General features: G+C 32.0%; 2 protein-coding genes and 2 pseudogenes across 2 annotated transcripts; all 4 read right to left on the bottom strand.

Annotated features, from left to right (window-relative positions):
* LOC125864158 (uncharacterized) overlaps positions 1-260 on the bottom strand; it is a 622-nt pseudogene extending 362 nt beyond the window's left edge.
* Positions 261-10,314: 10,054 nt separating this feature from the next.
* Positions 10,315-15,146, bottom strand: LOC125864157 (geraniol 8-hydroxylase-like). Its single transcript, XM_049544078.1, has 3 exons — positions 15,039-15,146; positions 14,728-14,976; positions 10,315-11,093 (listed from the first exon to the last, which is right to left on the bottom strand). The coding sequence occupies exons 1-3, from the start codon at positions 15,144-15,146 to the stop codon at positions 10,488-10,490; spliced, it is 963 nt and encodes a 320-aa protein (XP_049400035.1). The 3' UTR covers positions 10,315-10,487.
* A 22,578-nt stretch (positions 15,147-37,724) lies between these two features.
* LOC125866399 (uncharacterized) lies at positions 37,725-45,811 on the bottom strand (annotated as a pseudogene).
* A 4,257-nt stretch (positions 45,812-50,068) lies between these two features.
* Positions 50,069-54,677, bottom strand: LOC125866378 (geraniol 8-hydroxylase-like). Its single transcript, XM_049546774.1, has 3 exons — positions 54,020-54,677; positions 53,414-53,698; positions 50,069-50,841 (listed from the first exon to the last, which is right to left on the bottom strand). Exons 1-3 carry the CDS (start codon positions 54,617-54,619, stop codon positions 50,236-50,238), a joined length of 1,491 nt encoding a protein of 496 aa, XP_049402731.1. The 5' UTR covers positions 54,620-54,677; the 3' UTR covers positions 50,069-50,235.
* Positions 54,678-72,089: the final 17,412 nt, after the last annotated feature.

The raw sequence follows: 72,089 nt of genomic DNA, 5'->3' as shown, positions 1-72,089 counted from the left end.
TTCATGAATGACGTTTTTACAAGTAGGTTCATTCAAATTCTCTAAGATTGCATCCCTCGAACGAATTTCACAGTGTCGAAAACAATATGGTATTGTCTCTGCTGAACATTTGTTGTCCAAGCAGGGATTGCAAAATTGATAGCATCCAAAACATTAATTTTTGCTGGATCAGTTTGTCCCACTTCATAGCCTTCTAATATCCTACGATAAAATCTGTTATGATAATACATCTTGAAAGTTGTTATTATCCCAGCATCACAAGGTTGAAATTAGTAAGGTACAATGATTTTTATGTATTCGTTGTACTTTATTATAATATTTTTTTAAATGTGAAATCAATAAATATGATACATAAATTAGTAAGAACAAAGATTTAGATATAATCAAAAATAACCTTCATTATATCTCAACTAGATTGCACTAACCCACCACACAAGGAGCAAACGATAAATTGTGAAGATAAAGTGTCAAGGAATATTGTGTGCTCTAACACCTTTGATGCCCTAATGACCAATTCTGATCAAGAGCTCCATGCTTTGTCCAGTCCAATTCTTTAAGTTTCTAATCCAAAAACTACTCTTGAATAAAGAAAACCCAATGATCGTACCACATTTCAAAAGAAATGACAAGAGTTTGGTCAAGAAAACGAGAGATTCTAGATGGGCAGATTTAGTTGAGGAAGAGGAGTATGCACCTACAAGGAGTAAGTTAAGTCCTCAAGCACCCATATTTGTGCCTTCAAGTAAGGCAAATCCATCTATGGCAGTGACAATTGATAACTCCAAAAAGATTTTGACCATTAACACCAAGGTATTGGAAATAAGTTATGAGCCAGAAGCTGAAGTTTTAAGACATAGTCCAACTATAACTTATGATAGTGACTTGGGCAGTGAAATGTTTGACGAAGATGATGAGGATGATATGTTAGACATATTATTTGATAGGGTAGTCAAGGATGGAGATCTTTCGCCTAGGCAACAAAGAAGTGAAAGCAACAAAAACAAAAAGAAGACATATGAAAGGCAACATAGTTGGGATGGTAAGGTGACTGAGGAATTTATTCCAAGGCAACTACCAATGCGACTAGATAAGCAAAATCATATGACAATTTCAACAACAACACGATCCATAAAGAAGTGATGAACTATCAAGTTTTGTTGGACATATTTGATGAAGAAGACAAGAGGGAAATACTTCAAGTTACTTTACACGGGCAATCCATATCTTTTANAATGCGACTAGATAAGCAAAATCATATGACAATTTCAACAACAACACGATCCAAAAAGAAGTGATGAACTATCAAGTTTTGTTGGACATATTTGATGAAGAAGACAAGAGGGAAATACTTCAAGTTACTTTACACGGGCAATCCATCTCTTTTAATTCTTATATATATAAAATAAAGTTTGAGGTTGATAACCTAGCTTTATTCTTAGATTTTATATTTTTGCATTATTTAAGCATCCTCATTTGTAGTATCATCACAAAGTGTATTATAAACTCTATGATGATAATAAAATATCTAGTTTTCTCTAGATCTTAGTTTCTTGATGCTTGTTAATTAGTAGAGGTTTGTTACCTTGTTACCTCATTAAGATTAGTAAGGTAAGGCCTAGCCCCCCTTGCTTGCACTCTTCTCTTTGAGATCCTTTTCATTTTATTAGTAAAACTAGCCCTAGGCACACCATGCTTAGCGGACATGCTTAAAAAAAAACATTCATTAAATTAATAAATATTAATTTATCGATTAAATAATCACGCCCCAAACTCAAGGGGCACAACTAGATCCTAATACCAAAACTCAAGCCCGAGTTGACCCTGCTGAACCATTTGCTACTAGCGCATGGCAGCCATACGCAATCAAGAAAACAAACAAGTATACCTCGACTTAAAACTATGCCCTCGGTCGGCAAGGCCCCTGTCAACTGATCTATAAAAAAATAGGTACTCTCAAATCTACTGATTGACCGAGTCTATCTGATATACATTCACTACTGAAAGTTCAAAGGGAAACCTGTCACGACCCAGGGTACACCCTAGATGTAACATGGCGTATAGGACCCCGAAAGGCCCCATACAAGCCACTTAACATTTATAACAGAAGACATAGAACAAAAGAGGTAAAGAAATACATTTCAAGTCTTAATAGTTTTTATAAAAGTAGACTGGAAGTCTAAACACTTTGTCTCATTAGTCATCTAGTACAATAGAATGAAATTGGGCCTAGCCCATACATCATGTCCAAAATTGAAAATAAGAAAGAGGACTGAAAATAATGAAAATCCGTCCTCGAAGTTTGAGGACTCACCAAAGCTCAAAATCTCTCAAGTCAACCTCTAGCCACGAAACTGAGAACCCTAACTGTCGAACCCTACATTTGGGGGAATGTAGGCAAGAGTATGTGTTAGTACAAATATATTCCAAGTATGATAGTCATGCATATAAACATTTAAATCGTGCTAAAATAGGACATTTTCATAACATGCAAGACTAAGCTAAAACATTATATAAAAAGGGTTAGAAAACATGAGTCATAAAACATGGTCAATGCAAGATAACTTCTTTAAAAACCTTTGAACACATGTGAGATACTTATTGAAGTAACCTTAGTTCATTATTATTGTGGGAAGTATCCTTAACCGACATAGATACCATGTGAGCTATAACATGATTCTCCGGTGTCTCACAGCGAAAATGGTTGTCCTACTTGCCAAGGTAAGGACGATGAACTTATAGCTTAGGTGGATCCACTAGCTAATGTCTATCTAGACGATCATTATATGGGGACACATAGGTAAGGGATAACGAGATTGCTTCTAGAAACCCGACCTCTACTAATGGGGGAGATTCCATCTTAATATCCTCTCGGTGCTAAGCATAAATCCCACATAATAGTAATTTTCTTTACTTATTCTTATTATCCATGGAAAGGCACATTATCTTGCCAATCCAAGATAGGTTTATTAGTCATCCATGGAAAGGTATCATTCAATAACCAATCCAAGCTAGGTTTAATTAGAATAACTCTTTATCTTTGATTCATTTAGGTGAGAAGACCTTTCAACCTTTAGAACCCTTATTATGTGAGAAAACCTTTCACAATCATGCTTTTATGTGTATGTGAGAAATCCTTTCAACAACACAACAACAACATCATCATTTATACTTCACTCTCAAAGAATCCTTAAAACATTTACATAAATTTCATAAGAACATGCTTAGTTTCATAAACTCTTCATTCATAATCCAAAACCCACGCCATATCATCATAATTTGGAAAACATGGGAATTACATTAGTTCATGGGGAAATCAACATAAAACCATCGAATTTCATCAATTCATGCATAAGAGATCGTAATTCCATCAATTAAATAAATAATAAAGAGAACTCATAATATATAAGAAAATCCTAACTCAATTGGGGAATTCTAACTTTGAAAGTAGGAAAATTTGGGAACTCTATGAATGGAAGGAATCCATGGATGAAAACTATCATACCTCAATGTCAATTGCTTAACTTCAATGGAGGAATTGTAGAATTAACTTGCAAACCCTAGTTTGGACCCTTCTTCTTCAAGTTTTCTAGAGAGAGAAATATTTGGGAGGAAGACTTGTTTTTCTTTAGTAAATTTGAGAGAATGATTTTTAATTGAAAAATTTTAGAGTTAAAATACTTATATAGGGGTTTTAGGCATAGGAAAAATAACATAGTATTAAGCTAGACTAATTAGGAAAAGACCCAACTGCGCCTAGGAAATAACTGCCGCCAGTAACGACGGGTGAGACCGACAGACCGTGGTTTGACTAACGGTCTGTCCTGTATGTCCGTCATTCGACGTCAGAAAGTTAATTTGAGGCCATGATCCATGAACCTCAATCCACGGACCGTGGACCCAACGACAGTCTGTTGGTCCAAGCCATTGTTCGTGGTCCTCTGGGCCTTGTTAGGTGGCCAATCCACAGACCAGACCCATGGTCTGTGGCTCAGTCCATGAGCCATGGCTGGCCTCCGTTAGGTGGCACTAGAAACTTCTGAAAATTGATATTATGCCCCTTCTCAAATCTGAGGTGTTACAAAATCGACTTATCCAGATGCAATAAATCCTTACTTATGAGTCACACAGTTTTTCATGCATATGTTTTAATAATAGTCATTCTCATTCATGTGGGGGATTTTTGAAGGTGTGAATAGGAAGTGAAGGGTTGTGACTATCATAAAGGGTTGCAACTTTTACGAAGGGTTGTGATCTTTACAAAAGATTGTGTATTTTCTTAAGGGTTATGACCATTTGAAAGGGTGTGCCTTTTCCAAAGTATTGTGACCTTTGTGAAAGGATATCTATTTTCCAAAGAGTTTAGATATTTCCAATAAGGCACAATTAACACATTTTCATACTACCCTTTGTTAGCTATAAATAGAGAGGCTTTCTCTCATTTTTTCACATCGAATTCTTCCCTTCTTCTGCACACATTTCTTATAAACAAAATCTATCGACCATGTCTTTGTGTGTGATCTTGTTGCAGATTTTTGAGTTCGTTGAAATTATCAAAGTTTAAAGTATCACTAATTCTTTAATGGTTAATCCGCTTTTATCTTGGGAGGAATTAATCTACAACCTTGGGTACTTGAGGGGATTAAATATCTTCAGGACACACAGTGAGTTTTGTGGACTCGAATAATTCTTTTCTTTTCATCTTTAATATTTCTAATTTGCTAATCTTAATACAGGAGACAACAAAATCTACTCCATATTTATCCATTACCCATATATTATGAAGTCTCTCATGGCATTCAATAATAAACTCGTAAGAAACCTCTGTTTCAAAGCCCTAGAAATTGTTTCTTCAATGATACTAATGTATTGTTTGAAATTTATTTCTAGAGCTCATCATGTTTCCGAGCTTACCCTTTGCACTACGACAGTCTGCTTACCTTCTGCTTGGAATTGTTCGAATACACTCAAAGCAAGTTAAATACTTTTTCGAAGAATGTAAATCATTAGAAATGGGGATAAGAAAGACATTTTTGTCTACAAACTCTTTTCTTTGTTTATCACCAGGGTGAGTGCATTATTTATAAAACCTATACAATGGCAAATTACATGAAACAATTGCTATATATGGAATGAATTTACCTTTTACAAGATTGAGAGTTACATATTTTTTTCAGTGTATATAAGTAAAACTATTTCAATTACTTACCATTCTATTTCACTGAGTATGGCAGTGAACGCACATCTCTTATCTGGATGTTTATTCCGATTAACTTGATCATCACCAGAATTAGGGACATCTATGATATCACAAATAAAATCCATCTCATTTGCCGGTGTTCTATGGGCCGAGGACGATATATCAAACAAATAATTGTGGAGCGCCACCGTGGAGGTCAGTGAACCCCCTCAACGAAAAATTACACTGTATATATAAGGTCTATTTATAATTTTATGAGTACATATATTAAAATGAACCCCCTCAAATATAAATAGAAGCATGGCTCAGCGGTTAAGGAGTTCAACTCTAACCAAGAGGGCCTGGGTTCAATTCTTACTTGCAACATTTTCCCATTTGTTATTTATTCTTTGAAAGGTTGAATGAGCTCTTGCTTTGGGCTCAAATCTAACTCCATTTCATTGATTTTGGAAGGCTGTATGGGCTCTGGTTTCGGGCTCAAATCCCAACTCAATGAAATGTCTCACTATTTTTGGTTCAATGTAAAGCTTTATTATTTTTGTTATCATTATTTTTCTCTCTATGCTATTTTGTTTTTCTCAATTTATCTTTGTTTAAATTTATTAGACATATTATAGACACTTTTGTCTTTTATTCTTCTTATTTATACTTCTCATTTTATTTCTACATAAGTCTCTTTCCATGTACTAACGATGAATTATTATTAAATTTGAAATTGATTTACAAAAAAAATTATATAAAAATAAATTAAATTAAAGTTAATCGAATGAAGAAATTAAAAGTCGTGTATAATCTTTTAATAAAATCTAATTAATTGATTTCCCCCCCCTCCCCCCTTAATTTTATAGTATTTCTTTCTTATTTTTTTCAGTTCGATTTTAAAAAGATGAAAACTAAACTAAACTTATTTGTTCTATTCATCATTTGTCTTTTTCACGAATGACTAACCTAATAAATTGAATTAAATGAACTATAACATCGACGATGTTAATTATTTATCTTATGAATATATATTATAATATCTTAGTGGTTGAATTTTTTTAAAAAAATGTAAAAAATTGAGTAGAACACTGCAATATAAAAGAGAAAAAAAGCACAAATCTCGATGAAAAAGGGTAAAAGTAAAAAAAAATTAAACGCGGCATGACAAGACAAGTTAAACTTATTGGATTCAGATTACTAGTTTCCTCCTATATCTCGCTCAGTTTTTTATCTTGTAATTTTCATATGTTTACTTCTTTATATTTCAAACCCCCTTCACAGAAATCCTGAATCTGCCACTACATCGTTGAGCAGGGATAAACAGACTATCTAGCGAGCATTTATATTTCATCTTGTTTCGTAACCAAGCGAGTTGTTCGTCCGGGTGTCACTCCTGAACACAAATCACCTCAACTTAATGGGTCGATCAAGCTCTCTATATTCTCTATCTATCTAATCCCTCCTCTCTCGATTTTAAGATTAGACAGTAGATTTATCTTATGGTGCACAAGAATAAAATACTAAAACAACAATATCGAAATAATTTATAATGACAACCAAGAATTAATTCATAAACCTTAAATATTCAACATTTGATTCATAGCTACAGTCCCAGAACTAGGGAGTTTAGCCACTCATGCTATTAGAAAACCACAAAATACTATTGTTCATGCGATTTTCGAAAAATAGAAGAGTTAGGAAATCGAAACCTATTACAAACGATGAAAATTCTTCTTGCACACCAAAATAATGTCGAACCCCCACAAATTAGCCCTAGAGGACTATTTATAGAAGTTAGGAAAACTAGAGCCTAAATCTACTTCAACAATGAGTCTTTTTTAAATCAACTTTCGCTCAAACGTCCAAACAACACTGGGGCATCGCGCCCTAATCGCACCTGGCAGGATGGCGCGCCGCGCTGCCAGTGCGCCAAAATGCAGCCCCAGTAAACTGGGCCTTGGCGCGTCGCGCCCTTGCTGCACCAGTGATTTTGGGGCGCTGCGCTAGCTTGTGCTCCTGGCGTCACTTGTCGTCTTCAACTCCTTTTCCTTCCTTGAATCGATCACTTCCCTTAGGAACCCTGCAAAATTGCTAATTATGTATATTAGTATGCAATCATTGCAATTCTAAGTAAAACATATTAGTTAGATTAGTGAATGTCCTTAAACTCCAGTTAAAAGATGGGTAATTTATAGTAATTGGGCATATAAATATGCCCAAGATCATATATATATATATATATATATAAAGGCATTTCCTTGTATCACAATCCAAAAATGGACGTGATGACACTTGTCTATTCCCACCAAGGCAAGTCTACCTCAATCCAACGAAACGAAAGAAATACGGAAAGATAAATCAAGCCAAGATAAAAGTGAAAAACTTATTCATTCTATTATAACCCCAAAACTTAGTTATCACGTGTACAAGTCACTAATACATAAAGTGCAGAATTTAAATATAACTACAAGTCTCAATGTCTTTATTTGTCAAATAGAACAAAGCATAAAATAAGAAACAACAGGGCCCACCGAGATGACAAGAAACTTCCTCTCAAAGTCCTTTAACAAGCCTCGAAAATAAAAGAAGAAGAGAAATCACTTGATACCATGCTCAGAACCTAAACAAGTGTAGAAGCAAGGAGTAAGTATCAACCAACACGGTACTTATGAAGCAACCTAATAAACAAGAAATACTAGCTAGAAATCGAATACTCCTTTCATCCCAACCGGACCTCCTCAAAATACAACCTGCAAAGAAATCAGCCCAACCTAACAGTTTCACAATACACAGTTCACAAGGCTTAGCCACACAGTTTAGTAGTCACAGTTCAACAATCAACACGAATCAAGTATGTCAATCACAAATAACAAATAAATCGATCAGAAGTAACAAGTAGATCAATCACAATAGTCAACTCTTGTCGGAACCATTTCCCTTTTGGAACCATTTCCCTTTTGGCACAATTTCACTAGCCGGAATCATTTTCCACCGGTTTTATATCACATCACTAGCCGGAACCATTTCCCTTTTGCTTTATTTCATATCACTTGCTGGAATCATTTCCCTTTTGCATTATATCACTAGTCGGAACCATCTATCTTCGGCTTTATATCACTTCACTAGGCAGAACCATTTCTCTTCGACTTTATATCACATGTCTCAACACGATGTACAACAATCAATTAAAATAAGCAATTTCACCTCATAAGAAAAAGACAACAACTCAAGCAATTCAAGTCCACATTCATGCCATCAAAGCATTTCATCAATCAATCAAATAGGGGTCACAACAAGGAAATTCACAAAGCAGAATGATCAAACGTTGCCTTTTAATTAATCTCTCTTTAGTTCATTATGATTAATCAAGTGGAACAATGAATCCATCATCTCATTCTCATTAGGCTCCAACACACACAATGAAGAGAAATACACGATTCTACTAGATTCACAAGGTTTAAGAGATCATTTGCCTTAATTCAATCAAATAGTCAATACAAGACTTGAGTCTTCCCCTTCCGAACAACGTCCAAAGCCACACAATCTATTTCAATCAAGTAACCACAATAAGATTTGGGAAACAATAATACCCACATCCTATACTTTGAAAAATTGGTCAATCAACTCAAAAATCCAATTCCGAAGATGAGGTTTGAATATGAGAATCTTTACTTGAAGAAATTACCCAAGACATTTGGAACTCATTGATGAAAATCATTTTGAAAAAGGAATTAAAATCAATTCACAATCTCCATTTCAGTTTAGAACTTAAGTTTTTGAAAAACCTTATCATTTGCCAATCAATATCCTAAGTATTGTTGTTAAAATCCATAAATAATCAAAGGGAATAAAGTTTTAGGGTCACAAAAGCTTACTCAAAAGATTTAGCGCAAGAAATCTCTTCAAAATTGCCTCCAAGGATTACACCAAGCTCAAAAATGGAAAATTGGGCTAAAACCCTGAAATGGGTAGGTCTAAAACCCTTTCTGATGTCGCAAAAGCAGACCCAAGTGCGCTTAAGTGGTTATCACTAAAGCAAACCCCAAAAAGTGGTTCCTCTCGCAATAGCGAAGCCTCATTCGCTTCTACGAACTTAGCTTAAGCGAACAAGTCTTCCCAAAAATGAGGTATGTAGGCTCAGCAAAATAAATACAACCAAGCATAAATCATTGAAGGGACCCTTGAGATTCGTTCGAAACCCCGTGCACTTAAATCATATATGAAAATCGACTATACTCGATGTTTCAGACTCAATGGAACAGTCGAAACACGAATCTGAGGTCTCCTTGACCCAAAACTTGTGAAAGTCACAAGAAACTAACATAATGCCTAAAAAGGTTAAAACAAGCTCGAGACCTCTAAAAAATTAACCAAGACCTCACCTAAGCATAAAATTATCTCCCAAATCCAACGGAACTCTCGAACTCCTGTCCGAGCATCCAAACCCCGAATGCTGATCAAAGTCAATCCAAAGGCTAAATTTCCACAATATTCTAACTTAGGACCTCAAATCCTCAAAAAGACTGATCTGAATTTGAAACCGACGACTCTCTTAGGCCAGATTCCACATTCTAGGACTAATAGAATCGATAAAATTTCATTCCGACACTCGAAACTCCAAAAGACTCCAAAAATCACTTTTAAGCAACTTAACCTTTCAAAATCACAAACTTACCAAATTCTCAACTTTTAACTCAAAGTTCGAAATCAACTTTTCAAACTCAATATAAAAGACTCGGGGTCGATATTGGGAGGGGTAAAACAATATATTCATGAAACTTTTCAAAAATGACCGACTGGGTCATTACATGTAAAAAACCAACAAAAGGTTGTTTTATTTTTTTTATCACCAAACTACTCACAAAAAGTCAAAAACAACTCCAATTAATAGCCATAACCAAACATTATTAATTTCCAAGTATCATTTTTCACTTTAAAAATAAAATATATATTTTTCAATTTTGACAAGGAAACATGGTCAAAAGCTTTCCACCAACAAAGGAAGAAATAATATGATAGAAATGAAAGATAACCTAAGGAGACGAATATATGTCCCCATTTGAAAAATTAAATGTCAAGTGGACAATCAATTAAACTCTATATAGTAGCTTTTCTCCAAATTTCGTGAATTAACGGGCAAGGTGTTTATTTAAAAAAAGACACTTTCAAGTGCAAAAGAGGACCAAAAAATGTAAAACATACAAAATTTATTTTGTTTTGAAAAGGAAAAGGACCAAAAATAATAAACCTGAAAAAACAACAACAGTAGGAAATCTTACGTGCACTCAATTATTACATTATACAAACATCAAAGAGGAGATGGGATAACTCGCAAAGGATGAGCTTTGGATGAGATGAAACTAAATGTTTCCTCCATGTCTAAGTCTTTTGGCTCAATGTTTGCTTCAAGTTTCCAATTGAAGGAATTCAAGAGTGAACCCAACATTATTGGGACTAATCTCAATGCCAATGGTAAACCAGGACATATTCTTCGACCAGCACCAAAAGGAATCAATTCAAAATCTTGCCCTCGCATATCCACTTCTAAACTTTGGAATCTCTCGGGTTTAAATACCAAAGGATCCTTCCAAAAAGTAGGATCTCGGCCAATCGCCCACACATTAACTAGTACTAGTGAGCCCTTCGAGATGATATAGTTACACATTTCAACATCTTGCTCAACTTTTCGGGGTATTAAAAATGGAGTTGGTGGGTGCAATCTCAAGGTTTCTTTGACAATGAATTGCAAGTAAGGGAGTTTAGGAATATTTGATTCTTCTACTGGTTTTCCTTTTCCAACGATTTCTGCAAGCTCAACTTGGACTTTCTTCATAATTTCTGGTTGTCTTAGTATTTCTGCCATTGCCCATTCTAATGTGGTTGTTGGTGAATCAGTACCACCAGAAAATAAGTCCTGTAATATTTAATAATTCTCTTAAATTATAAATTTGGGGTATAGGCAGATTGACATGAATTTGAACGATTTAAAATGGATTAAGATGATAAATATATGAGCCAATAATTTGTCTAAATATTATTTGGATTGAAATATATGGGGTTAAAATGAACTAAATAAATGGAAAGATTCATAAATACTTGTGAAAGCATAAAATATTCCATAATCTACAATTATTAACTAAAAATCACATAACCTACAATTATATTAACTAATAAATTACATAATCTACAATTCATTCCTTCAATTCATTCCCCCTCTTGTGAATTGGAGTTAATATCTTAAAAGGTCACTCAACTTAGAGAATTTATCTAGTAAAGTCATTAAACTTTATTTTATATCAATAAAATCACTCAATTCATGCATTTGTATCAATAAAATCACTCAACATATGTATTTGTATCAATAAAACCAATCAACTAAATTGGGCAAAAATGAAAATTATTTTTATACCATGAAACATAAATCCCATAAGTAAATAAAATTAAATAAAACTCATTAAGAAATTTTATGGACAAATTTAATTAGTTAAATAAATACTCTTATGGCATTTCAATAACTAAATATACAATAATATCATATGAAATTTCCTGCTCTACAATTATCATTTATAGCGAAAAAAGTTAAGTACCTATCATTTTCCATGAAATTAAAGTGTTCCACAAATATTTTTATAGAAAAAACATTAAAAACGAAACAAAATAGAAGTTCAATACTCACTTTTTTTTTGGAAAATACTCACCAATGCGATGCATTCTGAAATTCGCCGTAAACAGAGCATAATTTTTTTTTAAACATTCTCACAACTTTCTGAAAATAGAAAAATAAAAACTCGTAGACAGAAGTGGAAAAATAAAGTTGAATTTTGTGACCTTCGAGTTTTCGTCGTGAATTTGTTTTGAGTATCAGTGTATATTTGTTTATTGTAATGTAATATCATAAGAGTATTTGTTTAACTAATTAAGTTTGTCTTTAAATTTTTTTTATTGAGTTTTAAATTTTTTATTTATTGTGGAGTTTATTTTTACATGTTATAAAAAGTAATTTAATGATAAATTTAGTTGAGTGATTTTATTGATATAAATACACAAATTAAGTGATTTTATTGATACAAAACAAAGTTCAATGACTTTACTAGCTAAATTCTCTAAGTTGAGTGACCTTTTAAGATATTAACTCTGTAAATTGTGATACTCTCGACTCTCGATGGTAATACTCTATTTTTTCTCTCTTTGGTTTCATATGCTTTAAAAACTACAGTAAATCTACAATAGGGTTAGTACTGTGGCTGGCAACCCTTCAAATAAAATCAAAATAGTTATTTTAAATATATAAATTGATCCCATTTACTATAACGTTTGCTCTGTTCGTGGTTCATTAATTAGCAATTCAATTCTATTCTCTTTTTCAATGGTTACTAATACAGGTCAAATATGGTACACACGAAAAGGTTTAGTGGGTCAATGAACTTCTTAGGTCTATCAATGTTGTCCTAACAACTACTTTCAGAAAATACTTTAACCATTACATTTTTTAAATTCAAATATTTTAAATAATGAATCCTTTAAATATTTAACTTCAAGGATCAAAACCACACATTTTCCATAATTTAAAGTTCAATGTGTACAATGGAAAGAAAAGGATTACTCTAGAAGAGGTATTTTCTTTACTAGTCTTCTATACTATAGGAATAAATTGTTTTGACTTTAAATAATTTATTAGTTTGAAAGAGGGAAAAACGTTTTCCTTAAAAGGAGAAAGAAAAGAACATTTTGTTGTTGATTGCATTTTAACTTCTCTTAATGATGTTTAACGGTTGTTAATTGTTATTGCCGGGGTTAATGACTGATAATGTTTTCTCTTTCAAATTCTTCTTTTTTTTGCTGAAAAGTATAAATAGGGGCGGTGGTTCTTAAGAAAGGATCATCATTTTCTAAAAAAAACACTTACCCACATTAGACTTGATTGAGAGAATTAGTTAGGAAATAGCATAAAACTGCAACCCTAGATTCATGAAATAGCATAAAACTGCAACCCTAGATTCATTGTTCTTAAACGAGTTTTATAAAAGTTTCAACATGTTATAAGTTATCCTTTCAATTCATTTAGATTATGTTGTTTAGTTATTAGGTAAGATTTGTGATCTTGAATAATGCTTTCGATGTGCATATTCTAACACTGCATACCCTATCAATTCTCATAGTCCCATATGACTTTTCATAATTAACTCGATCCCTTAACCTTAGAAAAATATAATAGGGATAGATGTGACATTCAATGAATCTTTCTAATGGCTCACACTCATAAGAAGGATGAAGGGTAAATTTACACTAAATCTCATAGTTTAAGGGTATTTTAGGTCCTTTTCCATTAAAATAATTTGAAATTAATTAATATATGGACTTGTATGATTGGCCTGATTTTGGGTTCCATGGTAAATTAAAAATAGAAAAAGATCAATCCTCTACTATCTACACTCACCTCCCCCCCCCCCCCCCCCCCCCCCCCCCCCCCCCCCACCCTCACTTCCTCTCTCTTCCACTTTTTTTTTCTTCTTGGATCTTGTCCGCCATTTTAATTTTTATTTTTTCTCAATTAATAACAAATTAAAGGGAGAAAAAAGGAGAAACATAACAACGACATTCATTTATAAATTATTAGTTCATAGAAGATGATTTAATTAAACAACTATGTACGTACTGCAATTTTTCTTTTGTGTATATCCAATATAGTTTTTATCATTTATTTGAGAAGAGCTTAAATTTGAACCAATTAGATTAGCCAACGTAATAATACATATTTAATAATTTTACTTTAGGGAAGCCGTTAAAAATAAGGGCAAATATGAGCCAAATATTTATATCTAGAGTATTCTGGAGCCAAAGTATTAAAGTCAAGAGTATTTGGGGGCCCAAAATGTGGATGAAAGATTATTTTGTACCAATTAAATAGTTGAGGGACAAGTTAGGTCCTTCTCCCTGATAAATTTTGGCATTGCCTAAGTTTGATTAGTGTGTGCAGTACTAAGTAAATACCTTGCTAGGGTTGAGGGCAGGAGAGAGAGATGTTTCAATTGATAAAGATAATTCAAAGTCAAGGAAAATAATTGCTGTTTATTTCTTGAATTTTGTGAATTTTAGTTATACTAGTTCTCCTAGTAGGTTTGGGAAACTCATTGTTTTCTTATAGGTTTAAGAAATTCTTTACTCTTATAGGTTTGAGAAAGCCATTTTCATGTAGGTTCAGGAATAATTGGGACTTGTAAATAAGGGTTATAATTACAAATTCTTTGTATTATTCTTCTTATTTATAATGCACAACTCTATATATCTACTTTTGTCCTAAGGAAGTTGGCCCGACTAAATCTCGTTTAATTCTTATGTTATTTCTTCTTTTCTATTTGTGGTAGTTAACCCTTGATCTTCTACCACACAGTTAGCCAGTTCAATTAGCAACACAAATCCAAGTGTATTCTCGATTATTATTTTCTTCTTCTTTCTTACTTCATAATGAGACCGGGAGGCGGAGATGGGGGTGAAGGAAATGTTGAAAATATTCTAAAATTTAAAGGATAAAATAGAAGAGCACGAACCAGGAGCAGTGATTTTATATGATTGTGATCTATCTCTTTGGGATTTTCTGCACTGAGGTTGAGTAATACTTCCAAAACATCATTCTTTTCACCGTGGCTGCTTTGTTTTTCCTCTAATCGTTCATTGATCAAATCACCTAAAAGTTTAAACAACTTACCAAAATGGATATTTGTGCGATACATTATTTTTTGAAGATCAAACTTTTCAAGTATAGGGAAATAATCCGCTAGGTTAATCTTCCCAGCNGCCTATTGGATGAGAAGATATTTGTGTTCAAGATTTTCCGAAGCGTTCGCCATTGAGGACAAACAGGAAGACATGCCACAGAAAATTTGCAATGGTTATGTGCTTGAAGGGCATTAGTGATAAATCTAGTGGAAAAGGCTAAGTCTTGCTTTTGAAGGACTTGTTTTGCCATGGTTGATGAAGAAATGACCACTAGTGTTTTTTGTCCTATTTTTAAACTCATAATTGGACCATATATTTGTGCAAGATTGACTAGTGATCTATGAGGTTTTGTACCTAACAAATGAAAATTTCCAATAATTGGCCATGGTGATGGACCTGGTGGAAACTTTTTGTTGCCTCTATTGCATATTTTTGCTATAATAATGTAAAAAAAGCTCAAGGCCAAAGTTGATCCAAGCACAAGTGTATAGTTATCCATTTTTGATAATCCTTCAACTTTGATACTATTCACAAAGTTGATGTGTAAGAAATTTGCATCTATATCAATGGGGAATGCACATTTATATAGAGGAAAGACATAGAGTAGTATTTGAATTTGTCTCGAATTTTTTTAAAAAACATCTTAATTATGTGGGTGTTTTATTGCCTACTTAAATAATTTGGAAATGATACTATTATATCGCGTTTCAATTACTTTCAGATTTTAAAAAGCAAGTGTTATCACACACCAATCATTATGTGACATATATTAATTTGACTTACTCCCTCCATGGAGTAATTGAATTATTGAGACATTTTTCATTTTTCAACTTAACTTAATTGTTCAGTTTTCAAGACTACATTTAGAGTGTTCTTCCAATTTTACCCTTCATTTGTTAGTATTGGAATTAGTGATTAATTAATATTTAGTTATTTTAATCATAAATTTGACAATAATTAATAAGGGTAAAAATGAAAAACTATGGTCACTTTATGTCTTAATCTATTTTTCTTAAAGGGTGTGAAACACCTCAAAAATTCAATTAATATGAAATGGAGGGAGTATAATATATATATTTTTATACTCAATTCTTGAACAATACTATGCCATAGTTATTCCTCAATTTCCTACACCACATATTATAATCATTAACTTTCAATTCTTGACCAATACTATGCCATAATTATTCCTCAATTATGTTGCTGTCATTACCCAGACAAACCCACAACAATTTATCCCTAAGATTTTCATATACAGAAGTTGTCATATCGTCCTTCTAATTCATTATCCAATTACACCCATATATATATATTACCTTCCCTAATTATTATAGTAACCTAACCTTTCAAACATTATTTGTTTTATCTTACCCCCAATTTGACCAATCATTACGTTAATCAACTTTGCACCTTTCAATTCTTTAATCTTTTTCCACTACTCATCATACAGACCCACTAACGATAATTAACCAATAATATACAATTAGAATGCTAGAAAAATTTCGGTGAAAGAGTTACCTGAACCCGCCTTTCCAATCTTGCTCTATGATTGTGCGACTCTTTTGGTTTTCCTTTCTTCTGCAGTTTAATTATTAACCCTAATTATTATATGACTAATTATAAAAGAGGTAAAAATTGCTCACTACTAATTTTAGTGTTTATTATTTAACCACCAACTAAATTAATTATTGAAATTAACCCACTAATTTAATAATATAGTTACGAATATTCCAAAATACTCATTTAGAATCTATCGAAATAGTCTTTTATGCTATAAAAAGCTCTAGTACTCAAAACGACCAAATGAGTTGTTACATTAGATACCAATTATCCATTGTTCGTCCTCGAACGGTCAAAAGAAGGTGAGGGTAAGAAAGGATAGTTGTCTCAACAATTCCTTCAAAATATTAGTACCCAAGGTCTCATATAAAAAATATCAATCCAACCAATTGGAGATCTCTACACCTCCTCCCATACAATGCCTCAAATGGGGCCATCTCAATACTCTAATGATAAATGTTATTATATGTAAACTCTACTAACAACAAATCTATTCCCAAGTGGACTCTTCAACTGAAAGATTCTCTAACTAGACCTTGACACAACCGTCAGGACAAATATTATCTAACATAACCATGATAAAATCCTTAATCAATATTGGCTACAATCAGGAGTGAACCTGAACCAGCCACCACACACTCATAATGCACAGGCCATCATAGATCTTATCAAGATTACATCCTCACAACATAATATTTCATCGAGCTTAAGCTATAAAAATATGATCTTTAGACATCAAGTAATCATCATGGAGAATCGAACTCATCTGATCCAAAGATGGAAATGATCAAGTACCTACCATCGAGTGATGCACCAAAGCATACAACACCTCTAACAACACTATCGAAATGCTAGATTAGTAGTTATTATAGTCAAACCTTAAGAATGACAAAACTAGACCCAATGGTCCTCACACTCAATCACACATAGCCAAAACATGATACCGGTGATGAGATAAATCTTAAGTCTATTGAACAACTGTAAATTTTCATAATAGCTCTCTTATAAATTTTCATAAACAAAGTTGTGCCTGTTGAATCACTAGTATACTTTAACTATCAAAAACAACACCAAATCTTCCATAACTGGAATGAACAAGTCTACCAAGGATGCAATCCTTCTAGAAGGACAATCACAAAATCGGTACACCCGATCCACTACTAGGTACTCCCCCATAGAAGCGAAAACACAGACGGGCGTAGAAAGTGAATCATACCTCTAAACCACGCCCAAAATGAAGTAGTTGGTCACATAAGAATGTACATAACCAAGGTCGAATAACTCTAGATACTCCTTCCATAGTGCCCATATCAAAGATTTTCATTCACCTGACTCTATCTCTTTGATTTTTTTTACCTACCCACAATCACCAATTTAGTCCATATTATAATTGCACACATACTTGATTTATCGAACCCCACATCGATCCACTGAAGTCAACATTCTTAATACTAACAAAACATCATAACCACATCGATCATCTACCTTACCCCCAAAACATCATTAGTATCAAAGTATTCTTATCACATACATGTTCAAACTATGGCTATCTCTCTTTCTATTTAAACATTTCATGACAAATACGAGTCTCAATCAAGGCTAATAGCACTAATTTTAAATTTGATAGTACCTTTCCCATCGAGGTACAACAATTGATCACATCCAATGTCAACTTCACGTAATTATTCATATACCAAGTTTGAACTACCATTCAAACCATCATATACCTCATGCCACAACTTAGAGAAATTATTGGTCACTCAAATAATTATGTATGCTATAAGCTCGTAACCTCTATTCAACATCAAATGTCTATGTAACGCATCATAACATTCTATGTAGTCCCATCAATGGAGTAGTATTAATCAAACTCTAAATTCTTAATAATCATGTCGAATTATATCTCACCTTGTACATCATTCTTAAGTCATCTATCATAATTTGAGCAATCTAACCCCACGTAAAATTTTAAATTTTCCATACCTCACTGTTTGTCACCCAAACCAAAACTCAATCTTTATAAAAGTTGATGATAAATCTTCCTAGTAAGTCTGTACCGAACTAGTTCACATCTCACAGTCATATATAAACTCATAGGTAAAAATCAATACAACTTTCAACTACACCCCAAAGGTTTATACGAGAGGTCTTATTCCTTCACTTTTCTCAAACTCTTCCCATAGTGCAAAATTCTAAATATCTCGACCCTTCAAAATATCTGACTCTTGTTTCTCTAGCTCGCTTACCGATCTCATCCTTTTACCAACAATCCATGACGTTTTACTTCACCCTCTAAATCAAAACTCTGAGGGAAACCCTTCCTTAGATCCTTTAACAATCAAAAGTAACAAACTTTATGGTCCAAAACATGCATAAGTTCTTTCACATGCTCAATATCGATGTAATCAATCATTTCTTATCTTACCAATCCATATCTTGACAAAACATATTACCATAAATGTAGACGTATAATGAAAAAAATATATTTTGAATTGTAAATTCAACTGTGTAACTCAATCCTCTTATCTATCAATATTAGCACATACCTTGAAATTTTTTAGGAATTCATGTATCTTAGCTTATCATTGATTTCCTCTTCATAGATCTTACCATATCCTTCGTTAAAAATTCAATAGTACTCATTACTGAACTCAAAACCACAAAAGAACTTATCATCACACTCGAGTTGAACGTAGGTACTCTATTTTCTCAAGTCTTTTTCAATCGTTTTTAACCAATATGATAAACATGTGACACTATTACTATAACCAGAGCAAAACAGATGAAATTATGCATCTCTGAACCCAATTCTCAATCACATTGAAGATACCTTTTAAATCCTTGCAACCGGAGAAAATATTCTTACTCTCACCTCTTTCTGAAGGCTACATTCATCCCATTAATTTTATTTCATCTTCATTATGACTCCAGCTCCTTTAAATTCTATTCGAGTCGTGCCCCAACATCTCTCAAAACTTTCCATACAACCACGTTACTCACTAAATATTAGAAAATCGCAACCTTAGATACTCACAAGTCATTATTACCATACAAAATTTATTTAACCAACAATCTATATTCTATAGTTGCATCTCAATCACAATACATCACTAACTCGTACTACCATCATGCTCAGTAAGCCCTTGTCATCACCATGAAGTCAACCTTTTCATCGACATGACACCACAACCCAGTTATATCAATCAGATCCAAAAGAATAACCCAGATTTATACACACTTTCTAACTGAAATCTTCAATTGCATTAACCCAAGTATACTCTCTGTCTTTCTTTATCCATGAGTTTGTCATTCTGGTATCAATTAAGTAGTTAGTATTCTCATTTGACAATCGACGTATTCGTTTCCACATAACCCTAGTACTACCACACCATGAAAGTCTGTTAGATACCTCACTAGAACACATCATACCTATCGATAAGATTGTACCCAAATAGCCCACACATTTCTACCCCTTGAATAGCTGCAAAACATTACCAAATTTGTTATTTCTTTAGCCCAAGCAATTTGCATTCTTTCTTAGATCAGGTCGATAACAAAACTAACACACTTCATAAATCTAACGAAGTAAGCATTGGTACTATTGTAGTAGTCGTGTCATGACTCTCTTTAATAGACAATCAATCTATGGAATCGTAGTAAAGATTCTAACCTCAATTGGCGCAACCTAATTAGCCCATTTTTGTTAATTCCAGGGTTTCTCTGAATTTGAAAGTGATCACTTAGTTCATCATTCGCTAAACAATCCATACATGTTATGACAACTTTACTAACTGTATTTCCCAAGTAATGATGTTCATTTTCTAGTTGTCCCTTACGAAACTTCTTGCATGTTGTCACATATCTAGATAAAGTACAAAATTTGATCCCATAGGCTGCAACACATATCTTTCGTTTCTCTATATTCAGAAACCATCTCTCCTCTTATCGCTCAAAGTTTGGGGTATATAATTGGATGAAGAAGGTAGAAAGTGCTTCCTTAAGTTTTAGGTAATGCCTTTACTAGTCGGCACTCAACATGAGACTATCACCACATTTTGCTTCTCCCCGAAACTAGTATGTCACAAACTCAATATTAAGCCTCTCCACTATATTCATTTTATGAAGCAGCTCAAAACAATCAACAATGACAGCATAAGCATCTTCATGATCAATACTCATGAAGAATGAGGGTTTCAACTTTATGAACTTAATAAATAAAATCATGTTGATCACTAGTCATTACAGGCCCTGTAGTCAATCGAGAAAAATATATCTATTTCCAACTAAATTAATTATTAAAACTAACCCACTAATTTAATAATATAGTTACGAATAGACCAAAATACTCATTTAGAATCTATCGAAATAGTCTTTTATGCTTTAAAAAGCTCTAGTACTCAAAACGACCAAATGAGTCGTTACAGGTTTATCAAAATTTTTAAAATGTAAAAAAATATTTATACAAAGTTTTAAAATTGAAGAGAATTAAACTAATACTCCTTCTGTCCCTAATTACTTGTCGACTTTTCAATTGACACACATATTAAGAAAACAATGATTGTCATATTGAGTTTACCATTTTACCCTTATTAATTATGAAGTGGATGAATTAAAATTTTAAGATTTTCAAGAAATTTTACATTTTTCAATGTAATTAATTGAGGGTATAATAGGTAAAAAAATTGTCCTTTCTTGATTTATCAAAATTGACAAGTAATTAGGGACAACTAAAAAAAATGTGAACAAGTAACTAGGGACAGAGAGAGTCATAATAAAAGAGGGAGGGTGGACATGTGGTAAAAATTGTGACATTGAAACTAAATGAGGAGGTTCAATAGAGATGACAGTGAATTTTGAAGAAAACAATAGAAAGAGAAATAAAAAATAATACTAGTAAGAAAGAAGAAAGTTAAGATAACAAGAAATATAAGAAAATATATTTTGTAATAAAATATTTATAAAAATAAAATTTATATTAATTATTTTACGTTTGCTACACCCTTCTTTTTATCACCGCAGAAATAGAACACGTTGGAATTGTACGACTAGCATACCATGTACTTGCTAGCTTTGGTGACTTTTCCCCAAAAACAGCACAAAAACGTAAGCTACTGCAACATTAGATAAGTTCTTCCGTCAAATATTATAGATAATATGTTCATTTAATAGTAAATTCTTTGCATAAATATAAATTATAAAACTACCCTTTTCAATTCTTGTGTAATTGGCGCTAAAAATATATTTTTAGTGGCATTTAACATTTTTTGCAAATGACTTTAAAGCCTTTGTCAACCGCGGATTTAATGATAATCAACTAATAACAATAAAGACTTTATTACTCTTTGTTAATGAGTATATTTATTATCGTTAAAAGATATTTTTAATTTGTTGTAACAATATGTGGCTGCACCAACAAGGGTTGTGGTGGAGTGGTAACTTCATCCTTAACCAAGAGGTCTCGGGTTCGAGCCCCCTTGGGTACGGAGTTGCCTTTGTTGGGAGCGCTTTACCCCCAATGTGGGACTTTCCGGCGCGAATCCAAATTTAGTCGAGCTCCAATGTGGATACCGAATACCGAATGAAAAACCAAAAAAAAAAAAAACGATATGTGGTTGCAGCTTAACCCCGTTACCATGTGAAGGTACTAATAAATGAGCAAGAGACCATTATTATTAGCTTACCCAAAATATCTTTTCAACTTATGGATTGATTTATTTAAGGTGTTTTAAAGTAATTTTGTACTCTCTTGATCAATTTATTTTTAGCTGTCATGATTTTTTTTTTTAGAGTTAAATGATAAAAACTTTAACTAACACTATTCGATATATTTTTTTCATCATAAAAACTTTGAACCAATCTAGGTTTGGTGCAGAGGATAATATGTATCAGGTAACATATTAATATATAACTTGTCTGAACCGAACCTTGATTGGCAAGTATTTATTCTAACTTGGAGTTCATGAATTAATTCAGTCAATAATTAAACGAAACTGAATAAAAAGAGGACAAACTCATAATATATAAGAAAGAAACTAGGGGTGTCAAAAATTAGCCCAATTATAGGTAATTAATCAGCTCATAATTTTAAGGGTTGGGTTTAAGATAATTTGAATTGGGTTCAATCTCAACCCATCTAGTCTTAATCCATCTATCTATTTTATATTAAAATTATTGAGATTAAGCGGGTCAAATTGGGTGGATCAAGATCCAACCCGCTTTTAAACCCATTTGAGCCCAAAGTAAACTTGGACAGGACAGAATCCAACCCAATTTTTAATTTTAGTATCTCCAATTTCAACTCAACCCGCTCATTTGACATCTCTAAAAAAACCATTACTATGGCAAGAAGGAGTAATTGCATTAAGAACATTGGTGATCTTAAGACAAGCTTAAGTCAAGAACTCGACCTAATGCCTAGAATCTGTCATTGGTACTTGCGATTAATTGCCTACTCAGTTGCGGAGGGATCAACAAGTAGGATACCCTTCTAATTAACGATAGATTTTTATTATTTAGCGGTACATATAAATGTATACACCATACGTACATATTTGTTTTTTAGGAATATCACTATCTAGGTAATTAATGCTATATCTCTCCCTACCATATTTGTCAACTAGCTACTACATATCTTTATGAATCTTTTTCAAATCTCCTATAATCCTTTTTCATGTACGGACTATAGCTAAATATATGTGTAGCTTCTTAAATTTGTCAGATAATTTCATTTAAACATTTAAATTATTATTAGTATCTATTGGACAGTTAAACTCCTTTATAAGTGTAGCAATTTGACACAATTTGGAAAATTTAAGGGTCTGTGTATTCGATTTATCAAAGTTATGCAAATGTGGATGATTCTTATAATAAACTTTTAGGCCGAACCACTTGAACATGATAGTAAATCTTATTTATATACTTAAACTATAGACTATTATAATTGAGCACCAAAAATATGATAAAGTATTTATATTAGACACTTTCAGCTTTTATTATGGAAAAGTTTTTGTACATATTTTCAACGTGTTCATTACATAGATAAGTTAATTATACAAAGTAAGTCTCCTACTTTATATATACACATCATGACGTCATCATCGATTGACATATGCATGAGGTTTTATTTGTTACTGATGCTAAAAGGAGGTGATATAATTTAAATGGCTAGCATGTCCTTTTACTTACGATCGCTTGAGAACATGCACAAAATTTTACTTAAATTTTTTAGCAGAAAATATCTAGTAGAAACATCTATCATGTGTTCAGGTATTTAATTGAAACATTGTCATAGTTTGTATTTGACAAAAATTTTATCAATAGAAAAGCTAATAATATTACGGTACATTCAAGTTTTAGTTAGTAAACTGCAAAGGCGTATGCAGAAGGGAGTCACCGGATTTACGTGAATCCATGTTCTCCTCCTGAAATCATATATAGTATTGTTATATTTTTAAATTTTTATTAAATATAGATGTGTGAACCTACAATCGAAGTATCATATAATGCAATGATGATTGAGATAAGAAATTTGAATTTTATATATATCTTGTATTATTTTTCTTTCTAAAATTAGGTAACACCTCTCTAAGTGGTTATTGGTAGCACTTTTGACGTTTTAATTAATTAATCATTTCAATTTTAGACCTATAGATTTAAATTTTTAACTGTTTTCAATGATACGAACCTAAATGTCAAACCGATTAGATCTACATTTTCATAATAATGCACCTATCATTCTAAAATACTGGATACGCCTCTGGTAAACTGTATGAGAAGAACTCCAGTAACAAAAATTGTGAGAATGGGAAATTTTCTCTGAATAATTGATTTATGGCTAATATTTTAATTAGGTGATTTTTCTTTTAGCTTATCATCTATTAATTACTAAATGAATTAAAAAATTTATTACCTTATTAGTGTAAGTAGATTCTATACCGGTGGTGGTTGTGGGTGTCAAAAAGGGCTAGGAGGGGCGGAGCTAGCAAGGAATAAGGGGTTCATTCGAACATTCTTCAACGAAATCTTGAAATGGAAGAAATTGAAATCTCCAAATAAAATCTTGCCTCCTGGACCATGGAGCCTACCTTTTATAGGAAATTTGGAGCAAATGAAAACTCAAGATCATTTTTTGGCAAATAGGCCAAAAATTATGTCGGCAAGTATCATATTTTTATGATTGCACCAACATAGGATAGTTCATATTGAGATTATTGGAGAAATATGAGGAAAGTTTGTGGCCTCGAACTTCTTAGCTCAAAGATGATCAAATCTTTAACACCCCACTTCACCCGGTGCTTAGCATTTGGTGTATGAATAATTTTGATTTTGGGGGCCCAATATTTGGTGAGATAAGCCCTGCTTTGATACCATGTTAAATTAGGTGTTAGACTTAACTCACACCCCAGAAGTTAGCTCAAAGAGAGAAAGATTGTCCAGGCTTTATAAGGAGTCCACCCATCTCATTAACCCCCATTATGAGGCTTTTGTCATTCTTTAACAATATCAAATCTCATTTCAAGTACACCTGACTCATTGATCTACTTATCAAACAATTTTTTTTTGGTTTGCGAATACTACAACATGTAGGTGAAAAATCATACATGATCAAAATAAGTTGATAAGGGGAGGATTCGACTTAACCGATTTGTTCCCTTCCCAAAAATGGCTTCATAACATTAGTGGAATGAAGTCCAAATTGTCAAAGGTGCACTTAAATGTTGATGAAATTTTGGAGAAAAATCATTAATGATCATCTAGATAATCGAGCAAAGGGTAAGAAATGTAATGGTAAGTCTGGAAATGAAGATTTGGTTGATGATTTACTTAAAGTGATGGAGAGTGGAGAATTTGGATATCCTATCACAAATCAGAACATCAAAGCATTCATTCTTGTAAGTCTTAACACATCTTTAAAAGATTTTTTAATGCTATAAGCCAAAACTTCAATCGTTATATATACCTTTAATTTTAGGAAAACATTAAAAAAGATGACTACAGTTTTGTAACGCCCCGATCCAAAAAGGGGCATTTTCAGGAGCTGGTGCAGTGAAACCACGCTGGCCACCCACGGCCCGTGGAGTAGACCATGGACCGTAGGTGTGGTCCGTGGTGGAGCCCCATAATTCCTAGTCTCTAATCCCAATCGACGGTCCACCAGGACGGTCAGTGGGTCAGACCATGGCCCGTCAACTGGGTCCGTCGTTGGGCACTCAGAAATGGTCCCAGCATGGACCACGGAAGGGACCTACGGACCGTGGTCCAGTGGTCGTAGGTCAAGGCCAAATTCTCTTACCACCAACCACGGCTCACCAAGACGGATCGTAGGTCCATCCACGGTTCGTCGACTGGGTCCGTAGGTCATCAGGTCGGAGGCAGCTTGCAATTTAACTTAGGGGGAGCTGTGTCTTTTTCTAATTAGTTGGTTCCTATACTATGTCGTTTTGTCTATATTTAGAACCCCTCTATAAGCCTTTTTAACCCCAAATTCACCCCCATTTAATTCATTCCTCCTAAATCCCAAAAGAAAACCAAAACCTCCTCCCAAAAAAATTCTCTCTCTAGAAGAAGAAGATGATGATGATTTGAGCAATGGTTTGAAGAGCAAGCTTTTGCACATCAATTTCTTTGGGCATTGTGATTAAGGTATGGTAGTCTTCATCCATGGAGCCCTCTCAAAACCTTCAATTTCAAATTGTAGAAATCCCCAATTGTTAGGATTTGATTCAAAAGTCATGGGTTCCTTTAAAATTTGATCTTAATGATTGAATTGATTTATATTAAGCATAAATTGATGATTTCCTATGATTTTTATGATGTATCCCTAAGAACCCATGAAATCCCCATATTTCTCAAAGTTGATGATATGATTTCTGTCTTTATTGATGAAAGAGGTAAATTTATGAATTAATGCATAAGGTGATAGAATCACATGATTTATAATGAAATCCATGTCTAATGTTTAAATTATAGATATGTTGATTCAAGGTGAGTTTTGAACCTCAAGGAGGTAAAGTATGAGATTATGCATTTTCTATGAAGTCTATCTAATTGTCTTAATGATGCATTGAGAGTAAAGTGTTAATGATTATGTTAGTTGTTGTGGGCTGATTAAAAGGTTATTCTCATGAACTCATAATGAACATGATGTGAAAGGTTTTCTCACAATAGTAACGATTCTAAGGTTGAAAGGTTTTTCTCACCTAATTGAATCTAAGAGTAAAAGTAATCATGGATGATGGCAGTTGCTCACGCATGGTCTAAAGAGCTAAAGTAATTATGTACCTTGAATCGGTAGGCCAATGACACCTTTTCATGAGTAACTAAAAAGAGCTATTCCAATGATGTACCTTGAATCGGTAGGCCAAGGGTGCCCTTTCATGAGTAATGATGTTGATAAAGAATTAACTACTCCGTGGGAATTTAATGCTTAGCATCGAGTGGATATTGTATGAGATGGAAGCTCTCCCGTAGTAAGGCCGGGTACTAGAAGAAATCCCTGGAGATGGAAGCTCTCCCATAGTAAGGTTGGGTTTCTAGTAAAAATCTCCCTATCCCATAAACTATGTGCCCCCGTAGGATATTTAGCTAGTGGATCCACCTAAGCTAAGAGTTACCAATTCTACCTTAGGCAAGTAGACCAACCCTTTTTGGTGAAGGAGTCACCGGATTCCATGTTTCAACTCACATGGTTTCATGTCGATTAAGGCTTATTTTCCACACTAACAAGATGTTTAATAGTGAACTAAGACATGCTTCAAGAAGTATCCCGTAAGTGTTCAAATGTTCTAAATTAGGTGATGCTTGCTTGTGTTGAAGATGATGTTTTGACTTATGTTTTCCAACTATTTCTATGATGATGTTTAAACTTGGTAAAGTGCATTATTTCAAATGAAATGTCCATTTTTGCATGTTTTCAGTGTTTTTATGCATGACTACCACACTTAGTGCATTTTTGTACTAAACACCTACTTTTGCTTACATTTTCTCCAAGTGTAGGGTCCTGCACTAGATGTGATCATACTTGTGGCTAGAGCTTGGATTTGATTGTTCCTGAGCTTGGTGAGTCGTCATGATTCGAGGACGGAGTTATTGTTTAGTTTCCATTTCTTGTATTTCCTTTTGGACATGTTGTATGGGCTAGGCCCTATTTCATCCACTATTGTAATAGATGGCTATGATGAAACAAAGTGTCTAGATTTCCTCTTGCTTTTATGAAAAACTTTTTAAGACTTGAAATTATGTATTACTCTTATTGTTTTATTTCTTATGTTTTGAGGACTAAGGGGCTTGTATGGAGTCCTTCGGGGTTCTATACGCCTTGTTACATCTAGGGGTACCCCTGGGTCGTGACAAGTTTTGGCTTAATTAGAGATTTGTCGCTATAGTTTGCTTAATTACGAATTATAGCTACATGTTAGAGAGAGGACAGAGGCGACTGAGATCTAAGAGAGAGAGAGGTTGAATACCTATTGTATTCGTTGTATCACGAATATAATTGATACAACATATTTGTATCGAAATACAATTGCATTCATTTTAGGAGGAGAGATGCAAGCGAGATCGAGAGAATGAGGAGAGATGTTGAATGCATGCATATTCGTTGTATCATGAATACAATTGATACATAATGCAAATAAAGTTGATACAAAATATATTTGTCTGAGGACAATTGATTGGTATCATATATTAGATATAATTGTATCAATTGTATTTACGAACACAATTGACAAAATACAAATTTTCATAATACAATTGATACAAAATAATACATATACAGTTGACACATAATACAAAATATAATTGATACGAATACAAATATATTTGATACATAATACAAAACACAACTGTCATATTTAAGTAGAATGTTTTTAGGTTGCAACTGTTTAGGATGAAGAGAGGGGGGGAGCGAGACACAAGGGAGAGAGAAATTTGCTATAAAATCCTATATACAACGACAAATTGTAATATTTTAAACTACAACAGTTTATCGTAAATACATATAACATGTTTGTCTTGTCGTGTAATTTTCCCTTAGTTTTATATACCGGAGTTGTCAACTTTAAAACCTATACTTTTTTTACTTTTAAGAATTCTTTTAATTTCTTTTTGTTTTACTCCTTAGTGTTTTATAGTCATAAAAATGTCATAGCATGGTTGAGTTATTCTGTTTAGGCAGCCATTGCTCATTTGGCACCCAAGGTGAATTTAATTTTCATCTTTGAAAGTGTACTCTTAATTAATACTCCCTCCGTCTCATTTTATGTGGCAGCATTTGACTGGGCACGAAATTTAAGAAATAAATGAAGACTTTGAAATGTTTACCAAATTGTCCCTTCAAAAAATAGTCGTATTAAAAAGTAGACTCACTTTTCTCTCTCTTCATAAATGTATGATTAAGTGGGACCAACAAGGGTAAGAGAAGAATTGTATCTTTAAATACTTACCATATAAGGAAATGTGACATTCTTTTTGGGACTAACCAAAAAGAAAATGGTGTCACATAACATGGGACGGAGAGAGTATGATATATATATATATATATATATATATATATATAATTAAAGGGGTTAAGTTTGTCAGTTCTTTCGTGCTCCAATTTTACATTGTGTAATTAATGTATAATAGTCGTAAAGTATATGTATATTGGTGTGTACACATTATACATTGATTATACATTTACTATACACAAATTATACAGAAAAATAGGTCATAGTGAACGAAGATTACATGTTTTGATTTGAGAATCATCTAGGTTACATATCTTAAGCCATCGTAATTTGTTTCATGTGGCTGTAGTTTGTACATTGAAGTTTTGTGGTCATTCCATTGTTACAAAACTTCTTAAGCTTCATCAGCTATGCTTAGCCTAATCACGCTTTATATTTATAGTTTTGTTTGCTTATACAAGTATTTTAATTTGTATAATTCGCTTGTCATATGTGTAATTCGTTTGTCACTATACAAACAAGATAATTATATACAAATTATGTATTTATACATTTATGAATTCTTAGAACTTATACAAATCAAATGTATCAACAGGATAATTATATAATTATATACTCTCTCTCTCTCTCTCTCTCTCTCTCTCTCTCTCTCTCTCTATATATATATATATATATATATATATATATAAGCTAGGGTCAGCATATACAAAAATTGGATCTATACTATTTAGGAAAATTCAGAATTTATACATGTAACACCCCAGAAAAATTTTCGAACTAAGACTTGAACCATCCTTCGTTAGGAGTAGGATTTTACCGAGGAATTAAAATTTCTTAAGTGTTAAGGTCACTAGATGTAGCACCTTGAGTTCGAAAAAGAACTAAATTGGAAATAGCAAAATCTGAAATTTTGCAAGTTATGCTTAAGTATGAGTTTTGGGTCGACTTCAAACAACCATAAATCCTAGCTCAGGATGAGTTAGGTGTGCTACCAGATACCGTAGTGAATATCTTTGAATTATCTTTCCAACGCCGCTGAGTTTGATAAGTTTCGAGGTCGGATGAGTGAGATATGACTTTTTGAAGATAGGCTGCCAGTTAAGGAAGGTTAGCCGAAAATAGAGAGGGGTATTTTGGTCTTTTCCTTACCCAATCAGATTTAATTCATTTTTAATAATATTTTTAAGGTCTAATCTTATTAGGTTCAGTTTTATAATCCTAAAATACGCCTAGGGTTTTAGTTGAGAATTCAAGAAGAGAAAAGAAGAAGAGAAAAGAGGAGAAAAGAGAAAGGATGAAAGCGTTCGTCGAGATTCTTGCATCTTGTTGCGGATTTTCGCCATGGGTTTAATCCCTAAGAGGTATGTAAGCTTCCATAGTGTTGGGTTCTTTCACCCACACGCCAATCATGATTTATTCAGCGTAATTTCGTTCTTGAAATTTATGGATTTAAGTTCTTGATGAGTTCTTGAAGTTTATTAAGTTTTGAAGTAAGATTCTGCTTAGGTCAACTTTAAACGACCATATCTCTTAGAATATTAAGAGTTACGTGAGCCATAACCTATCCAATTAAAGGTAATTGAATCTACTTTCCAACCCCACCAATTTCACGTCAATCCAATATCTGAGTAAAAAGTTATGACTATTTTAGTAACCTATACAGTGCTGTTACGAATTAGCCGACGGGAAAATATTGAAAATAATCGGTTTTTGTCTTTTTACCTCCAAGAAAACCATCAACGAATTTCTTGACTAATAAAAAGCTCAAAACAATCAGATTTTCATCTTCACTCATGAAAATCATAATTTTTGGCTATAGAGATTTTAAGAAACTAACTCGAGAATCTCAAGAAAGGTCTTCTTGATTGTTTACCTTCAAGCTAGGGTTTCAAGGCTTCTAATCAAGTTCTTCTTCAAGATTCTTAAAGATTCTTCAAGATTCTTCAATAATCTTGTTCTTCTAGGTATGTAAGGCTATCATAGTGTTGGACTAGTTCGTCCTCACACCCTACATCTACTTTCAGATCAGTAAAAGAGTAATCTAGGAAACTTTCCCTAGATTTGAGTATTCTTGAGATAAGTTGATTTTGAGTTCTTGAATTCACGTTTCTTTTAAAAGTTATATTCCTAATTATCGAATAGCTATATTGTTATTGAGATCCTTCATATCATGAATCATAACTCTTGAATTCATAATTCAAATTCAAGAGAGAGTTAAGAGTAGAGTTCAAGGAAGCCTTTGAGTTCAATTGTGAATCCTTTGAGATCAACTATCGATTTGAACTAAGTTTTGAGGAAGTAAGTCAGAGAATGAGAAGAGTCACATACATGAGTTTCATAATGTTATGTAGACCTACGAGTCAAGTCGTTCATGCCCATAAATTCCGCATGAACTCCAGAAGTTGAGTATCTTTGAGAGGAGTAGTATCTTCAAGTTCTAAGTCTTGAGTATTGAGTTCCTAATCCCCTTTGAGATTATATTTCTAAGCATGGGACTATTACATGTTACCCATAAAGTCTTTGAGTTGAATTGTTCATGCCCATAATTCCGCATGAATCCTATAAGTCGAGCAGTCTTGAGAAGAGAAGTATCTTTGAGTCTTTGAGTTGAGTCGTTCATGCTTATAATTCCGCACGAACCCTCTGAGTTGAGCATTCTTGAAATTAGTAATATCATTGAAGTTCTTGAGTTCCAAGTATTTGAGTTCTATCTATGGTTATTGAAAACCTTGCATTGAGTAGTTCATGTCCATAATTCGGTATGAACCATATTTTAAGAAGTCTTTTACAAACGTTTTAACTTTGTTTTAAGACTTAAGTTTTGAGTTCAGTAAAGAGTAAAGAGTAAAGTTTGAAGTCTTTTTCTTCAAAAGTATATGGGGACTAAGTATTCCCAAAGAGTTTATAAATGTTTTCACATTTAAATAAGAACGGAAACTGAGATTTCCAAAGGGCCTTCGGGCTAGTTTTCAGAAAAGAGTAATAGCTTTCTAAATGAAGCAAGCAGGGAAACTGAGATTTCCAAGATAGCCTTTGAGCTAAGTTTTTGAGCAATTATCTCAAATCAGCAGAAAGAAGTATGTTTTTAAAACATAAGAGCTAGTATATTTTTGGGAGTAGTATTGAGCACCGATATGGGGGAGAGTTTAGACAACTCACAGCCTCCATAAACCATGTAGCCACCATGGGTAGAAAAGGGTCATACTTTTTAGATGAACCTTTTTCGAAATAGACTAGTGGATCCATTAGGCAGTTCAGGTCCTATACCTTTGGCCGGGTATAGGATGCGCTGGCAGCGTGAGGTAGATCGCTGTATCATCACTATAGCTCTTATGTGATGGTTGTCGGTTAGAGAAACTCCCACAGAAGTTATTGTATTTTTATATACATCAGTTTATTGTATTTTTATATACATTTCAGAGTTATGTTGTATCCTTGCATACACACAGATTTCACAGCATGTTTTTAAACAGTTTGTTTCTTTATATTGCACTTGTTTTAAATTGCTTTATATTGAAATGAGTTCAGTCATATTGAGTTGAGTATTCAAAGTTGAGTATCCAGAGTTGAGTATCCAGAGTCGAATATCATATCTTTGAGTCGAATATCATATCCTTGAGTTGAGTATCTAATCTCTGAGTTGAGTATCTTATCCTTGAGTACTTCTGAGTTGAGTAAGTTTGAGTAGTTTGGAGTATTCCTTGAGTTGAGTAAGATTGAAAAGAGGCAAGTATGTTTCCTTTTTATCAAGTTTCAAGCTTATGTTTATGTTTTAGAATTCCCCTTACATGCTCGTACATTCCACGTACTGAGCCATTTGGCCTGCATCTTTTCATGATGCAGACACAGGTATTCAGGATCATCAACAGGAGCTTCGTTGATACATCCGAGAGTTCGAGTTAGCTATGGTGAGCCTCATTGCTTCCGGAGGATTCCATTTACTTTCAGTTGTTAGGAGGTCGTGGGTATTGTCCAGACTTCCATCATTGTCATTTAGAGGCTTCATAGATAGACAGTAGAGTTTTAGAAGTCTTCATTTATTTTGTTAAATGTTTTAAAGACTAAAGTTGCCTTTTTATGGCGAGTTGTATATATTTTATTAGACAAAGTTTTCTTTGGACTTAAAGTTTGTATTTAAGTCTTACGAACTTTTATTTCAGTTTTTAAGTTTTGTATGCTTGAATCAGTTTTCCGCTTGTAGTCAGCCAGGATGAGGGTTCGCTTGGGGACCAGCAATGGTCTTCGAGTGCCGGCCACGTCCAGGGTGTAGGCTCGGGTCGTGACAATACAATTAGAAGCCAAATTATACAATAACTAGACGTGGGCCACAAAATGGAAATATTTTGTTGGACGATGGCCTTTTTGAGTTCATTTTGAAGAAAATTTAGGAGAAAGTACTTAATTACACAAATATTCCTATCATATTTACTAGTTCTCCCTATAATTTGAAATAATTATATTTATCTCACTATTTAATAATTTAATATCATATTTCAAGTTAGATACACCTAGATGCATATTTTTTCCTACCTGATACACTGAAATAGGAGAGAGGCAAATGAGGTTTGTCTATGTATCCCAGATACATGCAAATCACACTAGATACAGACTATATGCATATATCTAGTGTGTTTCACATGTATCTGAAATACCAGACACGCAAACAAGATATGAGAGTGGTGAGCGAAATGGGAGGGAGGCGAGCGAAATTTGTCTATGTATCCCACATGTTTATCCACTTTGACATAGTGTATCTAGAACAGTTACACCTAAGTTTGACTTCATGTATCTCGAGATACATGTGTCTGGACGTATCTGAACACACTAAAATCTAGTAAGATTCATAATATTGAATACTAATTTGTATCTAAATAATTAGCTTCTAAACTAGTGGATTTTTGTAAGTTATTCAAAAAAATTATTGGTCCTTGCAAAAGCAACTCTACGACTAAGAGACCATGATTGAAACTTCCACGATTATTTAAAATCTCTTTGGCCATAGAAATTATTTCAATCTTTTCAGAATAATCTTGGTTAACATGTAGGAGGACACATGCTTGAATTCGAACAACTACCGATTGTTTCTAAGTTCGGGTATTATATATTACTTTCTGTTCACTTTTATTTACGATGTATTTTATAATTTTATTTTTTTATGACAAGGGGAACTTGCATCCGCTATTCTTTTGGTGCGCACAGGATAAAATCTCTGCTCCTATGCAATAGCTCGCAAACCACACAGGAGAGATAACCCGCACTAAGGAAGACTGGTGCGACGAGCTCGACCCAGAAAACAAATCCCTTACTTTCGTTGCCAACGGGTTTCGAACTTGAGACTCCCAACATGGAAGTCCCAAGCTCAAACTACTAAAAAATAACAAATAAAATATATATTTATCATAATATTCATATTAACATATATATATTCTAAGATACTTAGAAATGATTTGAAGAATAAATAAGGGAAAATTGTATATAATGGCAAATGATTAATTCAAATTAAATGGTATAACCACAGTTTGATTTAATTGTGTCCCGTGGCAAACTGTTTGCCAGCCGCCTCTCTCCCTAAATTCTCGCTCGCCACTCTCCCTCTCTCACTCGGTCCCTCTGTCGCTCACCTCTCTCGCTTTATACAACATAAATGTATAAATTGTGTTTATGTTTGTATAAAGCGAGAGAAAATTGTATATATACACTTGCAAAATCATATAACTTCGTCCTATACACTTATAATTATACAATATAAATATTCTCCTGCCCAGTTCTCTTTTGTCTTTCTCTCTTTCTCGCTTTATACAAACACAGATTATACAAAATACAATGTATAATTTATGTTTGTATAAAGCGAGAGAGAGTGATATTTGATATACAAACGTTTTATTTCGATTCAATTGTATACAAATTCAAATTTTATACAGATATACAAACACATAAAATTGAATTGAGAGGTTGTCAATGATTTATACAAACGAGAGGCTAACAACAATTTATACAAATGGCCAGCCAGCGAAATTATACAAATATGAAGAGGAGCCAGCGAATTATACAATTGCTTCTTTTGTATATATGTATAGCGAAATAGGCATAACTTTCATTTGTATATGTATAGCGAATTATACATATATATGTTTGCTATAAAGCGCAATTATGCAAACTTTGCTATAGTATACAAATATGATTTTTTTGTTTGCTATATGTGAAAGTTGCTCAATAAATAATAAATGTCAAGAGTAAAACTTGAAAAAAAAAATATACGTACTCCCTTCATCCCACATTAGTAAAAATATTTATTTCAAATTACTTATCAATTTACAAAATCAAGATAGAATTAATTAAAGGGAAAATGCATAAGTATCCCCCCAGCCTATGCCCGAAATCCCAGAGACACACTTAACCTTTACTAAGGTCCTATTACCCCCCCTGAACTTAATTTATTTATAATATTCTACCCCTTTTCGGCCTACGTGGCACTATCCTTGAAAAATTGTCAACATGCGCTGGGCCCACAAGATAGTGCCACGTAGGCCATAAAGGGGTAGAATATTACATATAAAATAAGTTCGGGGGGTAATAGGACCTTAGTAAGGACCTTAGTAAAGGTTAGGTGTGTCTCTGGGATTTCGGGCATAGGCTGAGGGGTACTTATGCATTTTCCCTTAATTAAAAAAATATTCCAATTTATCTTTAAAGTAAATTCTTTTTAAAAGTATAAATATTATAAAGTTCAAAAAATAATAATCTTTATTGTTAATCTTGATATCGATGAATAAGTAAATAAATAAAGTGTATCAAAAAAAGTTAAGAGATAAATTAGTAAAAATATTTTTTCTAGTTATAATTTTTTAAGAGACGAGTAAAATGGATAAATAATTTAATACAAAGACAATAAATTTTCCTCTTAATATACTAAAAATTAAATATTTTCTATAAAAAATTTTTTTTTTTAAAAAGTGAAAGGAGGAAGTACGCATCATTAATTTCAAAATGGCGAAGGCTGACCCTTTTTGTGCTTTAGCTTCCTAAAAGAATTTGAAAAAATTACATAAATAGACAATTTAAGATATTATAATCTCAAAAAAAAGTTACGATTTAAATTTTTTTCAAAAATCCCTTCTATGATACATCGTTATCCTCTTTTTGGATACATCTCTATCCCCTCTCAGATACATCCCCTCGAATACATCTCTCTCATTAAGTAATATATCATTTGCAATCTGTAAGCTATAAATCCGCAAGTTTCCTGATGTATCAGAAATTCTATAATTTTAAGGGATTCGCAATCATATCTTTGTAAGCATAACAAGTTTTATTGGTATTTGAGAATTACTTTATATATATATATATATCCTCATTTAATTCGTGACTTTAACACTGGGTGTTTGTCAAAATGACACAGCGCAACCATATATAAGGTGTCTAAAAAGAACAAAGTCCAATTGAAGCGTCCAAGTGACTTTAGTCAACTTTAGGAGCCCACCGATGGATTCATCCTTTAGATAAAATTTTCTCTTTTTTCCGCTTCTTGGTTTGCTTCTTTATTTTCTTAATTGTAGTACAATAATATTTTTCGAATTTATATCAATTAATATATAATGCTTTGAAAATATTTCAAATAAAAAAGTGAGTTTAAATCAAATAGATTTTGAAAACAATGACAAATCACCATTATTGCAAAAATGAGTTTTTAATATTTGTTATTATTTTGACAAATTGAATAACAAAAAGTGAGTTTAAATCAAATAGATTGAAAACAATGACAAATCACCATTATTGCAAAAATGAGTTTTTTAGATTTGTTATTCTTTTGACAAATTGATGGTTGAGGTTGGTTCTTTAATTTATGATATATAGCACATATGTTCAAAATTTATATTTGGATGTTAAATTATATATGTGCTATCATGATGGGGACCATTTTCATCCATGTACAGTAGAAGTATGGTGCTCGACCCTTTGTATAGCATATGCATTGGTGTGGTACCCGATCCAACTATGAATTTTTAGCAGCCAAATTCACATTATTAATCAAGAAGGTCTAAAGTAAGGGCGTACAAAATCGAACCAAATCGTAAATTGAGTCGAATCGGAAAAAAAATTCGACTAGTGGTTTGGTATTGAAAAAAAAACCAACTATATTTGGGTTGGTTTGGTTTTAACTAAAAAAAACAAATCCGAGATCAAACCAACCCGACATTATATATGTAATTTTAAAATTTTATTTTATACATAAAAATATTTACTTTGATATAATTTTAAAATATTTCTTATACTATTTCATAGTTTTTTATCTTTTAATAAATTATTTCAAGTTTAAAACTTAGAATTCGGAATGGTCCAATAAAGATTATAGTTCATATATGCTGATAATTATAATAAAAATTAAATTAAAATCAAATTAATACTAATGCAAAAAGAAAATCAATTCAACACTAAGAATGACAATAATATTCAATATTTATTTTTTAGTTTTACATTGGTTTAGACAATTAAAATACATAATCTAATTTTAATTTTCCTTAAATATTTAGTAATGTAACTAATACTTATTAAACCTTTTTTAGCATGATTTAGTACTTTTAAATTATGATCATTTTCATTATGACTTTGCAATATTTATTTTATATGATGATTTCATAATTATTTTTTATTGAATATTTTAGTGTCATCAGTACTAATCTCATATTTTGTGTTATTTTCTTAAGAAACACCTTAGATAATTGTATTTTGATTGGACTAAAGAAATATTTGGAGCACAAGTTAATTATATGTTTGTATGCAAACTTTACCTAAAAAATCCAAAATCTGAAAAAATTCGAGGTTTATTGAAGCTCATCTCTAACTTTTCTTATTGCATCCAAGAGTTCCGGTGTTGTCTTTTCGAACTGCACCATAAAATTGTAAAGAGTTCTAGATGCGATAAGTGCTTCGTTGCGCATAACTGGTTCCAAAGGTATAGTATCATGTCACGACCTAAAAATGAACGTGATGGCACTCGTCTTAACCCACCAAGACAAGTCAGCCTAAAACTCAACCATTACAATAAAATGCGGAAATTTTATAATAAACTCAAATATACCTCCAAAATCTGGTTGTCACGTGTACAAGCCTCTAAAGTATTACAATTGAATCAAAAGAAAAATACAAGTCTCATATGACATTGTTTCTAGAGTAGAACAAGATCATAAACAGGAGTAAGAAGGATCGCTGAGAAGACAAACAACTACCTCACAAATCTCCCAGAAGCCTCGAAAAAGAAGGGAACAACAAGTACCACAAAAATTCAGGCTCGTAACCTACAAAAATTTGTAGAAGCAAGGGGTGAGTACCAAACCACACGGTACTCAGCAAGTAAACCTCTAAACACGAGCTAAGGGGATAGAATACAAGTACTCCTTACACCCCAACCGAACCTTCACAATTACAATCTGAATAAAACTAGCCCAACCTAACAATTCACAATTTACAAAACACATAGCTCAACACAACACTCTAACAATTTCATATCCTCAACAACAACACTCTAACAATTGTATATCTTCAACAACAAGCTCAATATTGATCAGTCACAAGTTCCATAGAAAGGCACTCACAAGATCAGCAACATACAAGATCAAGTTCACCAATAATAAAGAAGTGCAATGCAATGAAATGCAATGTCAAGTATAGTAATGCATGTCTGACCTAATGATACACACCCGTTGTCTCTCAGTCCGGGACCCATGGGGGACATATCTGTCCATGCATCCATCGCGGCGCGCGATACGACCCTCGATAATAGTAACCATCGCGGTGCGCGATACGTTCCTCAAAATATAGTATCCGTCGCGGCGCGCGACACGTCCCTCGAAATATAGTATCCATCACGGTACGCGATACGTCCCTTGAAATGGTACATCCCCTTTATTTTCTTATTCTTTCTCAATGCACATAACACTTGTCACAACCATGTCTCAGAACAATACAAATGACATGTTCACACAAATAATGAGGAGATGGCCATTTTCATAACATTGCACAATTCACAACAAGATAATCAAGATACAACATCAACAATGATTCAACAAGCCTTTCAAACAATTCCCAACACATCACACAAACAATTGATCACATTGCCTTTTATTATCCCTTTTTCATCATTAGAATTAATCAATGTGAACAAGTCAACCCATCACCAAGCCTCATTACCCTAAACACATATTACATGGAAATACATGAATTCCATACACTTAACAAGGGTTTAGAAATCCACTTGCATATACCAATCTCACTCTCTCTTCCTCACCTTATGACTACCTTATAATCATTCCAATAATTACCTAAAACAATTACCCACTAAAACTTGTCCCCCAAATTCAAAGAACCCACGTGTAGCAACATTAATTGAAAGCAGCAATAGCTTCTAAAATCAGTATGCTACTCTTTATCCTCCCCTTGAAAACATATTAATTGATTCATGAATTTACAATTCATTACGTATTTAAAAAGTTCCAATTTGAAATCTCACCTGGATGCAGTTCGCAACTTGCGATACCGAAACCCTTGTCCGCTCCTTCTTCCCGTTTTTACTTCCTTTCTCAATTAATTATGTACTAAAAGTGATAAATTTAACTCACTTATTTTATTAAATATAGGCTAAATGGTATAGGGTCTTAAATAATTTATCACTTTAGCCCATTAACTATCGATTAAGTCATTTATCTACAATTATCCATCAGTTAATTAACTCAAGTTAAACAAATAGTTTAAAATTCTCAAAAATGCCATACCGGGTTATTACATTATCCACCACTAAAAACCATGTTCGTCCTCGAACATAAAGTAAAAGAAAGAAGAGAGACTGGCGTTATCAAAAACCTAAGTTATGACCTACCAGTTAGTGTTCATCTTTCTAAGTGAGCTCTTCCTCAAGACCATTCCATCAAAATCAACCGCTAAGAACTGAACTTTCGTAACAAACCTTGGAAGATCTATAAATCAAAAGTGATTATTAAGCCACAACTAACTCATGATCCCAATCTAAACTCAAACTCATTTGACCTTAACACAACCATCATGACGAATCTTTTCTCGCATAACCAAGATAACCTTTTGAATCAATACTGACTACAACTAGAAGTGATCTTGAATCAACCATCAGACACTCATAATGCACAAACCATTACACATCTTATCAAGATTCCTTTCTCACAACATAATCCTTCCATAAACTTGAGTTATAAAAATTGGATCTTTAGACATTGAGTACTCATCAGGAGAGAATCAAACTTATCTAACTCAAAGAAGGAGATGATCAAGTAACCACCCAACAAACAATACATCCAAGTATACAAAACCTCTAACAGTACTCTTAGACAATTGGAACTCTTCATAGTAGCTCTTATATAAGTTCTCATAAGAAAGGTCATGTGTGTAGAACTACCGGTATACTTTGACTATCCCAAACAACACCAAATCTATCATAAGTGAAATGACCAAGTCTGTCCAAGGATCCTACCCTATCAAGAAGAAATAAGAGGATCGGTGCATCCGATCCACCACTAAGGATTCACCCATAGAAGTAAAAACACATGTGGGCGTATGCAACGAATCATACTCCAAATCATGTACAAAACGAAATAGGTGATCACATATGAATGTACGGAAGTAAGGTCGAATAACACAAGATACTCCTTCCATAGTGCCCATATCAAACATTTTCATCCATCTAACTCCATCTCCTTAATTTTTAGCCACCCACAATCAATTAGTCTAGTCTTCATTACAATCGTAAATATTACTCGATTCATTGAATCCCATATGATCTTCACAATACTCCATTAAAGTCAACACTCCTAATACTAACAATTCATCGTAACCACACTGATCATTTACCTTACTCTCAAACCGTTACTAGTATCAAAGTCTTTTAACAAACACATTATCACCTCCAAAATTTTCAAACTATGGCACTCTCTCTTTCCAAATAAGCATTTTATGATAAATACGAGTCCCGCACAAGGCTGATAACAATAATTTCAAATTTGATAGTACCTTTCCATCGAGATAAAACTATTAAATCACACCCAAATTCAACTCCACACAATCTTTCACATACCAAGTTTCAATTACCATTCAACCTATCATATACCTCATGTTAAAACTTAGAGAAATTCTTGGTCACTTTAATAATTCGGTATACTATAAGCTCATAACCTCTACTCACTATCAAATGCCTATGTAGCACATCATAACTGTTTGTATCATCCTACCAATCCCCTGGAATCCTCATTAATCATATAAAATTGTAGGTCCACACCGTTTAATATCCATAAGTTACCTATCATATTTTGAACAATCTAGCTCGACATAACCACATAGAATCTTCCACACATCATTGCTTGTAACCCAAACCAAAACTCCATATTTATAAAAGTCGATGATAAAATTCTAGTAAGTCTATCCCAACCAATTCACATCCATAGTCATATTAGAACTTACATATGAAAATTCTTACATCCTTCAACTCCGAACCAAAGTCTATATAAGAGGCCTTATTCCTTCACATCTCTTAAATTCTTTCTATCACACAAATTTCAAATACCTTGAACTCTTCAATACACTAGACTCTTTTTCCTTTCGCTGACTTGCTTACCAATCTTATCTTTTGACCAACCACCTATGATATTTTACCTTATACTTTAAACCAAAATTTTATGAGAAGTACTTTCTTAGGCCATTTAACAATCAAAAGTAACAAACTCTACGACCCAAACCCTGCACATGTTCTTCCAAATGTTCAATACCCAATGCGATCGATCAATTCTTACCTTACTAATTCATACCTTGACAAACCACATTACCACGAACGTAAGGTTGCAATGAAAAACTTGAATTCTGATTCCAACTGTGCCAGCTATCAAACTCAAAAACACAAAGCACTTGTTACCACACTCAAATGGAACGCCTATAGACTTTTTTTCTCAAATCTAATCCAATCGTTCTAACCAATTGATTAACCCATGACACTATTACCATGACCGGAGCAAAACAAATGAAACCACGTGTCTCTGAACCCAATTCTCAACCAATCTAAAGATACATCATTGGCCATTACAATTAGAGTAAATATCATTGTTCTCTCCTCCTATAACTTTCTATGCAACAATGTTACTCACCAAATAGTAGCAAACCACAACCTTAGGTACTCATTAGTATTCCTTACAATACCAAAAAAATCGTTTAACCAACAGTCCTTATTATATTGTTGCAACTCAATCACAATCCATCACGAACTCTTATTACCATCATCCTTAGTTAGCTCTTGTCATCACCACGAAGTCAACCTTTTCATCAATATGACACCTTAAACCCAGTTATACCAATCAAATTCAAAGGACTAACCCACTTTTATATGCACTTTTTACTAAAATTTCCAATTACCTTCACACAAGTATACACTTTGAGACTTCCTTTACTCATAAGCTTGTCATTCTTGTATATATCCATTCCCTTGGACCTTAAGATGAAAGCACAGGCCCTCATTTAGAATCCTTGAGATACACTTCACAACCTAAACACATCAATACCGTACCAAAGATCCACCACTAAAAGCTTCCTTATAAATAATGCTTAACCCATTCGTCCGTAGTAACAAGCTAGTTGATTTTTCAAATATGAATGCAACATCAAATCTTATTAATTATATGAGCATGTGATACAACTGATAACTCTTTAAGTAGTTAGTATTCACACTTGACAATCAACGTATCCGCTTCCATCTACCACTAGTACCACATCGTGAAAGTCCGTTAGATCCACCACTAGAACACATCATACCTATTGAGAATATTGTACCCAAATAGCCCACACATTTCTATCCATTGAATAAATGCAATACACTACTAAATTCATTTGGTCTCTCATCCAAAGTGATGCATTCGCATATCGGGTCAATAGTAGGAGTAACACACTCCATAACTCCTACCAAGTAAAGATTGATACCATTATAGTAGTCGTACCCTGACCCTCTTTGATATACACTCAATATATGAAACTACAATAGAAATTTTGACCTCAATTAGCGTAACATCACTCTCATCATTCACTAAGTAGCCCATATATGTTATGAAATGTTTACTAAATGTAGCTTCTAAAGTTATCACATTCAGTATCTAACCTTATTTTTAACATTTCACTTTCAATTGTCAAACCACTTCAGATATTGCCTATACCACACAAATATTGATCCCACTGCTAGATGACTAGCCTAAACAAAGTATAAGACAATCATGAAATCCCTTAAACCAATGTTCAACCTAATCCTCCAAATATCCTCAAAATGTTTCGTCAAGTCATCACTTAACTCAATCTATTTGAATCGTTGAACATTCCAAATCTGACAACACATCCTTCCTATAAACCAATCACTTTCATATTTGTAACAATTCTAACATTCAAGACAATACAACACACCAAATACTCACATGAGGAACTGCGCACAAGTCATCACATAAATGAGAGAAAATGGAATGAAGCGATAAAAAATCAAATTGGACCAAAGACGTAGATAGAGATTCAAAGAAATGAGGATTTTTCATTAAAGTCATCATAGCATCTCGTAGATAAGTACAGACGTCTCCGTACCGATCCTCGAGACTCTACTTAGACTCGACTTGTATACACGTAAGACCTATGAACCTCGGCTCTGATACCATTTTGTCACGACCTAAAAATGAACGTGATGGCACTCGTCTTAACCCACCAAGACAAGTCAGCCTAAAACTCAACCATTACAATAAAATGCGGAACTTTTATAATAAACTCAAATATACCCCCAAAATCTGGTTGTCACGTGTACAAGCCTCTAAAGTATTACAATTGAATCAAAAGAAAAATACAAGTCTCATATGACATTGTTTCTAGAGTAGAACAAGATCATAAACAGGAGTAAGAAGGATCGCTGAGAAGACAAACAACTATCTCACAAATCTCCCAGAAGCCTCGAAAAAGAAGAGAACAACAAGTACCACAAAAATCCAGGCTCGTAACCTACAAAAATTTGTAGAAGCAAGGGGTGAGTACCAAACCACACGGTACTCAGCAAGTAAACCTCTAAACACGAGCTAAGGGGATAGAATACAAGTACTCCTTACACCCCAACCAAACCTTCACAATTACAATCTGTATAAAACCAGCTCAACCTAACAGTTCACAATTTACAAAACACATAGCTCAACACAACACTCTAACAATTTCATATCCTCAACAACAACACTCTAACAATTGTATATCTTCAACAACAAGCTTAATATTGATCAGTCACAAGTTCCGTAGAAAGGCACTCACAAGATCAGCAACATACAAGATCAAGTTCACCAATAATAAAGAAGTGCAATGCAATGAAATGCAATGTCAAGTATAGTGATGCATGTATGACCTAATGATACACACCCGCTGTCTCTCAGTCCGGGACCCATGGGGGACATATCTGTCCATGCATCCATCGCGGCGCGCGATACGACCCTCGATAATAGTAACCATCGCGACGCGCGATACGTCCCTCGAAATATAGTATCCGTTGCGGCGCACGACACGTCCCTCGAAATATAGTATCCATCGCGGTGCGCGATACGTCCCTTGAAATGGTACATCCTCTTTATTTTATTATTCTTTCTCAATGCACATAACACTTTTCACAACCATGTCTCAGAACAATACAAATGACATGTTCACACAAATAATGAGGAGATGACCATTTTCATAACATTGCACAATTCACAACAAGACAATCAAGATACAACATCAACAATGATTCAACAAGCCTTTCAAACAATTCCCAACACATCACACAAACAATTGATCACATTGCCTTTTATTATCCCTTTTTCATCATTAGAATTAATCAATGTGAACAAGTCAACCCATCACCAAGCCTCATTACCCTAAACACATATTACAAAGAAATACATGAATTCCATACACTTAACAAGGATTTAGAAATCCACTTGCATATACCAATCTCACTCTCTCTTCCTCACCTTAGTCACCTTATAATCATTCCAATAATTACCTAAAACAATTACCCACTAAAACTTGTCCCCCAAATTCAAAGAACCCACGTGTAGCAACATTAATTGAAAGCAGCAATAGCTTCTAAAATCAGCATTCTACTCTGTATCCTCCCCTTGAAAACATATTAATTGATTCATGAATTTACAATTCATTACGTATTTAAAAAGTTCCAATTTGAAATCTCACCTGGATGCAGTTCGCAACTTGCGATGCCGAAACCCTTGTCCGCTTCTTCTTCCCCTTTTTACTTCCTTTCTCAATTAATTATGTACTAAAAGTGATAAATTTAACTCACTTATTTTATTAAATATAGGCTAAATGGTATAGGGTCTTAAATAATTTATCAATTTAGCCCATTAACTATCGATTAAGTCATTTATCTACAATTATCCATCAGTTAATTAACTCAAGTTAAACAAATAATTTAAAATTCTCAAAAATGCCATACGGGGTTATTACATATCATCTTCAACTTCATCCTCAACATTGATTTTTCCGATGCTATCCATAATTTCTCCTAAGCTCAGGAGCTCTGAACATGTATCACTTTCACCCGTATAATCCAACAGGTTATTATTGTGATAACCGAGATCATTAATCATGACCTCAATTTCATTAATGGCGTTTTCACAAGTGAGTTCATTCAAATTCTTTAAGATTGCATCCCTCGAATGAATTTTACAGTGTCGAAAATAATTAGGTATTGTCTCTGCTGAACATTTGTTGTCCAAGCAGGGATTGCAAAATTGATAGCATCCAAAACATTAATCTTTGCTGGATCAATTTGTCCCATTTCATAGTCTTTAAATATCCTACGATAATACATCTTGTAAGCTCTTATTATCCTAGCATCACAAGGTTGAAATTAGTAAGATACAATGATTTTGATGTATTCGTTGTACTTTATTATAATATTTTTTTTATGTGAAATCAATAAATATGATACATAAATTAGTAAGAACAATGATTTTGATATAATCAAAATTAACCTTTATTATATCTCAAACCATTCTTTAAATTAATAAATATTAATTTATCGATTAAATAATGTCACACCCCAAACTCAAGGGGCGCAACTGGCTCCTAATGCCAAAACTAAGGCCCGAGCCGACCCTACTGAACCATTTACTACTAGCGCATGGCAGCCACACATGTTTAATGTTTGTCCATGTAAAGTCTACAAGTACCTCAATAAAAAAATGTTTGAAGTTGACCTTGACAAGCCATGCCAATCTTCAGACAAAAATGTCTAATGTTTGACCACCTTCACAGGGCCATACTTCAGACAAAAATCTTCATAGTCAAACACAAATTTTCAACTTCAATTGTGTGCATTTAAAGTTGTGATCGAAGTAGAAAACTTGCAAAAATTAATTAACACCAAATATAAGTTAAATAACTATCTAAAAAGCGGTATTTGCGCATGTCGTCTAGTATTCCTTTTTGAGTTCGGGAATTTTCTTTGTATAGTCATTTGATATTTGAAATCTATCTAGCCTAAGTTATTTCAGCCAACAAAAATGACTCGACAAAATGGGAGGATCTGGGGCAGTGTGGGGAGTTTAAACCTGGAAGAAGTTTAACACTCTTTTAAGGAGGCGGACCAAAACTACCCATGCACTCCAATCCAGGACTACCTACTGGAAAACAGAGGCTACATAGAAACTTAAGGAAATGAGAAGAAGTGTGAAGACTTACCGAGGGAAGGAAAATCTCTCCAAAAGACAAGATCTGTGAACATATTAAAATATAAAGAGCACAACCCATGTAACCTACGAGCAGAACTAAAGACGGAAAAGTGGTTCGTAGCAAAACAAAAGGTCACAATACAGGGACGAAGGTACTTACTCTTGTTAGCATACACACCAGCACGAATTATTCCAAATCAATAGAAAGTCGAGGCTTGAATTATTCCAAGGCGGTAACATATCTTAGGAGAAAAGAGGTGGAGAGAGGGGCAAGAATACAAAGAAGGTAATGAGGGGATCTGCTTTATGAAACCCTACTTTAGAAATATATATATATATATATATATATAGCCTCACCGGGGTAAGAGTTGGATTGGACTTTAGGTGGGTAGAATAGAATGTTATTCTTTTATGTGTTTTTTTTATTTGGGCTCGGTATTGGTTGGGCTATGCCTGAGGTAGTGTTTATTTTTTTATTTTGAGATTATTAATAAAATACCAAAATTTTCTTTTAAAAAAATCTATGAGATCTTTACTTCATTACATCTTATATATATATATATAATGCATCTACTTTTATCACGATCCAAAAATGGACGTGATAACATTTGTCTATTCCCACCAATGCAAGTCTACCTCAATCCAACGAAACGAAAGAAATGCGAAAATATAAAGCAAGACAAGATAAAAGTGAAAAACTTATTCTTTCTATTATAGCCCCAAAACTTGGTTATCACATGTACAAGCCACCAATACATAAAGTGCAGAGTTTAGATATAACTACAAGTCTCAATGTCTTTATTTGTCAAATAGAACAAAGCATAAAATAAGAAACAACAGGGCCCGCCGGGATGACAAACAACTTCCTCTCAAAGTCCTTGAACAAGCCTCGAAAATAGAAGAAGAAGAGAAATCACTCGGTACCATGCTCAAAACCTAAACAAGTGTAGAAGCAAGGAGTGAGTATTAACCAACACGGTACTTATCAAGCAACCTAATAAACAAGACAAACTAGCTAGAAATTGAATACTCCTTTCATCCCAATCGAACCTCCTCAAACTACAACCTACATAGAAATCAGTCCAACCTAACAGTTTCACAATACACAGTTCACAAGGCTTGGCCACATAATTTAGTTGTCACAATTCAACAATCAACACGAATCAAGTATGTCAATCACAAGTAACAAATAGATCGATCAGAAGTACCAAGTAGATCAATCACAAGTAACAAGTAGATCAATCACAATAGTCACCTCATGCCGAAACCATTTCCCTTTTGGCACAATTTCACTAGTCGGAACCATTTTTCACCAGCTTTATATCACATCACTAGCCGGAACCATTTCCCTTCGGCTCTATTTCATATCACTTGCTGGAATCATTTCCCTTCAACATAATATAACAAGTCAGAACCATTTTCCTTCGGTTTTATATCACTTCACTAGCCGGAACCATTTATCTTTGACTTTATATCATATGTCTCATCACAATGTACAACAATCAATTAAAATAAGCAATTTCACCTCATAAGAAAGAGACAACAACTCAAGCAATTCAAGTCCACATTCATGCGATCAAAGCATTTCACCAATCAAACAAATAAGGGTCACAACAAGGAAATTCACAAAGCATAATGATCAAACGTTGCCTTTTAATTAATCCTTTTTTAGTTCCTTAGGATTAATCAGGTGGAACAATGAATCCATCATCTCATTCTCATTACTCTCCAACACACACAATCTATTTCTACTAGATTTACAAGGTTTAAGAGATCATTTGCCTTAATTCAATCAAATAGTCAATACAAAACTTGAGTCTTCTCCTTCCGAACAACGTCCAAAGCCACACAATCTATTTCAATCAAGTAACCACAATAAGATTTGGGAAACAATAATGCCCACATTCTATACTTTGAAAAATTGGTCAATCAACTCAAAAATCCAATTCTGAAGATGAGGTTTGAATACGAAAACCTTTACTTGAAGATATTACCCAAGATATTTGGCTCTCATTGGTGAAAATCATTTCGTAAAAGGAATTAAAATTAATTCACAATCTTCATTTCAGTTTAGAACTTAAGTTTTTGAAAAACCTTGTCATTTGCCAATCAATATTCTAAGTTTTGATGTTAAAATCCATAAATAATCAAAGGGAATAAAGCTTTAGGGCCACAAAAGCTTACCCAAAATATTTAGCGAAAGAAATCTCTTCAAAATTACCTCCAAAGATTACACCAAGCTCAAAAATGGAAAATTGGGATAAAACCTTGAAATGGGCAGCTCTAAAACCCTCTTTGATGTCGCAAAAGCGAACCCAAGTGCGCTTAAGCGGTTATCGCTAAAGCAAACCCCAAAAAAGTGGTGCCTCTCGCAATAGTGAAGCCTCATTCGCTTCTGCAAAATTAGCTTAAGCAACAAGTCTTCTGAAAAGCGAGGTCTGCAGGCTTAGCAAAATAAACACAACCAAACATAAATCATTGAAGGGACCATTGAGATTCATTTGAAACCCCGTGCACTTGAACCATACTCGATATTTCAGACTCAATGGAACTGTCGAAACACGAATCTGAGGTCTCCTTGACCCAAAACTCGTGAAAGCCACAAGAAAGTAACATAATGTCTAAAAAGGTTAAAACAAGCTCGGGACCTCTAATAAATTAACCAAGACCTCACCTAGGCATAAAATTATCCCCCAAATCCAACGGAGCTCTTAAAACTCCTATCCGAGCATCCGAACCCCGAATGCTGACCAAAGTCAATCCAAAGGCTAAATTTCCACAATTTTCTAACTTAGGACCTCAAATCCTCAAAAAGACTTGGAATTTGAAACTGACGACTCTCTTAGACAAGATTCCACATTCTAAGACCGATAGAATCGATAAAATTTCATTTTGACACTCGAAACACTAAAAGACTTCAAAAACCACTTTTAAGCAACTTAACCTTTCAAAACCACAAACTATTCTCAACTTTTTACTCAAAGTTCAAAATCAACTTTTCAAACTCAATATAAAAGACTCAGGGTAGATATCGGGAGGGGTAAAACGATAAATTCATGAAACTTTTCAAAAATGACCGACTGGGTCATTACATGTAAAAAACCAACAAAAGGTTGTTTTATATTTTTTATCACCAAACTACTCACAAAAAGTCAAAAACAACTCCAATTTATAGTCATAACCAAACATTATTAATTTCCAACTATCATTTTTCACTTTAAAAATAAAATATATATTTTTCAATTTTGACAAGGAAACATGGTCAAAAGCTTTCCACCAACAAAGGAAGAAATAATATGATAGAAATGAAAGATAACCTAAGGAGACGAATATATGTCCCCATTTGAAAAATTAAATGTCAAGTGGACAATCAATTAAACTCTATATAGTAGCTTTTCTCCAAATTTCGTGAATTAACGGGCAAGGTGTTTATTAAAAAAAAGACACTTTCAAGTGCAAAAGAGGACCAAAAAATGTAAAACATACAAAATTTATTTTGTTTTGAAAAGGAAAAGGACCAAAAATAATAAACCTGAAAAAACAACAACAGTAGGAAATCTTACGTGCACTCAATTATTACATTATACAAACATCAAAGAGGAGATGGGATAACTCGCAAAGGATGAGCTTTGGATGAGATGAAACTAAATGTTTCCTCCATGTCTAAGTCTTTTGGCTCAATGTTTGCTTCAAGTTTCCAATTGAAGGAATTCAAGAGTGAACCCAACATTATTGGGACTAATCTCAATGCCAATGGTAAACCAGGACATATTCTTCGACCAGCACCAAAAGGAATCAATTCAAAATCTTGCCCTCGCATATCCACTTCTAAACTTTGGAATCTCTCGGGTTTAAATACCAAAGGATCCTTCCAAAAAGTAGGATCTCGGCCAATCGCCCACACATTAACTAGTACTAGTGAGCCCTTCGAGATGATATAGTTACACATTTCAACATCTTGCTCAACTTTTCGGGGTATTAAAAATGGAGTTGGTGGGTGCAATCTCAAGGTTTCTTTGACAATGAATTGCAAGTAAGGGAGTTTAGGAATATTTGATTCTTCTACTGGTTTTCCTTTTCCAACGATTTCTGCAAGCTCAACTTGGACTTTCTTCATAATTTCTGGTTGTCTTAGTATTTCTGCCATTGCCCATTCTAATGTGGTTGTTGGTGAATCAGTACCACCAGAAAATAAGTCCTGTAATATTTAATAATTCTCTTAAATTATAAATTTGGGGTATAGGCAGATTGACATGAATTTGAACGATTTAAAATGGATTAAGATGATAAATATATGAGCCAATAATTTGTCTAAATATTATTTGGATTGAAATATATGGGGTTAAAATGAACTAAATAAATGGAAAGATTCATAAATACTTGTGAAAGCATAAAATATTCCATAATCTACAATTATTAACTAAAAATCACATAACCTACAATTATATTAACTAATAAATTACATAATCTACAATTCATTCCTTCAATTCATTCCCCCTCTTGTGAATTGGAGTTAATATCTTAAAAGGTCACTCAACTTAGAGAATTTATCTAGTAAAGTCATTAAACTTTATTTTATATCAATAAAATCACTCAATTCATGCATTTGTATCAATAAAATCACTCAACATATGTATTTGTATCAATAAAATCAATCAACTAAATTGGGCAAAATTGAATATTATTTTTATACCATGAAACATAAAATCCCATAAGTAAATAAAATTAAATAAAGCTCATTAAGAAATTTTATGGACAAATTTAATTAGTGAAATAAATATTCTTATGGCATTTCAATAAATAAATATACAATAATATCATATGAAATTTCCTGCTCTACAATTATCATTTATAGCGAAAAAAGTTAAGTACCTATCATTTTCCATGAAATTAAAGTGTTCCACAAATATTTTTATAGAAAAAATATTTATTTTTACATGTTATAAAAAGTAATTTAATGATAAATTTAGTTGAGTGATTTTATTGATATAAATACACAAATTAAGTGATTTTATTGATACAAAACAAAGTTCGATGACTTTACTAGCTAAATTCTCTAAGTTGAGTGACAATTTAAGATATTAACTCTGTAAATTGTGATACTCTCGTCTCTCGATGGTAATACTCTATTTTTTCTCTCTTTGGTTTCATATACTTTAAAAACTACAGTAAATCTACAATAGGGTTAGTACTGTGGCTGGCAACCCTTCAAATAAAATCAAAATAGTTATTTTAAATATATAAATTGATCCCATTTACTATCACGTTTGCTCTGTTCATGGTTCATTAATTAGCAATTCAATTCTATTCTCTTTTTCAATGGTTGCTAATACAGGTCAAGTATGATACACACGGAAAGGTTTAGTGGGTCGATGAACTCCTTAGGTCTATCAATATTGTCCTAACAACTACTTTCAGAAAATACTTTAACCTTTACATTTTTAAAATTCAAATATTTTAAAGGGATAAGGGTTTGAAAAATACCCCAACTTTGGTCGGATTTGCTGTTGCGATACTAAACTTTCATGAGGACCTATTACCTCCCTAGACTATTTAATACCGTATTTTAAACATATATATTTGTCCACGTGGACATAAAAAATAATGCAAAATTATAAATAGTAATGCGTCCACGTTGGCACATATATACCTTTAAAATACACTATTAAATAGTTCGGGGGGGGGGGGGGGGNTAAAAAATACGGTTAAATAGTCTAGGGAGGTAATAGGTCCTTATGAAAGTTTAGTATCGCAACATAAATCCGATCAAAATTGAGGTGTTTTTCAGACCCTTACCCCTATTTTAAATAATGAATCCTTTAAATATTTAACTTCAAGGATCAAAACCACACATTTTCCATAATTTAAAGTTCAATGTGTACAATGGAAAGAAAAGGATTACTCTAGAAGAGGTATTTTCTTTACTAGTCTTCTATACTATAGGAATAAATTGTTTTGACTTTAAATAATTTATTAGTTTGAAAGAGGGAAAACGTTTTCCTTAAAAGGAGAAAGAAAAGAACATTTTGTTATTGATTGCATTTTAACTTCTCTTAATGATGTTTAACGGTTGTTAATTGTTATTGCCGGGGTTAATGACTGATAATGTTTTCTCTTTCAAACTCTTCTTTTTTTGCTGAAAAGTATAAATAGGGGCGATGGTTCTTAAGAAAGGATCATAATTTTCTAAAAAAAACACTTACCCACATTAAACTTGATTGAAAGAATTAGTTAGGAAATAGCATAAAACTGCAACCCTAGATTCATTGTTCTTAAACGAGTTTTATAAAAGTTTCAACATGTTGTAAGTTATCCTCTCAATTCATTTAGATTATGTTGTTTAGTTATTAGGTAAGATTTGTGATCTTGAATAATGCTTTCGATGTGCATATTCCAACACTGCATACCCTATCAATTCTCATAGTCCCATATGACTTTTCATAATTAACTCGATCCCTTAACCCTAGAAAAATATAATAGGGATAGATGTGACATTCAATGAATCTTTCTAATGGCTCACACTCATAAGAAGGATGGAGGGTAAATTTATACTAAATCTCATAGTTTAAGGGTATTTTAGGCCCTTTTCCATTAAAAATCTTCTACCACACAGTTAGCCAGTTCAATTAGCAACACAAATCCAAGTGTATTCTCGATTATTATTTTCTTCTTCTTTCTTACTTCATAATGAGACCGGGAGGCGGAGATGGGGGTGAAGGAAATGTTGAAAATATTCTAAAATTTAAAGGATAAAATAGAAGAGCACGAACCAGGAGCAGTGATTTTATATGATTGTGATCTATCTCTTTGGGATTTTCTGCACTGAGGTTGAGTAATACTTCCAAAACATCATTCTTTTCACCGTGGCTGCTTTGTTTTTCCTCTAATCGTTCATTGATCAAATCACCTAAAAGTTTAAACAACTTACCAAAATGGATATTTGTGCGATACATTATTTTTTGAAGATCAAACTTTTCAAGTATAGGGAAATAATCCGCTAGGTTAATCTTCCCAGCCTCTTCCATGATGCCCCAAATCATATCCTTCAACTCAACCTTTAAGATTAAAAAGGGTCAAAAACAAGGCATTTGATATACTTCTTCTACTCTAATTTATATGACTTATTTAATTTTTTTAGTCAGTCTAAAAAAGAACGAAACATTAACTTTGAAATATCAATTTTACTTTTAATGAAATGATTTAAAGTCACACAAATATCTATCACTTATTTTAAAATACAAGTTTCAAAAGTCTTTCTTTCTTTTTTAAACTTTGTATCAAGTCAAACTAACTCATATAAAATGAGACGCATGGAGTACCGTTTGGCATAAAAAAAACCATAACAAGGTGTGCACAATCATGTTATTTAGTTTTACCTTTGAATCCGAAAAGGGGTCAGCCAAGTCCTTGGAGAAAAGGGTGTTGCACATCAAATTGAAATTAGTCTTGAAAACAACTTGACATATATCCAAAGCTTTACCTTGTTGACTACATTTTGCACAATAAGCAATCAACTCTTTCACCTTTTGAGACCTTAGATGTTCATTCACATCAAGCCTATTGGATGAGAAGATATTTGTGTTCAAGATTTTCCGAAGCGTTCGCCATTGAGGACAAACAGGAAGACATGCCACAGAAAATTTGCAATGGTTATGTGCTTGGAGGGCATTAGTGATAAATCTAGTGGAAAAGGCTAAGTCTTGCTTTTGAAGGACTTGTTTTGCCATGGTTGATGAAGAAATGACCACTAGTGTTTTTTGTCCTATTTTTAAACTCATAATTGGACCATATATTTGTGCAAGATTGACTAGTGATCTATGAGGTTTTGTACCTAACAAATGAAAATTTCCAATAATTGGCCATGGTGATGGACCTGGTGGAAACTTTTTGTTGCCTCTATTGCATATTTTTGCTATAATAATGTAAAAAAAGCTCAAGGCCAAAGTTGATCCAAGCACAAGTGTATAGTTATCCATTTTTGATAATCCTTCAACTTTGATACTATTCACAAAGTTGATGTGTAAGAAATTTGCATCTATATCAATGGGGAATGCACATTTATATAGAGGAAAGACGGAGTAGTATCTGAATTATTTGTCTAGAATTTTTTTAAAAAAACAACTCAATTATGCGGGTGTTTTATTGCCTGCTTAAATAATTTGGAAATGATACTATTATATCGCGTTTCAATTACTTTCAGATTTTAAAAAACAAGTATTATCACACACCAATCAATATGTTACACATATTAATTTGACTTATTCCCTCCATGGAGTAGTTGAATTGTTGAGACATTTTTCATTTTTCAAATTAACTTAATTGTTCAGTTTTCAAGACTACATTTAGAATGTTCTTCCAATTTTATCCTTCATTAGTTAGTATTGAAATTAGTGATTAATTAATATTTAGTTATTTTAATCGTAATTTTGACAATAATTAATAAGGGAAAAAATGGAAAACTATGTTCAATTTATGTCTTGATCTACTTTTCTTAAAGGGAGTGAAACACCTCAAAAATTCAATTAATATGAAATGGAGGGAGTATAATATATATATATATTTTTATTTTAGGTTTTTCTTTATTTTTTTCTCATTTACTTTTTATTTTTTTATTTTACTTTAATTTTGAATTCTCCTTAAATTTCACTTCACCTCCCACCCCACGTTCAACCTGATCCCCACCCCCATTTTCTTTCTTTCTTCTTCTCCTCTCACCCCCACCCCACATTCAAGTTGAGCTCCTCTCCCATTTTCGTTTTTTTCTTCTTCTTTAGCCAACTTTTTTTTTTGGGTGATTTTTTTTAAAAAATCATACTATTTTCTAGACTTTGTTGAGTTATTGATAACAAAATTAATTATTTTTCTAAGAAATTTTAAAATTTTAAAGGTACCATCAATTAATTTATCTCATTTTCATATAACTTTCAAAAATTAAAAATGATAATTTTGAAAGAATCAATGAATTCTCCAAAAATAAGAATAGCTTGATTGAAATTCAAATAAAATAAGTAAATGATACCTTATAATCATCTTGAAATCTAATGGGTTTATCAAAATTTTCAAAATGTAAAAAAATATTTATATAAAGGTTTAAAATTGAAGAGAGTTAAACTAATACTCCTTCTGTCCCTAGTTACTTGTTGACTTTTGAATTGACACACATATTAAGAAAACAATGATTGTCATAGTGAATTTACCATTTTACCCTTATTAATTATGAAGTGGAGGAATTAAAATTTTAAGATTTTCAAGAAGTTTTACATTTTTCAAAGTAATTAATTGAGGGTATAATAGATAAAAAAAATTTGTCCTTTCTTGATTTGTCAAAATTAGGGGTGTGCACTATTCGGTTTAGTTAAATCGAATAACCAAACCAAATCAAATCGAATTTTTATTTGAATTGGTTTTTGGTTTTTCAGATTGGTTTTGGATTAATAAATTACTTTGTTTGATTTTTTGGTTTGATTTCGGGTTTTAAAAAATAAAAATAAAAAAAACCCGAATTATATATATATATATATTATGTTTAGGTTTAGAATTAAGTTGGAGTTAAACACTTTTGTCCCTTTTTGGTTATTGCCTTTAATGATGATTACGTTTATATTTTATGATTAAATTACATCTATAATAGGTATACTTATAAGTATTGTGTTGTAAGTTTTACTTATGATCTATATTAGAAAGTATATTTAAGGGATTAAATATTATTACTTTGGTTATGTTATTAATTATTGACATAACCGAATAACCAAATCGAAAAAAGCCGAACCGAATAGGGGAAAACCAAACCAAACCAAATTTATTTTGGATCGGATTGGGTTACACTTTTACAAATCAAAAACCGAAAAATCCAAACCGAATAGTGCAAAATCAAACCGAAAAAACTAATGCACACCCCTAGTCAAAATAGACAAGTAATTAGGGACAACTAAAAAAAAGTGAACAAGTAATTAGGGACAGAGGAAATCGTAATAAAAGAGGGAGGGTGGACATGTGGTAAAAATTGCGACATTGAAATTAAATAAAGAGGTTCAATAGAGATAACAATGAATTTTGAAGAAAAAAAATAGAAAGAGAAACAAAAAATAATACTCGTAAGAAAAAAGAAAGTTAAAATAATAAGAAAAATAAGAAAATATATTTTAGAAAAGAATATTTGTAAAAATAAAATTATATTCATTATTTTACCTTGTTGACACCTTTCTTTATCACCGCAGAAATAGAACACGTTGGAATTGTACGACTAGCATACCATGTGCTTGCTAACTTTGGTGACTTTTCCCCAAAAATAGCACAAAAACGTAAGCTACTGCAACATTAGATAAGTTCTTCCGTCAAATATTAGATAATATGTTCATTTAATAGTAAATTCTTTGCATAAATATAAATTATAAAACTATCCTTTTCAATTCTTCTGTAATTGGCGTTAAAAATATATATTTTAGCTGCATTTAACATATTTTGCAAATGACTTTAAAATATATATCGACCGTGGATTCAATGACAATTAATTAATGTCAATAAAGACTTTATTACTTTTCGTTAATGAGTATATTTATTATCGTTAAAAGTTATTTTTAATTTGTTGTAACAATATGTGGCTGCACCAACAAGGGTTGTGATGGAGTGATAAGTACTCCTTTATACTTAACCAAGAGGTCTCGCGTTTGAGCCCCTTGGGTACGGAGTCGCCTTTGTTGGGAGTGCTTTACCCCCAAATGTGGGTCTTTTCAACGCGAATTCGAATTCAGTCGAGCTGCAATGTGGATACCAAACACCGAAAGGAAAACCAAAAAAAAAAACGATATGTGGTTGCAGCTTAACCCCGTACCATGTGAAGGTACTAATAAATGAGCAAGGGACCATTATAATTAGCTTACCCAAAATATTTTTTCAGCTTATGGATTGATTTATTTAAGGTGTTTTAAAGTAATTTTGTACTCCCTCCATCAATTTATTTTTAGTTATCATGATTTTCATTTTTAGAGTTAAACGATAAAAACTTTGACCAACACTATTCGATATTATTTTTTTCATCATAAAATCTTTGAACCAATCTAGGTTCGGTGAAGAGGATAATATGTATCAGGTAACATATTACTCTTATTTAGAAATGACAGTTAGAAGGACTAACACAACATCAAATAGATGTACCAAAGGTAAGACAAGTTGTACTGTATTGGGGCCCACCTCATTAAACAAGTACTACTCCCCACTCATATCAAGACACATGTACTATGTAGGGAGTTAGGAAGGACCAACAAGGACAAATATGTAATTTTCTTAAGCTTACCCCCACTCATATCACAAAGATACATGTACTATGTATAACACATAGATGTTTTTTATATTATCTATGGATTGATCTATTTTCCCCTTACAGTCTTATAATTTCAAAACCGCTAAATTTCTCTTAATTTTCGAGTAAATATCTCAAAAGATCATCCAACTTTGAGAAATTATATTGTAAAATTATTCAACTTTATTTTATACTTCTTATTTATATTACTCCATATTAGAAGTGAGACTTTAGAGAACGAACACGACACTACAAAGTTGTACACAAAGCATTTCAAATTGTACTATAAAATTCATCGTCGCTCATTAATTGTACACGTGTCTTTCTACATATACAACAACCCACATGAATAATTACTTTTTTGACTTTTTTGCCTCAGTTTCTCTCTCTATATATTCGTTTTTTTCCTTTTTTTCTACTTTCCATTCTCCCCTTTTACTCTCTTTAGTTTATCTTTGATCTTAAATTTTTCATAGATCTTTAAAATATTTAGAATTATTAATTATTATGAATTATAATATTTTGATTTTTACGTAGTTTACAAATATATAAATTTCATTTTAAAAAAATTGAAGATACCATACGCAAATTTACGATCAAACTTAAACTATTTGATTCTCGAGAAATAAAAAGTGTCACATAAAATGGGACAGATGAAGGATAACTCTCAATTAAATTTATTTCACTTTTTATTTTCCATTTTAAACATAATTTTTCAAGTTGGATTTCTAGGAATTCTATTGTAGACCCATTTAAAGTTTACCTTTTTGTTTTAAACTAGAGAATTTGGTCGCACTTCGCGCGATCATTAAAAATTAAACATTTGATTAATTTTATATTTACTCTGTTCTTTAATCGTAATATTATTGTTTGTTTTAGTACTATGAAGATTGTGAAAAAAATAAAGTTTTTCAAATTTTACATCTATTAAATGAGGAAGAATATATTTTTTATCAAATAAGTTAAAATATATTTGCTAATAACAAATTCTTCCATTGCATGAAGTTGATCCTTTAATATATAATATATATTTCGGTGTACCATTCTCCTTAAATGTCTAAGAAATATCTCGTAATGTGAAATAACACTGTAATACTCCCTTTGTCCCTAATTACTTGTCCACTTTTAAATTGACACATTTATTAAGAAATCAATTAATCACATAGTGAGTTTATCATTTTACCCCTATTAATTATGAAGTAGATGAAAAGTTCTGCAATTTTCAAAGTAATTAGTGATTTAATTGAGGGTATAATAGGTAAAAAAAATGGATCTTTCTTGATTTGTCAAAATGGGCAAGTAATTAGGGACAACTATAAAAGGAAAAGTGAACAAGTTATTAGGGACAGAAGGAGCACTAAACAAATGCATCAGCAAATGAAATTTATATTAAAAATATATTGAATAATGACGTAATGATACCTTAATAGAATTTCCTATCTATTTTTTTGAAAAAAAAAACTTCACCCTTTCAATTTTGTTATATCTTCTTATTTAGTAGAAGAATCATCATTTATTATATTCTACTCCACCTTAATTTGTACCATCAGAGTTTTAAGAATAAACATTAAATTTTAAATCGAAATAAAAAATCATTGAAATATGACAGAAAAAATAATAATAGTATATGAAAATTAAAATAAGGTACAAGAAAAGCCTTTTCACGATAATTTTTTGAAATATATTGATAACAATTAAAATGGAGTTGTTATCTTATCTTTAAAATTAAGTTTGATTGAATTGAATTAGTAGGATGAGAAAAAATATTAAACTAATAACTTTTTAATGTTATTAAATGCATTTTCTTTTTAATTGAGTAGTAGATTAAAAGTTTCGAATTAGGATATATAAAATAATATCTTACTCTCTCCTTAATTATTATGGTATTGCAAACATTTATTTTCCTTAAATGGTGATTCATTTTCCATTTACAGTTATATCCAATTAATTTCTAATGTATTGAATGTGATTATGGGATATTGAAATAATATATTTATCTTTCCTGAATCATAATAAAATTATAATTTAACATTTATTTTTCTGAAATGATAATTTTGTTTTAATTCCTAGAACATATTGTTTACTATATTGAATGTAATTATAATAAAACATATTGTATTTAGTATGATAAAAGAACTCAAAAATTTGAGAAATTACATAAATAGTAATCTTAGCTTCTAAGAAATGTCACATCATCATTTACATATTCAACTTTATATATATATAAAAGAGTTAAAAAAGAAAAAATAAGTGATTTAACAAAATTATATAAATAACATTAATGATGAGATGAAGATTAAGAAAAAATGTCAAATAAAGTAGTAGTATTGATGATGATAAAAGTTAAATAAATCATTTTTTCTATTATTTAAATTTTTAACATAAAATTTTCAATATTTTAAAATTAAAAATAAATGTTAAAAATAAAAATAAAAATCCAGGCAATAATTATTTTAAAGAAAAATATAATCAAAATTGTCAGAAAAAATTGATAAGAATAAATAAGTATCTACTACTAAGAATGGTGTCACTACATTTTCTATTTTAACTTTATTGTTACATATGGATAGAAACTTTTAGAAGAAGAAATGATCCAAAAATTTAAAAATAATGATTCCTTTTCCATTTACAGCTTTTCAATTAATTTTTAATGTATTAAATATGGTTATGGATATTGGAATAATATTTTTATCTTTCCTTAATCATAATAGATTATATTTTAACCTTTGTTTTTGTGAAATGATAATTTTCTTTTCATTCGTACAACATATTGATTAATATATTAAATGTAATTATAATAAAACATGTTGTATTTAGTATGACAAAAGAATTCAAAATTTTTAAAAATTAAATAAATAGTAATCCTAACTTCTAAGAAATGTCACAAATATATATATATATATATATATATCTAAGAAAATGATATAAATTACATTAATGATGAAATGAAGATTAAGGAAAGAAGTAAAAGAAATTAATAATAATATTGATGATGATAGGAGTTAAATAAATGATTTTTTATATTTTATAAATTTTCAATATAAATTTATCAGTCTTTTAAAATTAGAAAATGCTAAAAAAAAAAAACTAAAATTAAAAATCGAGGCAACAATTATTTGAAGGAAAAAATAACAAAAAAGTCAGAAACATTGATAAGAATAAATAAATATCTATTGCTAAGAAGGTGTCACTCTCACATTTTCTATTTTAGCTTTATTGTTACATATAGATAGAAACTTTAAGATGAAGAATGATCCAAAAAAATTAAAAATGACAAATCAATTATGTAAAAATACATGTGTAATTCTTATAAAGTTATAATAACTAATTTCTTCAAATAAATAATTAAAAGAAAGAAAAAGAATTAATTAAGAAAATAATATAAATAACACTAATTATGAGATTAATAGCATTGATGAGGAAAGGAACTAAATATGATCATCTTTTTAAATTATTTTTTCAGAAAATATATATAAACTTTAATTAAAGATAAATAAGAAAAAAAAAATTTAATTAAAGATACAAAAAATCAAGACAAAATAAAAGAAGAAAGAAATTAGAAGAATAATGAGGTTGAAAGAAATAATATCTAATTTTCTCTCTTTTCAAATCACAAAATAAATTTTTGCTTGTTCTCCTCCTAATTTGATACGAATTCCATAAATAGAATGATTTTTTCTCCAAATAATTTTTCTTACCCTTTGAAACACTAATCAGGCTTCTTATAAATTTCTCAACCACAATGAATTTTCTCTCCTTGTAGGAGGAATAAACATTTTTTCAAAAAGTCTTTTATTTTGAAAAGAATTTTTTGTTACATAATCTCTTTCTTTACATCAATGTCTTCACAAGAATAATGAGATATTCTCTCTTTCTCTTTTGTTAAAAAAGTCACATGACCTAGAAATTTGATGGACATCTTAGCGACAAAAGTTGATACCATATATTGATCATTATCGTCAGAAGAAGAAGAGCCAAAGTGAAGAAATTTGTTCTTATTTGTTACAAATGCTCAACTATTTTTATTTTATTTTATAGGCTAAATAATTATAAACAGTTATAAAAAATGAATAGTTTTTATCTTTTCATCTTCCATTTTCATTTACTTAAATCTATATTAGTGTAATGGATGTTATAAAGGGCATAATTAATCGGGTATGACATAAATACTTTTTTTTTAAAATACAAATAAAAAATACAAAACAAAGATAAAATGTCAAAAAAAGGAGAAAAAAGATGAATAGAAATACTGGTCATAGAGAGATGCCACATCAAATTGTCTATATTCAGCTTTATATATACATATATAGGTTCATGCCCTTAGATGTTATTTTATTACTTTAGCTGGCATCGACATTTTTGTAAATCTGATATCTACTTTGGAACATTTTATAATGTGGCATAGGCTGACAATTGAGATCATAAATTTAAAAATAATAAAATTTAATTTATTATAATACTAATATCAATATCATAAAGATATATATATATATATATCATTTAAAAAATATATAAAAAGTATTATAAATTGTAATAATTAACCGCTTTATTTTTTTAAAATCATATAACTAATTTGATTTACACTCCAAAATTCATAGGTGTCACATAATTTAGACATTAATTCTTTATTACTTAATATATGTAATTATATCAATGACACATAAATTGAAATAAAAAAATTACATATTTTATTTTAAAAATGACGTAATAGTACTATAAGGTATAATAATTAACAACTTAACATATTTTAAAATTTTACTTGACTCTCCAAATTCTATATGTGTCATGTAATTGAGACAGAGAGAAACATATATTGGTTTAAAATAAATAAAATATTATAAATTATAATAATTAACAACTTAAAATTTATAAAACAAATCCTTTAAAAAAATTAGTTGGCTCTCCAAATTCAATCGGTACTACAATAATTAAAACATAGAAATTAACATAGATTGGACTAGTGCTGACATTTATGTTTTCATTTTTTAAATTTTTTCTTTTATACTTTATATAAATAAAATTTTTATGTAAAAAGTATTATAAATCATAATGATTAATAGCTTAAAACATTTGAAAACATATAAAAAGTTTTTGTTAACTTTCAAAATTTCATCTATACCACATAAATTGGGAGAAATATAGATATATAGATATTTTAAGTTGCTAATTATTGTGAGTTATAGTACGTTTTATGTAATTTTCATATATATTACTCGCTTTGTCCTGATTTATGTGATACAAATGAAATTGCAAAAGTCAATGAATTTTTTATAAGTTTCTTTTTATATTAACTTGTTAATTATTGTGATTTATAATATATTTACGTAAAATATAATGTGTACCACATAAATTGAAACTGAAACAGTAACATATATTGGGTCCCGTGCTAGCACGGGGTCCCATATCTAGTATTAATATATACGTAACTTGTCTGAACCGAACCTTGATTGGCTAGTATTTATTCTAACTTGGAGTTCAGGAATTAATTCAGTCAATAATTAAACAAAACTGAATAAAAAGAGGGCAAACTCATAATATATAAGAAAGAAACTAGGGGCATAAAAAATGAGCCCAACTATAGGTAATTAATCTGCTCATAATTTGAAGGGTTGAGTTTAAGATAATTTGAATTCGGTTCAATCTCAACCCATCAAGTTTTAACCCATTTTAAGAGAATCCTCAATTGAACCCAATTTAATTTCCAATTTTAACCCGTTTTAAGACTCTTTGTTTTCATTGATGTAATGTATGTTACTATTTAAAGGTATGAATTACTATTTATTTTATATCTTTTCGGATTTATCTATTAATTTGTAACTTTTTTTAAAAATAATTTTCTTGAGTTAAAATTCAAATGGTGGTTATAAAACTTTAATAAAAATATATTAAAATTATTGAGATTAAGCGGGTCAAATTGAACGGGTTAAGACCCAACCTGCTTTTAAGCCCATTTGTGCCCAAAGTAAATTTGGGCGGGTCAGAACTCAACCCAATTTTTATTTCAACCCATTTTAATATCTCCAATTTCAACTCAACCCGCTCATTTGACATCTCTAAAAGAAACCATTACTATGGCAAGGAGTAATTGCATTAAGAACAAACGGCATTGGTATTGGTGATCTTAAGACAAGCTTAAGTCAAGAACTCGACCTAATGCCTAGAATCTGTCATTGGTACTTGCGATTAATTGCCTACTCAGTTGTGGAGGGATCAACAAGTAGGATACCCTTCTAATTAACGATAGATTTTTATTGTTTAGCGGTACATATATACCATACGTACATATTTCTTTTTTAGGAATATCACTGTCATTGGTACTTGCGATTAATTGCCTATTCAGTTGCGGAGGGACCAACAAGTAGGATACCCTTCTCCTACCCTTCTAATTAACGATAGATTTTTATTATTTAGCGGTATATATATACCATACGTACATATTTGTTTTTTAGGAATATCACTATCTAGGTAATATATGCTATGTCTCTCTCTACCATATTTGTCAACTAGCTACTACATATCTTTATGAATCTTTTTCAAATCTCCTATAATCCTTTTTCATGTATGGAGTATAGCTAAATTTATGTGTAGCTCCTTAAATTTGTCAGATAATTTCATTTAAACATTTAAATTATTATTAGTATCTATTGGACACTTAAACTCCTTTATAAGTGTAGCAATTTGACACAATTTGGAAAATTTAAGGGTCTGTGTATTCGATTTATCAAAGCTATGCAAATATGGATGATTCTTATAATAAATTATAGACTATTATAATTGAGCACCAAACATATAATAAAGTATTTGTATTAGACACTTTCAGCTTCTATTATGGAAAAGTTTTTGTACATATTCTCAAAGTGTTCATTACATAGATAAGTTAATCATATAAAGTAAGTATCCTTCTTTATATAGACACATCATGACGTCATCATCGATTGACATATGCATGAGGTTTTATTGGTTACTGATGCTAAAAGGAAGTGATATAATTTAAATGGCTAGCATGTCCTTTTACTTATGATGCTTGAGAACATGCACAAAATTTTATTTAAATTTTTTAGTAGAAAATATCTAGTAGAAACATCTATCATGTGTTTAGGTATTTAATTGAAACATTGTCATAGTTTGTATTTGACCAAACTTTTATCAATAGAAAAGCTAATAATATTACCGTACATTCAAGTTTTAGTTAGTAAACCGCAGAGGCGTATGTAGAAGGGGGTCACCGGGTTTACGTGAACCCATGTTTTCCTCCTGAAATCATATATAGTATTGGTATATTTTTAAATTTTTATTAAATGTTGATGTGTGAACCCACAATCGAAGTATCATATAATGCAATGATGATTGAGATTAGAAATTTGAATTTTATATATATCTTGTATTATTTTTCTTTCTAAAATTAGATAACACCTCTCTAAGTGGTTATTGGTAGCACTTTTGATGTTTTAATTAGTTAATTATTTCAATTTTAGACCTATAGATTTAAATTTTTAACTATTTTCAATGATACGAACCTAAATGTCAAACCGATTAGATCCACATTTTCATAATAATGCACCCATCATTCCAACATACTGGATACGCCTTTGGTAAACTGTATGAGAAGAACTCCAGTAACAAAAATTGTGAGAATGGGAAATTTTCTCTGAATAGTTGATTTATGGCTAATATTTTAATTAGGTGATTTTTCTTTTAGCATATCATCTATTAATTACTAAATGAATTAAAAAATTTATTACCTTATTAGTGTAAGTTGATTCTATACCGGTGGTGGTTGTGGGTGTCAATAAGGGCTATGAGGGGAGAAGCTAGCAAAGAATAAGGGTTCATCCGAAGCTTCTTCAACTAAATCTTGAAAGGAAAGAAATTGAAATCTCCACACAAAATCTTGCCTCCTGGACCATGGAGCCTACCTTTTATAGGAAATTTGGAGCAATTAATGAAAACTCAAGATCTTTTTCTGGCAAATTGGCCAAAAATTATGTCGGCAAATATCATATTTTTATGATTGCACCAACATAGGATAGTTCATATTGAGATTATTGGAGAAATATGAGGAAAGTTTGTGTCCTCGAACTTCTTAGCTCAAATATGGTCAAATTTTTAACACCCCACTTCATCCGGTGCTTAGTATTTGGTGTATGGATAATTTTGATTTTGGGGGTCCAACATTTGGTGAGATAAGCCCTGCTTTGATACCATGTTAAATTAGGTGTTGGACTAACTCGCACCCTAAAAGTTAGCTCAAAGAGAGGAAGATTGTCCAGGCTTTATAAGGAGTCCACTCATCTCATTAACCCCTGATATGAGACTTTTGTCATTCTTTAACAATATCAAATCTCATTTTAAGTACACCTGACTCATTGATCAACTTATCAAACAATTTTTTTTGGTTTGCGAATATTACAACATGTAGGTGAAAAATCATACATGATCGAAATAAGTTGATAAAGGGAGGATTCGACTTAACCGATTTGTTCCCTTCCCAAAAATGGATTCATAACATTAGTGGAATGAAGTCCAAATTGTCAAAGGCGCACTTAAATGTTGATGAAATCTTGGAGAAAAATCATTAATGATCATCCAGATAATCGAGCAAAAGGTAAGAAATGTAATGATAAGTCTGGAAATGAAGATTTGGTTGATGATTTACTTAAAGTGATGGAGAGTGGAGAATTTGGATATCCTATCACAAATCAGAACATCAAAGCATTCATTCTTGTAAGTCTAACATATCTTTAAAAGATTTCTTTTAATGTTATAAACCTAAACTTCAATCTTTATATATATATATACCTTTAATTTTAGGGAAACATTAAAAAAAATGACTACAGTTTCGTAACTCCCCGATCCAAAAAGGGGCATTTCCAGGATCTGGTGCAGTGAAACCACGCCAGCCACCCACGGCCTGTGGAGTGGACTTTTGGAGATTTGTAAAACTTATAGATGATAATGGTAATAAGTAAAAACTAAAAGGTGAGATTTCTGTAATTTTTCCTTTGTTTAATACCCTTTTACCACTTGGCCCATGTATTGATTTAAGTTAATTGGGTTATTAGCGTAACACCAGTAACAGAGTTAGGCAAAACGTGTGCGGGGAGAAGAGAAACCGCAGACTCCAGGTAAAAAAAAACTTTCCTTTCAGGCGAGTTATGAATTGTATAATACATATGTTTATTGTTACAAAGGGTTATAATTATTAGGTAATGATTGGGGAGTTATTAAATGGAAATTAAGGAACGTTGGGGATTGGGTTTAAATTGATGGTTTCATGATTTAAATGCAGGTTATAGTTGAGTGAAAATTGTGGATTTCTTGTCACTGTTTTGGGGTTTTATACTAGCTTTAGACTACAATTGCAACTCCTTGATCGGTGGTATACAACAAATCACAATATGAAATTTAATTACTCCATTTAAATAATTTGGAAATGATACTATTATATCGCGTTTCAATTACTTTCAGATTTTAAAAAGCAAGTGTTATTTAATTACTCCATTTAAATAATTTGGAAATGATACTATTATATCTCGTTTCAATTACTTTCAGATTTTAAAAAGCAAGTGTTATCACACACCAATCAATATGTGACACATATTAATTTAACTTACTCCATCCATGGAGTAATTGAATTGTTGAGACATTTTAATTTTTCAAATTAACTTAATTGTTCAGTTTTCAAGACTACATTTAGAATGTTCTTCCAATTTTACCCTTCATTAGTTAGTATTGGAATTAGTGATTAATTAATATTTAGTTATTTTAATCATAAATTTGACAATAATTAATAAGGATAAAAATGGAAAACTATGTTCAATTTATTTCTTAATCTACTTTTCTTAAAGGGTGTGAAACACCTCAAAAATTCAATTAATATGAAATGGAGGGAGTAGAATATATATATTTTTATTTTAGGTTTTTCTTTATTTTTTTCTCATTTACTTTTTAATTTATTTTTTTTTACTTTAATTTTGAATTCTCCTTAAATTTCACTTCACCTCCCACCCCACGTTCAAGCTGACCCCCACCCCCATTTTCTTTCTTTCTTCTTCTCCTCTCACCCCCACCCCACATTATATTCAAGCTTTTTTTTTTGGTTGAAAACAGAGTAATATATATGTTATGTAATATGCATCGTTACATTGCTACCAGCAAGTGGCAAAACAGGACACCTACTATTGGTGTTCTGAGGAAGGGGCATACTATTACTAGTACTATTACATGAGTTAATTACAGAGGGCATACTATTACTAGTATATTCAAGCTGAGCTCCTCTCTCATTTTCGTTTTTTTTCTTCTTCTTTAGCCAGCTTTCTTTTTTTCGGTGATTTTTTTTAAAAAAATTATACTATTTTCTGGACTTTGTTGAGTTATTGATAACAAAATTAATTATTTTTCTAAGAAATTTTAAAATTTTAAAATTTTAAAGGTATTATCAATTAATTTATCTCGTTTTCATATAACTTTCAAAATTAAAAATGATAAATTTGAAAGAATCAATGAATTCTCCAAAAATAAGAATAGCTTGATTGAAATTCAAATAAAATAAGTAAATGATACCTTATAATCATCTTGAAATCTAATGGGTTTATCGAAATTTTCAAAATGTAAAAGAATATTTATATAAAGTTTTAAAATTGAAGAGAGTTAAACTAATACTCCTTCTGTCCCTAATTACTTGTCGACTTTTGAATTGACACACATATTAAGAAAAAAATGATTGTCATAGTGAGTTTACCATTTTGCCCTTATTAATTATGAAGTGAGTGAATTAAAATTTTTAGATTTTCAAGAAGTTTTACATTTTTCAAAGTAATTAATTGAGGGTATAATAGGTAAAAAAATTGTCCTTTCTTGATTTGTCAAAATAGACAAGTAATTAGGGACAACTAAAAAAAAAAGTGAACAAGTAATTAGAGATAGAGGGAGTCGTAATAAAAGAGGGAGGGTGGACATGTGGTAAAAATTGTGACATTGAAATTAAATGAGGAGGTTCAATAGAGATGACAATGAATTTTAAAGAAAAAAATAGAAAGACAGACAAAAAATAATACTCGTAAGAAAAAAAAATTTAAAATTATAAGAAAATATATTTTAGAACAAAATATTTATAAAAATAAAATTATATTCATTATTTTACGTTGTTGACACCTTTCTTTATCACCGCAGAAATAGAACACGTTGGAATTGTACGACTAGCATACCATGTGCTTGCTAACTTTGGTGACTTTTCCCCAAAAATAGCACAAAAACGTAAGCTACTGCAACATTAGATAAGTTCTTCCGTCAAATATTAGATAATATGTTCATTTAATAGTAAATTCTTTGCATAAATATAAATTATAAAACTATCCTTTTCAATTCTTCTGTAATTGGCGTTAAAAATATATATTTTAGCTGCATTTAACATATTTTGCAAATGACTTTAAAATATATATCGACCGTGGATCCAATGACAATTAATTAATGTCAATGAAGACTTTATTACTTTTCGTTAATGAGTATATTTATTATCGTTAAAAGTTATTTTTAATTTGTTGTAACAATATGTGGCTGCACCAACAAGGGTTGTGATGGAGTGATAAGTACTCCTTTATACTTAACCAAGAGGTCTCGCGTTTGAGCCCCTTGGGTACGGAGTCGCCTTTGTTGGGAGTGCTTTACCCCCAAATGTGGGTCTTTTCAACGCGAATTCGAATTCAGTCGAGCTGCAATGTGGATACCAAACACCGAAAGGAAAACCAAAAAAAAAAACGATATGTGGTTGCAGCTTAACCCCGTACCATGTGAAGGTACTAATAAATGAGCAAGGGACCATTATAATTAGCTTACCCAAAATATCTTTTCAGCTTATGGATTGATTTATTTATGTGGTTGCAGCTTACTGATGCTAAAAGGAAGTGATATAATTTAAATGGCTAGCATGTCCTTTTACTTATGATGCTTGAGAACATGCACAAAATTTTATTTAAATTTCTTAGTAGAAAATATCTAGTAGAAACATCTATCATGTGTTTAGGTATTTAATTGAAACATTGTCATAGTTTGTATTTGACCAAACTTTTATCAATAGAAAAGCTAATAATATTATGGTACATTCAAGTTTTAGTCAGAACATCAAAGCATTCATTCTTGTAAGTCTAACATATCTTTAAAAGATTTCTTTTAATGCTATAAACCTAAACTTCAATCTTTATATATATACCTTTAATTTTCGGGAAACATTAAAAAAAATGACTACAGTTTCGTAACTCCCCGATCCAAAATGGGGCATTTCCAGAATCTGGTGCAGTGAAACCACGCCAGCCACCCACGGCCTGTTTTGTGGAAAACGGACCGTAGGTGTGGTTCGTGGTTAGAGCCCCATAATTCCTAGTCTTTGATCCTGATCGACGGTCCACCATGATGGTCTGTGGGTCAGACCACGGCCCGTCGACTGGGTCCGTCATTGGGCACTCAGAAATGGTCCCAACATGGACCACAGAAGGGACCTACGGACTGTGGTCCAGTGGCCGTAGGTGAAGGCCAAATTCTCTGACCACCAACCACGGTTCACCAAGACGGACCGTAGGTCCATCCATGGTCCGTCGACTAGGTTCGTAGGTCAGCAGGTCGGAGGCAGCTGACATTTAAACCTAGGGGTAGTTGGGTCTTTTCCTAATTAATTGGTTTCTATACTATGTCGTTTTGTCTATATTTAGAACCCCTATATGAGCCCTTTTAACCCCAAATTCACCCCATTTAATTCATTCCTCCTAAATCCCAAGAGAAAACCAAAACCTCCTCCCAAAAAAATTCTCTCTTTTGAAGAAGAAGAAGATGATGATGATGATGATTTGAGCAATGGTTTGAAGAGCAAGCTTTTGCACATCAATTTCTTTGGGCATTGTGATTAAGGTATGGTAGTCTTCATCCATGGATAGCTTTCATCCATGGAGCCCTCTCAAAACCTTCAATTTCAAATTGTAGAAATCCCCAATTGTTAGGATTTGATTCAAAAGTCATGGGTTCCTTTAAAACTTGATTTTAATGATTGAGTTGAGTTATATTAAGCATAAATTGATGATTTCCTATGATTTTTATGATGTATCCCCAGAACCCATGAAATCCCCATATTTCTCAAAGTTAATGATATGTTGTGGGTCTTTGTTGATGAAAGAGGAAATTTTATGAATTAATGCATGAGATGATAGAGTCACATGATTTATAATGAAATCCATGTCTAATGCTTAAATTCTAGATGTGTTGATTCAAGATGAGTTTTGAACCTCAAGGAGATAAAGTATGAGAAGTCTATCTAATTGTCTTAATGATGCTTTGAGAGTAAAGTGTTAATGATTATGTTAGTTGTTGTGGGCTGATTCAAAGGTTATTCTCATGAACTCATAATGAACATGATGTGAAAGGTTTTCTCACAATAGTAATGATTCTAAGGTTGAAAGACATTTCTCACCTTATTGAATCTAAGAGTAAAAGTGATTATGGATGGTGATAGTTGCTCATGCATGGTCTAAAGATCTAAAGTGATGATGTACCTTGAATCGGTAGGTCAATGACACATTTTCATGAGTAACTAAAACGAGCTATTCCAATGATGTACCTTGAATCAGTAGGCCAATGGCGCCCTTTCATGAGTAATGATGTTGATAAAGAATTAACTACTCCGTGGGAATTTAATGCTTAGCACTGAATGAATATTGTATGAGATGGAAGCTCTCCAGTAGTAAGGTCGGGTTTCTAGAAGAAATCTCTTGAGATGGAAGCTCTCCCATAGTAAGGCAGGCCGGGTTTCTAGTAAGAATATCCCTATCCCATAAACTACGTGCCCCCGTAGGATATTTAGCTAGTGGATCCACCTAAGCTAAGAGTTACCAGTTCTACCTTAGGCAAGTAAACCAACCCTTTTCGATAAGGGAGTCATCATATTCCATGTTTCAACTCACATGGTCTCATGTCGATTAAGGCTTATTTCCCATAATAACAAGATGTTTAATAATGAACTAAGACAGGCTTCAAGAAGTATCCCGTAAGTGTTCAAATGTTCCAAAGATGATGCTAGCTTGTGTTGAAGATGATGTTTTAACTTATGTTTTCCAACTATCTCTATGATGATGTTTAAACTTGGTAAAGTGCATGATTTCAAA

This window comes from Solanum stenotomum, chromosome 5 (genome assembly GCF_019186545.1).
Source record: "Solanum stenotomum isolate F172 chromosome 5, ASM1918654v1, whole genome shotgun sequence".
NCBI classification, from domain to species: Eukaryota; Viridiplantae; Streptophyta; class Magnoliopsida; order Solanales; family Solanaceae; genus Solanum; species Solanum stenotomum.
The sequence above is the reverse complement of the archived record's forward strand: the minus strand, read 5'-3'. Positions and strand labels throughout refer to the sequence as shown.

Bases quoted from the DNA above. Each gene is read 5' to 3' on its own strand.
- LOC125866378 (XM_049546774.1), bottom strand. From the start codon at position 54,619: ATGGATAACTATACACTTGTGCTTGGATCAACTTTGGCCTTGAGCTTT. The intron at 53,699-54,019 runs GTAAAACTAAAT...TTAATCTTAAAG, and splicing joins ACCCCTTTTCGGATTCAAAG to GTTGAGTTGAAGGATATGAT. The intron at 50,842-53,413 runs GTTCGTGCTCTT...TAAATATTACAG, and splicing joins ATATAAAATCACTGCTCCTG to GACTTATTTTCTGGTGGTAC.